This window comes from Eurytemora carolleeae, unplaced genomic scaffold, assembly GCF_000591075.1.
Source record: "Eurytemora carolleeae unplaced genomic scaffold, Eaff_2.0 scaffold894, whole genome shotgun sequence".
NCBI lineage: Eukaryota > Metazoa > Arthropoda > Copepoda > Calanoida > Temoridae > Eurytemora > Eurytemora carolleeae.
In genome coordinates, this window is record NW_019396781.1 from 70,389 (window position 1) to 141,224 (window position 70,836).

Consider the following 70,836-nt stretch of genomic DNA (forward strand, 5'->3'; position numbering starts at 1 on the left):
CATCTTTATACATTCAAGGATATTTATTTTCTGCGGAATACAGAAAGTTTTACGAAAATCAAATTTTTTAATAAAAAATGTTGAAAAAACCCCATTTCCAACAGTAATCGTTGAAAGCTATGATGCCGCATATTTTTAATAAAATGCAACTATTTTTTCGTAAATGACAAATATTTTGAAGAAATTGAACGTTTCTTGCTTGAAAAATTACAACTGGAGTGACGTCTTGTGTTTCTTGGGACTAACTGTCAATATATAATGCAAAATACTCCAGACGTACTCTTAACAACAAGCGGCAGACATTTATAATTAAAAGGTTTCTAATGTTTCCTCAAATCTAGAAATATTTTGCCTTTTCCGCTTAAACATGTAAATCTAAATTCTTATAATTGTTCCTTACTTTAATTCTGGAAACTACTAATGAAGGTTTAATCCATGCAAATAGAAGGGAAAGGTAGAACAGAAGAACAGGATTGAAAACTAAAGAATAGGATAAGAGAAGACCAAAACAAAAGAACATAAATAAGAAAAGACTAAATCAGAAGAACAGGAAAATAAAAGACTAAAACAGGAGAACAGCGTAAGAAAAGACTAAAACAGGAGAACAGGATAAGAGAAGACTAAAACAGAAAAAAAGGATAATAAAAGACTAATACAGGAAAACAGGATAAGAAAAGACTACAACAGGAGAACAGGATAAGAGAAGACTAAAACAGAAAAAAAGAATAATAAAAGACTAATACAGGAAAACAGGATAAGAAAAGACTTAGCAGAAGAACAGGATAATAAAAGACTAAAACAGGAGAACAGGATAATAAAAGACTAAAACAGGAGAACAGGATAATAAAAGACTAAAACAGGAGAACAGGATAAGAAAAGACTAAAACAGGAGAACAGCGTAAGAAAAGACTAAAACAGGAGAACAGGATAATAAAAGACTAAAACAGGAGAACAGCGTAAGAAAAGACTAAAACAGGAGAACAGGATAAGAAAAGACTAAAACAGAAGAACAGGATAAGAAAAGACTAAAACAGGAGAACAGGATAAGAAAAGACTTAACAGGAGAACAGGATAAGAAAAGGCTAAAACAGGAGAACAGGATAAGAAAAGACTAATACATGAGAACAGGATAATAAAAGACTAAAACAGGAGAACAGGATAAGAAAAGACTAAAACAGGAGAACAGAATAAGAGAAGACTAAAACAGAAAAAAAGATAATAAAAGACTAAAACAGGAGAACAGGATAAGAAAAGACTAATACAGGAGAACAGGATAAGAAAAGACTAAAACAGGAGAACAGGATAATAAAAGACTGAAACATAAGAAAATGTTAAGAAAAGACTAAAACAGATTAAAAGGATAACAGGATAATAAAAGATTAAAACAGAAGAACAGGATCAAAAAATCTACTAAAACGAAGAACATGATAAATAAAGACAAAAAAGAAGAAAAGTATAATAAAAGACTAAAACAGAAGGAAAGGATAAGAAAAGAATAAAAGCCCGTAGATATGTATTAAATATGAAAACGTCTAGAAATAAAAAGCTTAGAGTTTTGCACAAAAATATAAAATTTCTGTTCTTTGTTCTTATTTAAAGAAGTATTATAAGAAATTTTTGTTCTGGATTATATTCTAGTAGTTACTGCTTTTAGTTTAGTTTATAAACAGCTATTTCAGATTTGAACAAACTGGGACATATAAGATTAATTTTCATCAATAATAAATAATAATATAATCATAATCATTTTCGATTTTGACGAGAAGACATCTGAGTCTTCAAATAGTAAGCTAGACATTTTTTTCTAAAGATAATATTATTAATAAATATCAGACATAAAGAACAATATGAATTAGACTTGTGGAGAAATACAAACGTGAAAAATAAAGAAAATCGACCAAATTGATAACCAAACAATTTAAGAACAAAACACCTTGACAGCTATTTTAATATACAGGTATATACAACTAGACAACCATACAGCTAGACAATCTTACATCAAGACAACCATAAGCTAGACAATCTTACATCAAGACAACCTTTCGTGACTAGACAATATTACATCAAGACAATCTTACATCAAGACAACCATACAGCTAGACGACCTTACATCAAGACAATCATACAGCTAGACAATCTTATATCAAGACAACTATACACCTAAACAATATTACATTTACATCTAGACAACCTTACAACTAGACGATCTAACATCAAGACAGCCTTACAACTAGACAAACTGACATCAAGACAACCTTACACCTAGACAACCTGACATCAATACAACCTGACACCTAGACGACCTGAAATCAAGACAACCTTATACCTAGACAACCTGACATCAAGATAACCTTATACCTAGACAACCTGACATCAAGACAACCTTAAAATGATGCCTTGACAACTAGACAGCCTTACAGTTAGAAAAGACAACTAGACAACCTTAAACCTAGACAACCTGACATCAAGACAACCTTACACCTAGACAACCTGACATCAAGACAACCTTACAATGATGCCTTGACAACTAGACAGCCTTACAGTTAGACAAGACAACTAGACAACCTTACGACTTCACGACTAGACAAATATACAATATTTAAAACAACAAGAATCGACTATAAAACGTTTCTATTAGACAATTAAATAGATATCTAGCCTCTAGGTATCCGACCGTAATATAGACATGTATATAAGATATCTGGCTAGCTAAGACAACTGCTAAGTGGAGTCAATTTAACGCCTTATAAGAAACTCAAGCAGGGTAAAGGGTAAAATAACTTTAAACGTCACAGTTGTTCAGTGAGCTCTGACATTTAGGATTGCTTTACTACAACTACAACTACAACTACAACTACAACTACAACTACAACTACAACTACAACTACAACTACAACTACAACTACAACTACAACTACAACTATAACTACAACTACAACTACAACTACAACTACAACTATAACTACAAGTGCAACCACAACTACAACTACTCAAGGGGTTGTGGGGTTAGGTGTAAAGATATCGGTTTGAATCTTCCTACAAGAAAGTGGGGAGCTTGAACATAGGAGTAGGTAAAAACACTGAATGAGGGAATGTTGGATGTAACAGAGATTAAATTTAAACTTTTTATTAATATATTTATCTATCAAATCTTATTCATATCAAACGTCTCTAGATAAGCCGTTTTTGTTCTGTTTAAGATCAGTTAAATATATATAATTATATATTGATTTTTTCTTCCTCTGTATAAACTATTTATACAGAGAGGTCTTTAGAACTTTAAACCCCTCACACGCATACAGGAGCGTATAAAGGTGTTTTTCAAGGAGTTTGACCTTTTTCTGAAGGCAGAATTATTCAAATCACAAATTAAAATAATCAGTTTAAAAAATATATATACATGGATAATTCATACTTTATCAGACAAACCTTTTTTGGGGTAGAGGGTGGGGGGTGGGGGGGGACTCAGCTCCCGTTTGGTGCAGAATTCCTCCCGAGCTTTAATAATTTTCGCTTTTCCAGGGGGGGAGGGCTTAGCCCTCTAAGCCCCTTCCCCTTAGGTACGTATAATCTGAATTCAGACTATTCAAATGATTCTGGACTTTTAGTGTGGGTCAGAAGATCTGAATTAAAGGGGGAAGAAGGGTTTAATTCTAGGAAGGAATGGTAGGTGAGTTAAGGGCGTGTTGGGGGGTTTAATTGGAAGAATTGGAGAAGGCAAGGGCTACAAATATTTTTCTTTTCTGTTTTATTTCTCATTAAATTTGTTTTTCTGCCTCTGCCAGACTCTTGGTTTTAAACAAACAAATCAAATAATGAATTTGAATTTGTACAGTATAAATCCTGCCAACGAGGTTATAAAATAAGACTTAAATTTCCTAACGAGGTTAAATTTTACCGACAGCGGTGTAACATCCGAATCCAGACAATGAAACTAAAGTGTACCGGCTGAATCCAGACAATGAAACTAAAGTGTACCGGCTGAATCCAGACAATGAAACTAAACTGTACCGGCTGAATCCAGACAATGAAACTAAAGTGTATTGGCTGAATCCAGACAATGAAACTAAAGTATACCGGCTGGAACCAGTCTATCGAGATTAAGTAAACAGACGTTGAAGTAAAGCTGGCTAACAAGTTTAAAGTGTATATTCGTGATTCTGTTATAATAAAGCAATCCATTAAAATACAACTATGTTACAAGATGATGTTTTGTTACTGTTGATGAAGACATTTGAAAAAATACTTCATCAATCTTTTTGTGCAATTTCGTTGGCTACACGTTACAGACCTACCGAGTATTGAACCCACTAACCGGGAGATGACTCGCAAATCCCGGTTCAGAGTTGCCATTCCACGCTGTCCTGCGCAGAACCTAGTTTTTGCTAGTTCTGCGCAGGCAGTGATTTCATCATTAAACAAGGCAGACAGTGCATGATTTGAAACATGGCGTCCTGCATTTCTTTCAAGGTCGTTCATGTTAATATAATTGACCGCGTGGCGTGTCTTATTATTATTAATCATTATATGTACAACGATATATATATATTTGGGAAACGAAATTATAATTTGCTCGACATTTTTGCAAAAATAAGTCACATATTAAAGTAGAATTGTTTAAATAATTTACAAAAAATAGAATTTTTTCGCTATTTCAGTAACCAGTGTTATCAAGTTTGTGTGTATACTGTATATACTATTAAGATCTTTCTTTAAAGTTATGGAATGGAACATATATGTTTACTTATAATATTATTTCCCCTAAATTTCTCGGTTTCATTTATACTATTTGCAGATTTCTAAAACGTGTTCTCCCGGAATTATTTGTACTCTAAAAGTCTCCTAACTTGTTTTAAAATAGTGTAAAAGGTTCATACTGCACATATAAAACTAGCAAAAATGAATTCTCTATTTAATCGCTTTTAACAATTAAGAAAGATTTTTGTAGCATTTATTCAATATTTATTCACTGCAGAATCATGGTGTGTGTGCACACTTTCATAGAAAATTCGACCAATATTTTGCAAATTACTCCTTTTAAACTAAGCTAGAAAAAAGCGCATTTCATTCTTAGAATGTATATGTCAAGGGCTACACAAATGTATTAGTAATGTAAGGTAAAACCAAAGGCCAAGGCTTTGTGGCACTTTAAAGTCGAGTGCGGCTAAAAATTTAATGACTTTAGATTTCAGTGCATTATTTCATTTTAAAAGAATGCATTACACCAGCAAAACCGTGCAAAATTAAAAAATAAAGCGAAATAACAACGAACCTGCACTTCTTTGTAAAAGAAGTGGTCTGAAACAGTAGGTTTTTTTCCATCAACTTTTCTAATTTTCTAAATTTTGAACATTAACACAGAGAAACAAGTAAATCTACGGAACTGAGTTTCCCATCAAACTATGATTTTTTTTCTAATTCCTGTATCTTTGCAACAGGATGCTATAGATCTTATATGTCTTAAACTCTAAATTCGATAAGATCAATAGTGTTTTTAACCAACAGGTTGCAAAATATAGGGAATAGACAATTTAAGTTTACGGTTAAAAGAGGCTTGCATTATTTTAGTTATTCCAGGATTGATATTTTTATTTGTTTGTCGTGTTCGTGGGACTTTTATGAGAACTCATACTCATAAAATATGAGAGTTGGAAAGGGGGTCAAAAACCTTGCAAAAATTCTAAAAAGGTTTGTGGGAAAAACATGTGGGGGGTGTATTCTTGTAGAATCATGAAAACTACCCTAGCTGGGGGTATAATATTATTCATTGTAAAGAAAGGTCTGTGGGAAAAACTCAATATGATGCAATACTGAGTAATCTTTTACAGGGGGAAATTCAACATTTCGTTATTTTATTTTGAGTTAATAAAATTAAATTTTTTACTAAATCCTTCCAAATTTTTTTACAATTCGAAAGCCACACGCGACTAAAAATACTTTTTACTTCGTCAAAATTAACTAAATAGTAAATTTTATTATACCACTTCAATACAGATCTAAAGAAAATTAAAAGCACCACTTTGTGTCATCGTAGCTTCTCTAGGTTTGATTAACCAAATAAGAAAGAAGGAAATTTAACTATTTATTCTAAATAGTTTAGGAACTAGAATGAAAATATGTAAGATTTCAATCTAACAAGAATTTTACTTTAATTTGGCTAGACACAACATAAAAAGAAAATTATTTTTTAAACATGTATGTTCTTTTTTTCCTTGAGAGGTTATAATTGTTATGTAATAAAATGTTCTTTAACCTGGTAAGGTTATTTCTAAATACATTCATTAATGCGACAAAATAGTTCCACTCAACTTTTTCCTGAACAATAAACTTTATACAACAAAACAAGATTTCCGGGAAATTATAGTGTCTGCGACATAATGTAATTTTATTGATTTAAAAAACAATTTTCTTTGACTTTGTCGTTTCAGGCAACATTATGACCAAATATTGGATTTTTTGTTGTTTGGTTTCGGAATATCTGATGTTTGGAATCAGAGTATCTGGTGTTTGGTATCGAAGTGTTTGGTTTCTAATATTGGATTGATTGGTGTTTGGTATCGGAGTATCTAGTGTTTGGTATCGGAGTATCTGGTGTTTGGTATCGGAGTATCTGGTGTTTGGTATCGGAGTATCTGGTGTTTGGGATAGGATTATCTGGTGTTTGGGATCGGAGTATCTGGTGTTTGGGATCGGAGTATCTGGTGTTTGGGATCGGAGTATCTGGTGTTTGGGATCGGAGTATCTGGTGTTTGGTACCGGAGTATCTGGTGTTTGGGATCGGAGTATCTGGTGTTTGGGATCGGAGTATCTGGTGTTTGCAATCGGAGTATCTGGCGTTTGGTATTGGATATCTGGTGTTTTGTATCGGAGTATCTGATGTTTGATATCGGAGTGTCTGGTTTCTGATATGGGATTGATTGTTGTTTGGTATCGGAGTATCTGGTGTTTGGTATCGGAGTACCTGGTGTTTGCAAACGGAGTATCTGGCGTTTGGTATTGGATATCTGGTGTTTGGTATAGGATATCTGGTGTTTGGCATAGGATATCTGGTGTTTGATATCGGAGTGTCTGGTTTCTGATATCGGATTGATTGGCGTTTGGTATCTGAGTATCTGGCGTTTGGTATCGGAGTATCTGGTGTTTGGTATAAGAATATCTTGTGTTTGGTATCGGAGTATCTGGTGTTTGGTATAGGAGTATCTGTTGTTGGTACCGGAGTATCTGGTGTTTGGTATTGGAGTATCTGGTGTAATTGGTATCGGAGTATCTGGTGTTTGGTACCGGAGTATCTGGTGTTTGGTATCGGAGTATCTGGTCTTCTTATCGGATTGTTTAGTATTTGGTATCAAAATGTGAGTATAATGATTAAGATGTATGTCTGTACTCTGTACTGTGTACGTCTGTGTGTCCGTATATGTGTTTGCGTGTCTCTGTATGTCAGGGCGCCGGTTTTTGTAAATGCACAACGCTAATTTGTCCGTCTACTGTCTGCTATCTGTCTGAAACGTCTGTTGTCTGTGATTATCCAAGAATTTAACTGTCCGTGGGTCTTCATAACTTCAAATAATTTTATTGTTAAATCTTTTCAATTTCTTCTATACACAATGTAGGCAAAAACTGTGTTCTAAAAATTGATTGTTTCAGCTTTAAATGTTTTCAATTTTAAAATCCATAAATTTGGATAATAGATCCACTGTACTTAGTTTAGTGCATTTTTCTTTTTTAATTGTGTCTTTCTCTATATTTTAAGTGCTTACTTTTTCGAATTTTGGATCTCTCACTGTTGTTTTCTATGATTTTTATTCGTGCATTCCATCAAATCTTTTTTTGCCTTTTCCCCTTTTTCTTCCATAACTTCTTATTCCATCGATCTTCCTTAGCTTTTACTTCTCTCTTCCATAAACTTCTTATTCTATCGATCTTCCTAAGCTTTTCCTTCTCTCTTCCATATCTTTTTATTCCATCGATCTTCCTTAGCCTTTTCTTCTCTCTTCCATATCTTCTTATTCTCATATTCCCTTTTTTATCATAAACTATTTTTAAAAAATTTCTATTCTGTTTTAAATACCTTCGTGATATATTTTCTTTTCTCTCTATTTTAAATCCAGACATCATTGTAAAGTGGCGCCTTGACTTTCCACAATTATGAAATATAAATATACATAAATTATATATAATATATATCTAGATATATCAACATGTGTTTTAAATAAGACTTTGCATCCATTCTTTGCAGAAACATATCGGGGCCCGACCGGGACGGTGGCGGCTGTGGGGCATAAAAACTTGGAGATATCTTATCTAGAAGTATACTTTTATTAGGGTGATAAATAGTGTATAGAGAGGAAGGGAGGGTGCGGTAAAAATAGCTAAGAACGATATTTTAATGAATTCTTTAATTATCTAAACTAATTGATCACCAAAGAGAATAGAATATATATTAGAGTGGAATTTACAAGAAAAAAGTGTAAAACGGCCGTTTTGTTTTACTGTTTCCATCCAGGTGTACTTTTGGGCCCTGGAACATCATTTTATAGAAAATCTAAAATTAATATTAAAGGAAAACCAAATTATGAAATAGGCTAGTTTCATAATTGACCAATGATCCTTTCACATAAACTCTATGCCTTTCAATTTAAGAACGATGATTTTCCGTTATAATTAAAAATCAAATGATGTTTTTTATTCACCTATTTCATTTTATAAAGTTTATTTTACAGCTTTAACAAATTCGAAATTCAAATGGATAGCCTAGGCCCTAGGGAACATACTGTATTAATGTACTCTACTGCATATAATTTGTGAACATTTACATAATTTGTACACTTTGAACTCCTTTTCAGGCTGAAAGGGACTGACAAAATTCATACCGAGGGATTTCTAAATTCCTCTCTAATATATATTCTATTCTCTTTGTTGATCACTAGTTTTATAAACATAGAGAATAGAATAAATATAAGAGGGGAATTTAAAGAATCTCTCGGTATAAATTTTTTCAGTCCCTTTCAGCCTGAAAGGGAGTTCAAAGTGTACAAATCATGTAAATGTTCACAAATTATATGCAGTAGAGTACATTAATACAGTATGTTCCCTAGACTATTCATTTCAATTTCGAATTTTTAAACTGTTAAATAAACTTTATAATGAATTAGATGAATAAAAAAACATCAGTTGATTTATAGTTATAACGGAAAATCATCGTTTGTAAAGTGGAAGGCATAGATTGTATGTAAAATGATCATTGATCAATTATGAAACCAGCCTATTTCATAATTTGGTTTTCATTTACCAATAATTTTAGACTTTATATAAAATGATATTCCAGGGCCCAAAAGGTTATATAGCATAAATATGTGAAGTACACCTGCAGTATGGAAACAGTAAAACAAAATGGCCGTTTTACACTTTTTTCTAGTAAATTCCCCTCTAATATATATTCTATTTTCTATGTTTATAAATCTAAATGCTGCAGAAATCTAAAAATGAAAATGAATTTTTTTGGCGTGCAAATACATCATACAAATCTTAAATATGACTGACATGTTGAAAGCTATATTTTTTTTTAAGAAATATGTCGCCTTGAAAATTACAATGACAAATGTGTCCAAACTTTAATTGTCGGATGAATATAAATTAAATACGGAACAAAATATATTTTTGGCACAATGTCAGTCGAATTTGGGTCATGATAGAAACTTAAATCCAGAGAATTTATCATTAAAAAAAAAATATAAAAATAGTGTTTAAATTAAAAACTAGAATATAATCATTATAGTAATATTTTGATGATAAATATTGATGTAAAGTGTCTTCAATTTCAAGGAATCTGAATATAGAATAAATCTAATCTTTTAGGAAAGAATCTTTATTTGGGCCGACCGAAAAACTTTGTTCAATGCAATCCAATGGAAACAAAAAAATCATTTATTTGATCAGACAAATTTGCAAAATTTGACTTGAGATTTCTAAATGTTGCAATGTTTTAAGTCTAGGACAGTATAAATATGTTTACATATAATCAGGGATGTATACAGTTCCTCAAAAATGCTTGGTAATTTAATTTTTACGCTGAATGTTAGCTTTTCAGAAAAAATCAAATCTCGCGAAGTTTTTGAAATGATTATATGATCGAGGGACATCCCTGTATTCGAATTTTCTAGTTAAGTGTAAAATTCTAGAAACATTCTAGCTGTAACATAGTTATAGCACAGCTTGCACCTTTTCTTATTTTTAGACTTTTTCTAATCAAATAAATATTTGAACTGCCTGTTTGAAATCGATCATTGGTTGACACACTGAACCGTCAAACTTCCATCTGAAATTATTATATATATGAAAAATCTAGATTTTGACTTGATAGGTCTGATTTTATAAGAATAATGAATGAGAAATACATTGTTGCGTGAGGATAAGATGCTAAAAAATACTTTCAATTCACTGAAATGAACATTGGGGCTTGTCGTTTATCTGATCAAGGTCTGATGTAGTCTCGTGAGCTCGGAAATCAGACAACAAACTAGACCAGAAGGAGAAGGTAAACTTCATGCGACATCAACGGCACAATTTTCTGGTATCGTAGCTCTTCTAGTTTTCATGTTACGCACAAGAATGAGAAAAGCAAATTTATTCGGTGAGACCAAGGATGTAATGCAAGGAAAGTTATTTCAGAAGTGTACGCATCTTTTGTACTGCAGTGTGCTGTCTCTGGGCGGTAATGTAAACACAAGACGGATCTTACAGCCTGACATGGGATCCATCTTTCACATAAAAAATGAATTATAGGAAACTATTATGTGAATTATCAAAATTATCAAATTTAATGCGTTTAACCTCCTCGGATACTAAACGAACACTGATGCATCTATTCTTGTTTACAAAGTCCGCCCAAAGAGAACTGGTTTCAATATGTACGCAGAGTATACACGACCGCAATTAACTTTCCTTGCATTACACCCTGGTAAGACAGGTGAGACAGGAAATTCAAAATATATCTGTTCTTCTGAAAGACCTTCCACTAAAGGATTTATGATTAAAAACATATAAATTGATTCATGCGTTCAATTCACTTAAGATTGACGTGTTAAAAAACCATCGAAAGATACATTTTGCACTAAAAACCAGGGAATAGACTTAACTAGTCACACAAACTTAACGTACCCTAATTGTCATGGATTGAAAAGGATAAATTGCCCGAGAAAAAGAAATATGTGCCAAAAGGAATTGAGTTTTTGCCACAAACATAAATTTTCAAATCCATAAATCTCAAAAACCTAATCGTGTAAACCTTTGATATTTCAAACTTACACTTCCTGATCTAACAGTATTTGTCGTTTGAAATATCAAAGGTCTACGAAAAAGGGTTGTAAAGATAAAAGGTTCAGAAAATCAGAGTTTGTGGCAAAAACTCAATTCCTTTGTCCCGCCAATCTTTTGATGCACCCTATCACAACTTTGGACATAGTTTAAAGTCTGATCATTCCCCTATATTGGTTGAATTGAAATCAATAAAAAGTTATGTCCATCGATCTGTCTACATACTTCTTAAAATTGTAGCAAACGTTGCATATTTGCCACAAAAACAGCCTTACATTGCAAATTCAGAAAATTTAAGGGCCGCCTTGGTTTATAGTTTTATTGAACCTAAAGATTGTTCTTTTAACGAGTTTGTTTTGAACGAAGAACAGAAGGACTATATTGGTAGATAAAATACTAAAGTACACTACGAAGAACAGAAGGACTATATTGGTAGATAAAATACTAAAGTACACTACGTCTATCTATCTACTCTATATAGATATATAAATAAATAAAAATAAAGTGGAGAACTGTAGCTAATATTTTACATATGAATTGATAGATAGGAATCATATTCAAGGATATAGGTCAAATAAAAGAGGGGATAAACATTAATTGTGCAAAGGGTTCAAAGAAAGAGGGTTAGGTGTTTTAGAATTTTTAACAACAATGCGAATCAGAAAACATGGAATACTATCTAGAATATTTAATATTTATTCATTTTCATCTTGATTTCAATCCAGGTGCTCAGCTAGCTGTACTGTACACTTACAACTGTTTACTAATAATGATTATAGGTTAGGCCAGAATCTACTTATAATAAACAAATATGCAGTATGCTCTCGGTATAGTTGATGCCCTATACAATTAGTAAAGGATTAGCGTACATCATCACTCTATACACTATAACCTCGTTGCTTCAATCAAACTAAAGTTAATTGTACGCAAGAATCGTATATGGATCCAATCCTAACTCCTTTTTTAATGAAAAGTTATTGAGAAGAACAAAAATGTTTAAAATATTAAATATGTAACTGGATATATTATATATGTAACCAGGTAAAATCTAAACTAGAAGAGCTACGAGGTCACAAAGTCACCCAGTAATGATGCATTAATTTGAGCTTTTCCTTTTGTCTAATCCAGTCTGCATTTGTTAGTTAAAAATCAAAAGGGCTGAAATAAAGAAGTTACGGGGAAAAATAGAAAAATGCAAAAGTCCTGTGCTATGAGTTCTATGGAAAAGTGTATTACAGTCTTAAAAAGGCTATGAGCGGGGATATTTTAAGAGGTTGCGAGATACTTTAGATTCAATATTTACCGAATACAATATTCTAGAATCAACATCAACCAAATACAATATTTTAGAATCAACATCAACCAAATACAATATTTTAGATTAACATCAACCAAATACAATATTTTAGAAACAACATCAATCGAATACAATATTTTAGAATCAACATCAACCAAATATAATAATTAAGAAACAACAAATACAATATTTTACAAACAAAAACAACCGAATTAATACAATATCTTTTAACTACTGCTTGCACAGAAAATGTTGACCAAAGTATTTCATTTTTTTCCTCTGCACGCATGAATACAAATTCTCATGAGTTGTGCAAGGTGATGGGACATAATTTGTTTTTAAAGCAAATTAAACTTTTAAATTGAATAAAGAAATATTGATTACTCCTACCTGGACTCACAAAGACATCTAAAGGTGGTGAGCTCAGTAGTTCTTGAACATCTGTAGGAATTTATTTCAATATTTTAAAATAAAACTTCCAAAAATGGTTTGTCATATATTTACATATTTCACGTCTTAGGCAGCATGATTCTTTCTTGATAAAATGTTGCCATTTTGCAAGATAAAAATTGTTGCCTTTATATTTTTATTTTTAAGTTTCGCGCCTCACTTGTATGCGATTCCATTAGCGCCAGATCCAATCAGGGTTCAGTCATGTTTGTTGTCTATTCTGAACAAATAGAAATTGCATCATCTATCTTTTTATCTATCTCATTATCCAATAAGAGATGAATCCTTATATCGTGGCTAAACAGTAAATGGAAATATTTACTTTTACTAAAACTATAGTGATACTGGTTTCTCAAATTTTTAGGTTTAATTTAAAGGGACAGTCGACAAAATCAATTGAGTTACGAGGTATGTTCATTAAGTTTTGCGAAATATTTTAAAGGTAAGTTTAGACGTCTCAGTCCTGTATAATTTTACAACGGTACTTCCATTTTTTTTTTGTCTCGTTTAAGGTTTCTATTCTACTTCAAACACTAGGATATATAAGTCGGGTAAAATTTAACGAGCGAGTACAAAATACATAAAAATTAGGGGAAAGCAGAATACATTCTTTAATAGATAATATAATCAGAGTTGTTAAATGTCCATGTACTGCTTATGCACTACAGAGTACAGGCAGTAGGTATATAGGTTAAACGGACTGGCATGACCAAGGTACTAATGCAAGGAAAGTTAATTGCGGTCGAGTATTCTCTGCGTACATATTGAAACCAGTTGTCTCTGGGCGGACTTTGTAAACAAGAATAGATGCATCAGTGTTCGTTCAGTATCCGAGGAGGATAAAAGCATTTAATCTTGATAGTATTGAAAATTCACATGATAGTTTCCTATGACCAGAATATTTCATAGATTATTTTTGTGAAATTGGATTCCATGTCAGGCTGTGACATCCGTCTTGTGTTTACTTTTCCGCCCAAAGACATTACACTGCAGTACAAAAAATGCGTACACCTCTGAAATAAAAATTTGGTTTGGCTGTCTCCGACAGGAGATTCAAGTTGAAGACGACATTTTATAGAGGTTTTATAATTAATGGTTAACAACTTTGTAGTTTATAACCTTTCATCTTTTTCAGATCCAAAAGACCTCTATTGTTACACTGCACTGGTGTTATCTATTAAAATAGTGATTTCCTGAACTGAGCAAGTTTTAGAGCAATTAAGAGAAGGACTCCTTAAAAGATGAAATATAAAATATATTTTAAAAAACAGGAGAAAATTGTTCCCTGATTCTAGAAGCATGTGTAGGATGCGAATTCATGAAGCATCTAGCGTTCAGTGCATCATATTCAGACAAATAAAAATTTTTAACGCGCATTAAATAGAAGAAAAAAAGATATTTGAAAACGGGTAAAGCGAGATCGAGGGAGAAGGGGAGAATGTGTAAAAAAGGGAGAATGTGTAAAAAAGGGAGAAAGGGGAAAAAAGGGGATGAGAAGGAAAAGACGTGGAAGCGGGAAAAGGAAAAGAAAGAGGAGATTGAAAGGAAGGAGGAGAAGAGGATATATGAGGGTTATGGAGAAGAACAAGGAAAAGAGGAATGAAGAGGGAAAATTATGAGAAGAGGGAGAAATGGAAGAAGAGGTAGACGGAGAGAAGGTGAAGAAAGAGTGAATTAGGGATAAGGGGGAGAGAAGGAAAAAGGAGGGAAGCGGTAAAATGAGAAGAAAAAAGAGAAATGGAAGAGAAGGGAGACGGAAAGAAGGGGAAGAAAGGGTAGATGAGGGAGAAGAAGGAAAAGAAGGAAAAGAAGGAAAAGAGGAAGGAAGCGTGGGGGAAATAGGAGAAATTGGAAAGATGAATATAAAGGGGAGAAGAGTAAAAAGAGGAGAAGCAGGAGAAGAGGAGAAAAGGGAGAAAGGGTAAAAGAAGGCAAAAGATAAGAATATGGAGAAGATGGAAAATGAGAATGAGGAGATGGAGAGAGGAGGATAAGGGGACCAAGGCGTAGAAGAGGGAGAAGAGGGAGAAGGGGGGAAGGGAAAGAAAAAGAGGGGGGTGTAAGGGGGGAAGGGGAAGAAGGGAAAAAAGGAGAAGTACGGGAATAGCGGGAAGAAGGGAGAAAAGAAGAAAAGAGGAGAAGGTAGAGAATTAAGAAGGAGAAGATGGAGAAAAGGGAGAAGAAGGAGAAGAGGGAGAAGGGAGAGAAGAAGGAGACGATGTGAAGGCAGAAGGGGAAGAAGAGAAAGAAGAATACAAGAAAGCAGAAGGCAGAGAAGTGAGAAGGTGGATTTGGGGAAGAAGAAGGATCGAGAAAAGGAGAAGTATTCAACGACGCTTACTTGTACCAATAAAAGCCCCGACCTAAAAATATCTTGTGTGCATTTAATTGCACCTTATTTGACAACAGTTGATTCTACCCTAAATGAGTTTTATGAGGAAAGAGGCTACACACCCCATAACGCGATCAATCTTAATAACCTGGTTCAGCTATTGCATCCACCTAATTGACAAACCCGGAAAAGATTGGGGGCTGGTCTGGGGAGGGGCTGAATGGTAAAGCTCTTAGCTTAGCTAGGCTTTCAAATCTCGGACAAATAATTTGTAGAGAAAATTAAGTGTACATACGTTGTACAAATTATGTATTCCTCCTCTGTAGGACAAATGATGAGTTCATTTAAAATGTCTGAAAGTGTTTAAAAGTCTCTAAAAAATAGTATTTGTTAATTGATATTGAAATATTTCCTAAGGTTAGTGACTAAAGATTTACAATCTGCATCCCGTGAACATTCTTTATGATGCTGTGAGTAGACTGGATATATGATTATATACATCATTGTTACCGTACAAACTCTCATTCTTTAGCCAAAACTAGCAATCAATGAACCAATCAATTGTAAATCACAGTTTCATAACTTTGCTGCTTAAAACTTTTTTATATGATTATATCACTTCACTGTTTCAAGCGCTAAATACGTTAACTTGTAATTTTTTGTTTGTATTTGAATGAATTGTGTATTCTTGAATGAATATTTCAACTAAAGATTTGTATATAACTGACCCAACACACACACTAACAGTTTCTCCTTTCTATTCTACGTGGAAACAAAACCAATCAAAACCTTTCTTTTTAACCCAGGACCAAACAGTATTTGTTAAACATGAGGGAATTATAATTTCAAGATTCAAAGATCTGGAAGTGGGGGTTTGGCAGGGGGGGGGGTTATATTTGTGGGATGGTATTAGTTTACGATGATGATTCTGTGTTCTTTGCGGGAGGGGGGGGGTAATTGCTGCTTTGGAAGAAAGCTAACGTTGCAACATATTTCTTCACTTTCTTCAGGCTTTTAGATTTACTGGAAAACTAGAGAGTTATGAAAACCAGTCAACAACTTTAGAGGAAATTGACATCGAGTAATTCTATTTTCCTGTTTTTTTTCTAGCTAGCTTATTATCTCTAAAAGCAATCCGAACACTTTGAACTGAAAAAAGGAGACCTGTAATTTTGAATCAACCCGACCAAAATCCAATGTTAGACGAGCAATGGATAACCGACTCCATGAGCCTCCAAAATGAGGCTCATGGCTCTCCCTCGTTTGGCATCTTTTTAAATCTGTCAATTGTCTTTCAGGTGGTTCCACGAAATCTATGAGATTTAACACATTTTAAAATTTCATCCTCTTCAAGTTTGCTTTCATTGTATTATACAACATTTTAGCTTTTACAGATGATATAAGCCTAAACGAAGCATAACCAATTGTTCGTTAAAAAAACTTGTAGAAAATCGTTGCATCCGAAAGTCCCCAAAACAATAATATGCCCAAAACTTGACAACTTAAAATCAAACACAATAAGAGAAACAACCAAATAAAACGAATGGTTAGAACCATAAAATTGAGACAAGTGAACAGGAAAGATAGATAGAAAGACAGAGTTGCGACGGGGAAAAACTAAAAGGTTAAATTACTAACAATAAAACAGATAATCATGATTTTAAATCCGCTTTTATTTGATCTTATTTAGAATGGTTTTAACAGTTTGTATTTACTGAGTAATTCGTTTTAGTTGTAAAATACATTATAGATTTATATGAAATATTCAGCATTTAATAAACTATACATTAATTCGAAATTAATCAAAAAATAACTTTTACATTTTTTCTGAGGGCAACAGGGGGGCTCACTATATCTCTCTCATTTCATATTCGTTTCTATTTTTGTGATATTGTAAACATTTACATAGAAATTGCTACATCATCCATGTTATTTTTGTTGTAGTTGGGAATGTAATCATACATCTCATTAATCACCTAAAACAAATAAACTTCATAATTAAACAGAATCTAGATACAGGACGGATGCGACAGAATCTAGATACAGGACGGATGGGACAGAATCTAGATACAGGACGGATGGGACAGAATCTAGATACAGGACGGATGCGACAGAATCTAGATACAGGACGGATGGGACAGAATCCACCTATAACATGATATCTTAATAAACATTGGAATAAAGAACCATCTTTGATTTGTCAATTTAATGCCGAGAAAGTCAATTCTAGTTTCGAAAATAAATCGGAGAATGAATTTGCACTCATATATATATATATATATATATATATATATATTTTGATGTTTAAATATATATATCTATATAAATATCATTTTGGTTATTTTGATAAAAGACAAATAAAAACATTTTATAAATTTCAAGGCTGTGGGAATATTTTTATTTTATGTTCATGTTTTGATTATATAGTTCATAAAAATATATCCCTAACTTAAAATTTATTTTTATTATTATTTTTCCTGCATTAAATATACAGATTGAGATTTGCGAAGGTATCAACAAAATATCAAAAGATACTTGAACAATTAGATTGGGTAAAATGTCGCCCTACCTCATCACAATTCCAGCTCTGCAAGCAAACCATAAGTTGATCTTTGGTTAGTATTCCTGGGCAAAATCGAAGGTTTTAAATTGCGATAATATATGTAGATATTATTTAGCCATTTTAAAGAAAATCAATAATGTGTTACAGGGCTACCCACACTTTAGAGACGACTGTACGGAATCTAAACTGTCTGTTTTCCTACATTGTAAACTTGTTTCTTTTCTTTGGCAAATCAAGGCTTAAAGTCTAAAATCAAGGCAGAACACTAATGTTAACCTTAAATTGTCATAACTTAAGATCGTCTTTAAAGTTTCATCCTTTGATAGTAACACAGTACATCATGATAAACCTGATAATTTGATGCTCAGAGATCTGACAAACTTTTCCATTCCGTCTTCTCGCTGCCGCAGTCTTTAAATTCGAGCTTATTATTACAGAGGTTTAGTATATTCAGTATAGAAGGAACTGATTACTCGCCTCTAACGTCTATTTTATAATAACAGGGTAAAACTATTGTAACATACATCTAAACAGTTTGTTTTTAATCTTTGTGAAGGAATAATAATTGTCAACATTTTTAAACGTGAATATTTGCAAATTATCTTTTTTTCCATCTCATAATCTGAGTTTGTTTCCCTTATGTCCATTTGACAGCCCAATTTTTTTAAAATAATCTTTTTTGTTTGTTTATTTTCTTGTGGTTTTTAACAATTTTTTAATTTTTTTATCAATTTTGATGGTTATTATATCGTTAGAACTAACGAGGGTCAACGCAGACCGAAATATATTTTCAATAAATGTGGAACTAACATCTACTTTTTTTTACTGTACTGAGGTTTGGTCCATCACCATCACCGAATTTTAAAAATATTGTAAAGATATCGCTTTTAGCTTCAGCGCCTGACTTGATATACAGTGGACAAACTTTTAAAGTGAGGTTTAACTTCTAAAAACAGCCTGAAAATAAGTCAGTGTTGTAATCACAGTCAGACAAGTTTTACCCTTAGTTTTCAAAGATAAAGAAAATTAGAAAATTATTTTTTGATGTGAGTAATCAGTTCCTTTACAACCAGATTTTTTTCATAGAGCAATAACATCAGTAGTTTCACATGTCTATTAGCGTCTTGAAAGAATCAGGGTTCATTATCAAGCGGTAATTTGTGACAGTTGTAACATCTTAAAAATTAGCAGAAGTTAAAAAGTGTACTGTGAATTTCGGGATCCCACAATAATCATCTCCATAATATTTAGAAATTAATTTAATTCCTCTTTAATATCCCATGATGGTCATTGGGCTAAACCCTACACTACAGGGTTAACTTAAATTGAGGGATCAAGCATTGAATATTGATCCTTAAATTTAAAAGTGCCGCCCATTGGATGATATCGAGATCAAGCGTTTAAGATTAACAATATCAACACAAAATTTCCGATCTCAGTGGTCAGTGTACATTTTTATAGATTTACATTGAATAAACATTATTATTTACTTGGACTGAATATACAAATCAATGATTCGTTAGTTATTAATAGCTTTTAATCAGCTGATTCCTTAAATAGCCTCGCAACCACTTCTTAGGTCTTTGGACTTCCTAAAAACAAAATTAGAAAATACATAATAATTCTATTTACATAATTTTAAAAGAAAATTTTTAATTTTGAACAAACTCTGAAATCAAACTTAATCTTAGGCCGTGAGGAAAATATTTTCCAAAAACTACTGTCGAGCTTTTATCCGCTCAACACCGACCCCCCGGCCCCGCTGCAGTTGCCCAAACAAAACTTTGCTTCGTTTCCTTTTACAAAAAAGTTTAATGATGTGTCAAATATAATTACAGTGATGACACCAATAGTTGTATGAAAATGAAAAACTGTAAAACCAAAAAATACACCTCTACCTGAACCTCTGATATATATGGTTGAAGTTCTACTCCTGTAGCTTTCTTCATTCTGATAGAGTTGAGTTGCCCTCGTTCTATCCGGGTATAGATGTCTTCCTAGAATACAGGATATATTTCTAGATATCTTACTAGAATACAGGATATATTAATGTTACCTGACTTCCCATTACTGAATTCAATACAATAAAACAGGTTAGCCTAAAAATATATGTGTTATATTATATGAATCCTCAATCGAGCAGAATCGTCGATTATCCAAAACTTGCCCTCTAAGAAGTTCTTTTTCCTAATTTAAAAAAAATACTTTGCTTGTCTGTTTGTTTATTTGTTTGCATCCAGTAAACGTTAAAACGATTGTACCGATCGGGCCCAAATTTTGTACGGGACCTCACATGTCCCCAGGGAAGGTTTAAAATTGATCAAAATTTCAAAAATTTGCCTCCAACAAAATTCGATTCTCACTAAATTTTGAAAATCCATAATTTTTTTATAAATTACACGAACATTTTCTGTTTTTGTTTTACAATGTATACAATAAGAAAGAAAATTTTGATAATTTCAATAAATTTTCTCATCAAGTTAAAAAGAAAAGGGGCTTGAAGAAAGTTTAGATGTAAGTTTTAAACCTGATTAGCCAAGATTCTAGCGGCTTCATGGCGAGGACTGCAGAGCTATAGAGACTACCTGGAGATTAAATACTAAACCTAGAGAAACAAAAACCATGTATACTCCCATGAGATCTAGTGTTCAGGGAAATCTATTTATTATCACACATTTATTTGATTTAAAACATGAAAAATTGCATGAATGTTTGTCGAATGCATGCTTGGAGCAAATTTAGATTTGACAACTTTGTAAAAATGCAAAAACAAAGAGAAAAAGTTTCTTGAGATAATAATCAAAGAAAGATAAAGATGAAAGAAAAGAAGTAACACCTTGAAGTTTTCCTATGAAAAAAAAATTCAAACATGAATGATGTTGGGTTTAAAGAACTGTGCTGCGGAGTAAGTATATTACTAATTAAACTCAAGTGTTTTGGATAATTGTGTTAATATAATGGATTTAGATGTCCGAAGGGAACTTTACTATCTATATATCGTAATTATAATTGTACTTCTGTTGGTTCTAGATAAAAAAACCACTCATAGAAATAATGACGTTGATACTTAAATCCTTCTCACGGTCTCTAATCCCCGTATATCATAATCCTTCTTCCCGTATATAATCCTTCTCCCGGTATCTAATTCTACTTCCAGTATGTAATCCTTCTCCTAGTATCTAAACCTTCTCCCAGTACCTTGTCCTTATCCTAGTATCTAATTCTTCTCCCAGTATCTAATCCTTCTCCCAGTATCTAATCCTTCTCCTAGTACCTTGCTCTTCTCCCAGTATCTAATCCTTCTCTCAGTATCTGATCCTTATCCTAGTATCTAATCATTCTCCCAGTATCTAATCCTTCTCCCAGTACCTTGTCCTTATCCTAGTATATAATCCTTCTCTCAGTATCTAATCCTTCTCCCAGTATCTAACCCTAGTCTCCCAGTATCTAATCCTTATCCTAGTATCTAATCCTTCTCCTAGTAAATAATCCTTCTCCCAGTATCTAATCCTTCTCCCAGTACATAATCCTTCTTCTAGCATCTAATCCTTCTCCCACTATCCATCTCTTACCCTAGTATATAATCCTTCTCCCAGTATCTAATCCTTCTCCCAGTATCTAACCCTTCTCTCAGTATCTAATCCTTATCCTAGTATCTAACTCTTACACTAGTATCTAACTCTTCTCCGAGTATCTAATCCTTCTCCCAGTATCTTGTCCTTCTCCCATTATCCTTCTCCCAGTATCTAATCCTTCTCCTAGCATCTAATCCTTCTCCTAGCATCTAATCATTCTCCCAGTATCTAATCCTTCTCCCAGCATCTAACTCTTCTCCGAGCATCTAATCCTTCTCCCAGTATCTAATCCTTCTCCCATAATCTTATCCTTCTCCCAGTATTTAATCCTTCTCCCAGTAACTAACTCTTCTCCGAGCATCTAATCCTTCTCCTAGTATCTAATCTTTCTCCCAGTATCTAATCATTCTCCCAGTATCTAATCATTCTCTCAGTATCTTATCCTTCTCCCAGTATCTAATCATTCTCCCAGTATCTAATCATTCTCCCAGTATCTAATCTTTCTCCTAGCATCTAATCCTTCTCCCAGTATCTAACTCTTACCCTATAGTATGTAATCCTTCTCAAAGTATCTAAACTTCTCCCAGTATCTAGTCCTTCTCCCAGCATCTAACCCTTCTCCCAGTATCAAATCCTTCTCTCAGTATCTAATCCTTCTCCCAGTATCTAATCCTTCTCCCAGTATCTAATCCTTCTTCTAGTATATAATCCTTCTCCTAATCCTTCTCCCAGTATCTGTATGATCTTTTCCCAGTATTTACCGTGTACTTTAGTGGATATAGGAGCATAAAATAAATCCATCCACATAATTGAATACAAAATATATTTGTAAGTCAACATATTTGCTCCCCTTTACTTATTTTTGTCTTTTACAGGAAGTTAGCTTTCCTTATATACGTATTCATAAAATATGAGAATATAGGGTTTTGAATGCTGATAGTTGAAAAATATCAAGTTTGTAGGATCATGATTCAAGCTGATCTGGTCTAAAACATGCTGAGACTAATTTAATTTTATTGATTTAACGTCCAGTATCGGAACCAACATCATAAACCATACAGTATTATTAAATATAGAAGCTGTAGTACAATTTTATGTAAACAAAGATATGGTTTTTGGTGCATCCATACTCTTTAAATAGTTCGTTATGTACCATATTCAAGAACAGTGCATTTATAGCAAAGTTTAGTCTTAATCTCTATATCTTTGTAACCTGATAGTTAACACCTTTGATATTTCAAACTTAGATTATTTGGTCAAACTGAATTCTTAATTCAGAGGGAAATTAGTTCCAAAACTAACACTTGACCCATTTCTAACAATGAGTGTCAGAAATGGGCACAAATTGAAAGGCGTGGTTTTTGGGATCCCGGCCCATATCCAGAGTAAAATAAAACTATAACCAACATTTTATTAAACATGACGAGAACAACAATTCCCAATTTCAAACTTTTTTTATAATCAAAATTATAATAGAAGTTCTTTTTTATGTTAAATCTCTTGACCGGTTTTAAGACAATGTCAGGTTTTCCATTTTCGAACATATCCTGATGTCGCGTTTTCGGGACAAACCCCATTTTACCGTTTTTGAGTATAATCCAGAATTCAAAACAAAACTCACTTTCATAACTTACAAAATAAATTGTTATAAAAAATAATATTAATATTTTTTGTAATGATTTTTAAATTATAAAAAATAACAGTTTGCTTTTATTTTCTATTTTGTTTCTATTTTACCTTATCAAAAAATCTTGTTTTGTTACGTAAGTGTGTACACTGTTCATGCTTAAATATTGGCATTGATATGAATTCCGGTAATTGTATCAAAACCAGGATATGTTCCGAAAACGCGACATGAGCTAAAATCCGGTAATTGTCTCAAAACCAGGATATGTTCCGAAAACGCGACATGAGCTAAAATCCAGTAATTCTTTTCAATATTTGGGGTATGTTCGAAAATGAAATCAAGAATCATCAAAAACTAATTCTCACGCCTTATTATTAGTTTAAAAATTTCCATTTATTGTTTCAATAAATAGTTTTGGCCATTTTTAATAAAATTATGGTGTAATTTTTTTCTGCTCGTCTTGGATTAAATCTTCTTAAAAAAGATAACTTTGCAGATTTAGTGTTAGTTTTGGAACTAATATCCCCTGAAATTTGAAATATCTAAGGTGTACGACATTCGGTACCAAACATATAGAGCTTAGAAAAACAGAGTTTGTGGCTCAATTACTCAAATTCATTTATTTCACATATTTTTGAATGCGCTGCAAATATGTTGCTACAACACAGTCCAAATTGTGTAAATGTTTTCAGATAGTTATGATTTAAAAATTCTCTCCGTAATTACAGGCTTACAGATGTGAATATATTAAAAAAACTTCTTAAAACAATTTTTTCATATTTTTAAACATACAGAATTCAATAGTGGTATAAGAGTAATTAGATTCTATTATCCTGTAATAAGAAATAATATTCTAATTATCTAATTAAGATAATTAGAATAAATCATATGCACCGTCTGTACTTATTGGCATATTTTTCTTTTGTTAAAGCCAATAAAACAAGGAATGTCTGTATATATCTATACTTATGTAGATTGTAGACATTCATAATCTGTCAATTTATCTATAGTGGAACCCATACAATTGTGGAATAGGAAGACGACTGTTAGATTAAAGTTATTTAACTTCCAATGAAGATTGTTTACATTTTGTTTTTCTATTTCATAGTTTTATGGGTCCCCCAGTATCTATCTATCTATTGTCAGCAAAATGCCTGGATTGGATGTAAGGTTATCTGAGGCTGAAGATCCTGTGGTTCTTTCTCCGGGTCTTATCATAGGAACCCTACAGGAGGAGGATTCATCAAATACAGATACACAGGTATAATGTGTACCTGGATACACAGGGTATAGTATCTGTATGTACCTAGATACTCAGCTATAATATATATGTAAACATGGATACAAAGGAAGTATCCATGCGTTGATGATGCGTAGTATTCATGCCTATATTCACAGGATGCATATAGACTCATGGATAAAGGATATGTAGATAGCCTTTCGTCAAATGTATAAATAACATAATTATTTAGGACGTGGCATTCTTACTTCAGAACTCTAAAACCCTCAGGAATTGACAATTCAAACCCTTTCAATACTCTCAATGGCTAGTTGTTCATTAATTTTATAACAAAAATTACATATATTACATCTATAAATATATGAAATTTTTTCTGCATATCCAATCATAATTGTTTGACTGATTTGCCACAAAATTTGATTTGGGTGCTAGGTAAACCCACGAGAATGTTCTTAAATTGGTTTTACATTTATAAGTTGATTTTTAATAGGGAAAACTTAGTTAGGGTTCCCAAGCTAGTATATTTTATCTGGATATTGTAAAAATTCAGAAGATTTTAATGATTTGAATTTTATCAAGGCTTGAGTTCAAGAAGATTATAAAAATTGAAAACCTACATCTCCTGAGGAAAACCTGACATGCTTTAAACAAATTTATCTTTTCAAAATTAACAAAAAATAAAGATGATACCGAACGATAGAATTATAATGCAAACTTACATGTTCTTGTTTGTTCAGTGGATTAACAAGACTTTTCCTCGACAACAACTTCATTGAGGAAATTTCAGGTTTGAGTTCAGAATTAGAACAAAAACCACGAGACTATTAATAACAATTGTAATAGTAATATTATATATACTATAGGCTATCAGGGTGCCTCACGCCCATCTTTTTTAATTCAACTTTTAATTTTTGCTCAATCCTTCAGCATTTTCTCTTCGATAAAACAATAATAAAAATTTTGCAGATTTACAATTTGTTCCCTAAATTTTCAAAATGTTACGAAAAAAAAAAATTTTTGGAGGCAAGTTTTTTTCAATCTGAGAACCCATAAACATTCCTTGGGTGAGATAACCACACAAATTTTGGGCCCGCTTGTTTATACGTTTATTGGACACCAACAAACACACAGATAGACAAACAATTAACGCTAAAATTGAGACATAAAAAAAATAAGCAATGGTAATTACAAATTAATTGTTCCTTTATTTTCAGGATTGGAGGTTTTACCGCATCTAGAATGGTTGGATCTTAGGAAACAAAATGATCTTTAAATATTCACTTTATGTAAACATTAAAAAAAACTTTTTGACACCAATTTGTTTTATATTTAGTTTTTTTTACTTAAAAAACAGCCAAAAGTAATTCTCTGATAAGAGTTGAATTAAAATTTTTGAAAATTTAAAAATAAAATGTAAATTGTAAAATGTAAATTAACCTTAACACTTATTTTGTTAAATGGACTGTAGATGTAATATCAAGTGACCTTCCACTGACAGTGGGCAATTGAAAAATGTCTACGATACAAAGTTTTACATATATTGTGTAACTTCCATGTTGCATTTATAAATCAATTGAAAGAAATTATTTATTTTCGTATAGTTTACATTTATAAATTAATTGAAAGAAATTATTTATTTTCGTATAGAACTATATTTTTAGATAGAAAAACAAAAATGTATATGCCATCCGTAATGAGAGAAAAGTTTAAAGTGTACCACGCACCTCTGACCCTTTAGTAAAAGTAAATTTAACCTAAAGTCTAACCGCGTCAACCTTGTTGTACCGGCTAGTACTATTGAGTGTCTGCTTTATTTACCCAATGTCCAGGCGATACAGTACAAACTGGGACTGGAAAGGTTGACCCGGCTCGGAAATTCAAATGTACTAAGGCTGCACCTGGTACCGCTGTGTATCGGACATGCCATCAATGGAGGGTTACTTGAAATTAAGTGTTAAGTACCTTAAAGAAAAAATTCCAATCGACATAGCAATTTCTTTTTAAGGGAAATTAATCTTTTGTTTTCTTAATTAGCTTTAACCGGATTAAGAAAATCGAAAACCTGGAGATGCAGAAGAATATAAAGGGACAGATAAAAAGTGCATTTAACTATTTTGTATTATGCTTTTACAAAACTTGAAAATGCATATGTCATTTTATTTAGCAAAATGTAGCGAATTCTTCGTGATTCGTAATTGATTTTTTAAATTTTCATTTTATGACTTTCATTCCATTTTTAAGTATCAAAATGTAATAACGATATCAGAATTGATTTCGTTAATGGTGTAGTTATGAACGACTTGAACGAACTATTATAATTTTAATCCACTCGTATAGGTTCTAGCAATCTTCAACAACTCTATTGAACAAATTGAAAATCTTCATCACATGACTAAACTAGGTGAGATATAAAAAGCAAAAAAATAATATCAATAATAATGAATAATGATAAAAAATTATATTAATAGCTAATGTTTAAACTATGGAGTTTTAAACTTTTGTTTGACAAGGAAAGGTTTGGATGCATGCATTATTAAATTGTAATACGGAGAGACCCATATAACTATGGAATAAGAAGACGACTGTAAGACGTAGATTAATGATTTTAAATATTCCGATGAACATAAAAGAGCAGAAATAATGGAGTTTAACTCTTTACACAGACTCCCTTAATTAAGCTACTGGTTAAACTATTTGATTTATATTTTGTTCATAGTTTTATGGACTCCACTGTAATTTAGAGGTTCTGAGATTAGGAAATAACAAGATATCAGACAGGGAATCTATTCTCTACATGAGAAAACTTCAAAACCTGAAAACCTTGAGCCTCAAAGGAACAAATTGAAACATTTTTTTGCTTCTAATTGCCTCTCATTTTTATTGACAGGAAATACATGTAAATGCACAAGTGAATCAAGGTCAAATAGGAAGAATATATCTTGATTTAAGATTTTAAGATTTTATAAATAATTCTTAATTCTTGATGGCTGTCAATGCATCTTATTGATATGTTATAGGGTAACTCCGGTTTGAAAGAATGACCAAATACTGTAAAGGAATTGAAAATATGAGTTTGTGGCAAAGACTCAATTCTTTTAAAAGAATGCTGTGTTTCAAAATGCATATGTTAAAGGAAACCCTATCACCAATATGAAGGATTTTGAAGGATTTGTTGCAGCTTTTCTCCCTGGTCTTGTTTATTTTGAATTCAAAATGGTGAATTCAAGAACAAGAAGAATATTCACAGAACTGTTCCAGGGAGAACTCTTCAAGGTTTTAGATTTTAAAACTTTACAATTAAAGATATTATTTTTAGGTATCTATATGTATACAGACATATAATTGAGCAAATGCGCGGTACATATGAAGAAAGTTTAGCTTGTTATACAATATGCATATTAAACCGATTTTTAAGAAAATTTATCTTAAAGTGACTGTCAGCGCAATATTCAGAAACTCTTTCTTTATAAAGGTTTCTATCTACAGATAAAAGATGTACAATTATGGTGGAAATATTACAATCCTATATATATAAAGGTTTCTATCTACAGATAAAAGATGTACAATTATTTAATTTAATATTTCAATCCTATATATATAAAACGACTAGTTTTACGCTCAGAAAGTATCGGTAAATAGTCAATTATCTAAAATGTCTACAAATGTGAAAAAAAAACGTACTGAATAAATAAACGAAAAATACCCAGGTCCAGGGGAAGGAGGAGAATGAGGAGAGTAAAGCGAAACTACAGAAGGAAGAAAAAGAATTGAAGGAGAGAGAGAAAAAAGCATTTGTTGATAAACTCAGGTAAACAGTTACTTATTCAGATAAAAACGGATGTCAAGAAAAAAGATTGGTATAATTTTCTTAAAGTTTAATTTCTAGTGACTCTTGTGCTAAGATGGCAATGCCCGATGAACAACTGTACCCTTGAAACCTAAATCAGGTCAAAAATGTGTAAATTGCCGTTTTTTTTTCTGAGTCGAAAAGTGTTTATTGCTGAGAGTTTCTCCATTGTTTCTTAAAAACAAGAAATGCGCAAGTCACTTCCGCAGAGAGACCGAAAAAGAAAATAAACAGTTTAAAGAAACAAAACATTGATATCTAATTCATATTTGATCAAACAAAGCTTCAAAGGTACCATTGTAAATCAGACATTGACATCTTGAAATTACGCATACAGTCCCTTTAAATATGTGCGAAAATGTTGAATTGAAGAATATAACATGGTATCTCAATGTTAATCCTACTTTAGAGGAATAGATCTGCTAAACAGTATGTTTACTGAACACTTAACGGAAGAAGAAAAGGTTGGAGAGGTTCAGAAAGCTCTAGGTAAAATTATATGCAAGGGGTGAGAAATAAAGTGTGAATACTGACAGCTTGTCTAAAAATACATTTATGTGTAATTCCCATTTTTGGTCACAATAATCTCACGAGTCGAGAAGGAGATAATTCATTAGGTGTACCGTCCCGTCTTGTCGCCTCTAGGAGATAATTCAGTAGGTGTACTGTCCCGTCTTGTCGCCTCTAGGAGATAATTCATTAGGTGTACTGTCCCGTCTTGTCGCCTCTAGGAGATAATTCAGTAGGTGTACTGTCCCGTCTTGTCGCCTCTATGTATATTGTACAGGGTACAGCTTGTCCTAACTACATGTCCGTCCGTTAAATGAACCGGAGTTTTCAGTGTGGTAAGTTTAAAAAAAAGTAAAAACTGATAACTTTCTATTTAGAATGTCAGGAGAAGTTCAAGAATGATTTTCTGGTTATTCTGAGTAAACTTTACAATCTTGGGCTACAAGAACTAGAAGAAAGGTTACAAATTAAATGGATTAAATTAATACTTTTAGATATGTTGCTTTCTTAAAGAAACTGTAGAGATGGCATGTTAAATTTACAATAGTAGCCTCTTAAGTTTGTCTGCTCGATGATGTTATTTTTCTTGCTGATAATTTAGGGCTTTCGGAAACTGTAATGTCACTTGCAAGATTACTCCTTTATTAGTTAGAAAAATAAGGATATCTGTGTCGTTGATAATCTTATAAAGATTTAAAGGGTATCGTCGTGAATCGGATATGCCACTCTATAGACTAAAGGTCACTTTAAATTACGTTTACAGTCCCTTTTGAACCAGATAAAACTGAGATTTATTATTGTGTAAATCAGAGAGATTGAATGGAAGAGAATAGATGAGGGGATTGATCTAGCTAAACTAGAACTAGAGAAGGATAGTTTACAAACTATTCAAATATTTTCAGAGGTAAATTTTTCTACACATTTATTCATTCGATAGGGGATACTGAAGTTTTTGTGACGTCATCAGGAATTGCACAAAAAAGTGTAAAGGTTTTAAAAACACAGCTCCGAGAAAATTGTAATATTTTTATATATATTGCGAATGACAAATCAATTATATTTATCAGTAAGATAGTGAAACCCATTAAAGGGAGTCTCTGGCCATACACATGTAGTCGAGCTGAGAATGCAGTTTTGTAGAGTTAATTTTTATTTTCTCAGTCTGTTCCGAAACAACTGTTCAGTTCACCGTAGAGTTTTGTTACATTTTTCGTGGTCGTCGTTGAATATTATTTTAAAAACCGATTCATAAAATCATCCCTCCAAAATGAACAATTTAGGAGAATTTTCAAGTTACAATATGTACTCTTGCTGAACTAAATGCACCGTAAAAACGTCTTATATAGGTCTAAAATGAAAATTTCTCTACAATACTGCATTCTTACATTAACTACCATGTCCAGCACGCCGATCTCCCCCTTTAACCATGTCAGAATATAGAAGATTATTGTGTACACTTAATCTTTATGTAAATAATTATGTACCAGGTTAAGCAGGATATGCTGGATAGGATGATAGAACTAGGAGACCAGTTACTGGATCTGGATCCAGATTCTATATCAGAACTTCAGGTTCAAGAGGTAGAAACCTACAGGTACTATAGTGATAAACAGAAAACTCTAGTATAGGAAGACGACTCCCAGACTCAAGTTATGACTTTAAATATTACAATAATTAGCAGCAATTGTGCAGTGTAAACAGACCTATTTAACTTAAAAAGTTACTAGTACAACTATTTATTCTAAAAGGTTTATGCCGTCTTCAACAGATTTCTGGTTCTCAATGTACATAAAATATTAAGATCGTAGAATGGTGATATATAATATATCTTCATTATAGTGATTTTTACACAAAGATTAAAAAATATAAATTTAAGTCACTGCCAACGTAACTTCAAGTGTGTCTAATGCTTCTCTATGCGGAATGCCTCTCTTGTCAAGACAGAAAAAAAACGAAAAAAACTTCCGCATTGTTTCTAAGAAAAGGATTTAAAGGGTCGCTTGCATAACGTCGACAATCCTTTTAAGCTAAAATCAATCTCAAGTAGAACCTAATTTTATGGAAATGCTCCATTTTGTTTATTTTGATTCACCGACATAGGGTCAAAGGATCTCTAGGGTCAAACGACATAAGGTAAATAACCTATGTTCAAACGACAAGCGGTCGAAAACGCGACAAAGGGTAAAACGACAAATTATAAGGTCAAAAAGTGCGACAAACGAGCAAACTTGAACTATTTTTATGTTCATTAGAACTAGTAGCCGCAGCGCTCGGCCCCCTAGCATGTCATAACTGCAGCGCTCGGCCAAGAAATTGTCTTTACCTCACCTAACACTGAAATAGTACATAAACTTTTTTCCATTTTGACCTTTTGGCGATTTACCCTTTGTCGCGTTTTTGACCGTTTGTCGTTTGACCCTGGGTCGCTTGACCTATGTCGTTTGACCCTGTGTCTTTTACTCTATGTTGTTTGACCCTGTGTCGTTTACTTTATGTTGTTTGACCTTATGTCGTTTACTCTATGTCGTTTGACCCTGTGTCGTTTACCCTATGTCGTTTGACCCTGTGTCGTTTTACCCAATGTCGTTTGACCCTGGGTCGTTTGACCCTATGTCGTTTACCCAATGTCGTTTAACCCTATGTCTGCGAACCTTTATTTTGCTATTGGGTTAACATTCTAATAAACGAATATTTTCTGTTAATTGAAACTTATTTTCAGAGAAGAGTATAGAATGAAGTGTAAAGAACTAAACAAGAATCTTCTAAAGCATGAAGTTATTCTGATAAATAGTATAGAGGTACAGTTAAAGTACATGTATGTAAAAGTACGATCTATATTTAAAAAATACAAACCATATTTTTTAATGTGCTACTTTTAACAGACTAAACATCATATTTTAGAGTATGATAGAGGCTTATGAACAGAAGTTAGGATCAATGACTGCTAGATTTCTAAACAGTTGTGGAGGATTTTTACAAGAAGCAAGAGACCTAGAGACATTATATTTTCAGGTAGACAATATTTTTTACTTTTTACTTATGATGTTGTATGTTGTGAACCTAATAATTGTCCTAAAAAGGCTCGACACTTTTCGATTTAAGTAGCCTTTGTGTACAAGGAATTGTTAACACAAAATACATTTTTGAATGTCAGAATGGAAAAAATTCTTTCAAAAATAACCATCGTGTTTTTTCTTCTATCGTTGTTTTTATAAAATTAAAGAAATTCAAAGAATAGTGCGATGGTTATTTTCGCTTGAGATTATATATCATTCTGGTAATCAGGAATACCTATTCAAGCTGTGAGATGAGCTCATTTTCGCTCCTATTCCCGAAAATTTAGGATATTATGTTATTAAGCGAATAATCCATTAAATAACAGGAATAAAACATTAAAATACAAATGGGGTTTGCACATAATCAAAGTATGAATAAATGTGTCAATATGATAATATCTGTACAATCCAGTATCTCCTGGAGCTGGTGGACACCTTTGGAGGAATTAGGACGGATACTTTACTCAGTCTAGTCGCTTTATGTCATGACGCTCATCAGGTTTTTACAATATAATAATAACAAAAAAAATACTAATAATAATGGTGATACGATTAATGTCCTTAGCCAGTATTTGTTTAGAAGGTACTGGATAGACGGCAGGAGGGATTACGGTTGGCAGTCAATACTTGGAGAGAAGATCATTTTAGACACATTAGAGAAACAGAATTTAACAGGTTAGCAATTTAAAATTCAGTGTTTATATACTCCAAACCTCATAGAGTAAATAAAGTAGGTGTTATATTTCCACATTTTTGAAAATATATTTCAGTCGGGGTTGACCCTCGACACTTCTTAGCATTTGTTTCTGCAGAAAATTGAAAGATTAAATATTATTGTACGTAATAACATTAAAGTATCAAAGGTCTCTTATCCTAAATATAAAGAATGTAATGGAGACTTATGAATCCTTCATTTATTTTATACAAGGTTCTTGTTTTTCTAATCTATATTAAATCGAAGTTGTCAATCTATAAAAAAAACATATCTAAGATATTATAGTTGTCGTGACACCCATAAAGCTGTTGAATTTAAGTAATAGTTTGTCTTTGATGTTGTTATATAGCAAATAGCTTGAAAATCTACTCTTTATGTGAAATGAATCGGTGTACACTGTAAAACTATTGTGTTTCATGGTCATTGGACAATGTAAAATCATGACTTGAGTCTAAAAGTCGTCTTCCTATTCCAGTTTTCTGGGTATTACTGCGCAGTTAACCTTACTTAGGCTCTTGAACAATTTATACCAGTTATTGTGCAGGGCATTACTTAAAAAAACTTGTTTTTCTGTCGGAATGATTTCATTGACTCCCTGTATTGTTAACAAGGTTTTATAATAAGGTTGCTTACCGTCGACTCTCCAATGTACGGAAAATGTTGTCTCCGTAGCATGCATAGATAAAATCCTCATATGACGTCACTCTCGCCTCTATAATCAGTGAAATCATATTAGGAATTATCTATCTATGCTCAGGAGACGACATTTCCCGTACATTGGAGCGCATCTAGAGTAAACAACCTTATACAACCTTGATTTTGAAGGTCTAGGAGCCGAGTACTAGAGATATCCCAGTATGTAGATTGTGTAAGACAGGAACTAGAAGATATAGAAGTTTTACCTCAAGCAGAATGCGTAGAAACAGAGGAGTAAACGAATAAGGGACTGTCGACGTGTCTCCAAGTGACTGTTTAATTCAAGAGTTTCATGCCCGATTCACAACTCTGCTCTTTAAACCTCTCTAGGATCCAGGAAGCAATGCTGAGATATCGTCTTTTTTATTTCATGAAAACAAATAATTTTGTTAATTCAATTTCTAGCTTCTATTGCACTAAAATCTTAAAATCCATAAAGAAAATCATAATTTGAAACCATCCATTTTTAGATAAAAGAGCAACATAACCTTGATAAACTTTGCTTAGAAAAAGATTTGAAAGGTACCGTCGTAAATCGGGTATGCCCCCTTTAAAGGGACTTTAAGCGTAATTTCAATGAAAATAGCAATGCCCTATTTACAACGGTACCCTTAACAGCTTGTTGTAAAAGAGATGTCAAAGGAAATAAATTTAAAACAATTTATAATTTTCTACTTTCCTTATCTTTGCAACCATGTGTAGACCTTTAATATCTCCAACTATGAATTCAAGTAAATCAAATGATCAATGTTAGAAAATCAAAAATCGAAATTAGAGTGTGTGGCAAGAGTCCGCAGTTCCTTTTTATTAAGTTTAAAACCATTCAATGTATTGTTTCTCTGACGTTAAAGGTCATTTTTATATATCTCTACATGTAAAAAATACCAAAATGTAATTTATATTTCTTACTTTTACAGCTTTAACATTATAAATAAACGCTAACATGAAAACCTTTTTATTACATTTAAATAATTATCACAGATAAAACACAAAACACAAAAAGAACTCCTATGATTGGCCACATTTTACCAATATGTGCAAGTTATATATCATTGTAGGGTTTTAATTTGTTTAGAAAATAATCTAATATATAAGGCTAAACTTTTGCATATATTTTTAACAATTCTGACATTAGTATCACATTTAAGTACTTGTTTTTTGATATGGTTATTGCGATAACTTAACTCGAACTAGTTGAAAAAATATTTTTTGTTTAATTTCTAGAAATAATAGTAGACCTATGAAAACCTGTCAATAAGTAACAGAAATTGTTTATCATTCTTAAATATTTCTAGGTTTAAACTGACACTTATCAGGGATTTTGAAATAGATTATATGTTTTTTCTAAGTTCAATAAATTGACAGAAAAATAATTGATTTATTACAAATTCTCATAAAATATCTTGATGTACTCATGCTCAGTTTCTTTTATTGCAGATTACGAAGGAAGTAGAAACTTTAAACTTTACTGGAAACTGTTACTTACATTGCCCCTGCATAATTCATTTTTCCTAATCGTTAGATTTTTTATCTAAATTGACGGTTTTAATCCTTCCTTCCCCTCTGCGTAGAATTCAAAAGTCCAGATCTGTGAAGATGTTGTGCTGCATACATTCATGGATAGTTCTTCTCCGGGTATCTGAGAACCACTGTCCAGGCATAGATTTGACTCCAGGTGTCTGTTAACATTGAAAAACAAAAATATTCATAAAATGTAATTTTACCTTTAAGAGTTGAAGAGAAGCTATTTTTTATCCCACAGTTTTGTGAGAAATATAAAAATAATAATACGAATAAAAACAGTTTTAAATAGAAAATTTTGTTTTCCTTATTTGTCCGATACTGTTTAGCTCCCACTCTTGGTTTCCTCCACCCTCAATCCGACATGCGGTCATCCGAACCTGACTCTGAATAAAAAAGGTTTTCAGGCGGTAACTCCCAAAATGTTGACGGCACTGACCGTCAAAAAATAAGCGTTAAAGTTCCTGTCCAGAAAATATGAAAATTTTAAAGGAAAAAATTGGACAAAATTATGGTTTCATTTTTTTTTAATTTCAAGGGTGATTTTCACAATACTGACCAAAGCAATTCATAAATTAAACCAGAAATATTTGGATCACAAAGATACATGCTGATTCAGAAAAAAAATATTATCTGGAAGAAGAAAAAATAAATTCAACTGACCTTCAAAACATCATTGACCTTGTTCTTGGTGACCTCGCCACACATATATTCATTCCTTAGCGCTCCTTTCTTACTGAGAGAAAAATACTGGGAATCTCCAAGGAAGGGATGACAGGGATATTCTCCAAGAATGTAGCTGCTTAGTTTGTGCGCCTAAAAAAATAATAAAAATTAAAAAAAAATAATATCTAAAGTTTTATTTTTATAAAATATAGCTCAGAGGTTGTAATTTCCGATTATTATCAATGTACTCCCTTTTTTTGTTGAAACCAAAATCTTTGTATTTTAGCTATTGCAACAGATGTTTAGAAACATACTTTTTTTTAGTAGTTTCTGAAAAGTCGAATATTTTGAACTTATTTCAAGACACAATTTTGAAATTGCAAACATTTTTTATTAGACATTGGTGATTCATCAAATCATTATTTTTTTATTTTTTTCGCCTGATGTAATTATATCTGGTAAATGATTAGAAAACCTCACCATATCTCTTTGAAGATGATCGATGCATATTTCTTTGCCCGCATTTTTATTTCTCACCCTGAAAGATAAGCTATTTAAAAAGTGTTATGAACTGAACAATTTCATGAACAATTATCTACAATCCACATATATTTAGATAATATATTTATTGCAACATTTAACAGACTTCAGCTCAGCTGAAGAATCCTTACTTTATATTTTTCAATCGCTGATTTGTAATGATTATTGTTGTTATCAAGATAATTAAAGTTCCTGTTTTGTTTTTAAACTACTGAAGTAAATATTATTACCTGCCATATGCTAAAGATTGTTCATCCATTATGAATTTATGAGGATAAACTGTTTCAAGGAACCAACGGAAAGATTTACACTGTAATCTGAACAGAAATCATAATATATCGAGCATTATATTAACCGGCCATGAAATGGTAGATATCAATCATAGTGGTAAATATCAATCACAGTGGAAAACATTAAGAAATGCTTCCATCTATAAATCGTCAAATATTCTAGTTTTCTAACCTGATGTTGTAACCGGTTGGTTTTTAAAAATACCAACAGGTTGGAAAAATATAGGAATAACTAAATGGATATTCTTAAAAATAAAGAAAAACATATTTTAATAAACTATTATTATGAAATGTTTCGTTAAAAATTCAAGTAGTAGATGTAATGTTATAAAATAAAAGTAAGATTCATTTAAAGAAATAAAGCAGATGTTTCGAAAATGTACAAATTCACTAACAGTATAGTTATATCACAATTGATGTATCCTTATCTTTAATTATTGTATCCAGAATAAAGTAACGTTACCTATCTATAATTCACTAACAGTATAGTTATATAACAATTGATGTATCCTTATCTTTAATTATTGTATCCAGAATAAAGTAACGTTACCTATCTATAATTCACTAACAGTATAGTTATATAACAATTGATGTATCCTTATCTTTAATTATTGTATCCAGAATAAAGTAACGTTACCTATCTATAATTGCAAATCTCTCTGATAAATCTCCAATATCTTTTCCTTTCAGATCATTTCGATGCATGTAGAAAAATCTCTTTTTTATTAAAAACACATTTTATAATTATTTCTCAAAGGAATTGAGTTTTAGCCATACACTCTGAACTATAAATTCTGGTAGATCAAGTAGTTACCACAATCAGATTGTAAAGATTTAGGGATTAGAACACTTAAGTTGGTTGCAAAACCCAAATTCCTTTGTTGTAAAAAAAAGACAATAAAAATTGAAACAGAAAACTTTCTAAGTTATACAACCATTATGGAAAATAAATTGTAGATGAACAAAAATGTTTTTGTTTTTAATTCCTTGAATTCGTCCATCCAGACTTCAGCCATCCTTGCTGTGTTTATCCCATGGCTGTCGTGGGGGATAAAATATGGATGAAAAGGTCTGCAGAGGAGAATAAATAGTTTATTAACAATAGCTTTAATTATTAGAAAAGGAGGGATGAATCGAATTCATCGGATTGATCCAAGGGAACTGAGTTATTTTCCTTGAATTTTCTAATTCCTATTATCTTTTTGACCTGATGCAATGGTGTAAATCTTTGATATTTCAAAGTTTAAAATATCAAAGGTTTACAACATCAGGTTTTAAAGAAATAAAGATTAGAAAATTTGAGTTTGTGCCAAAGTCTGTTTAAAAATTATGTTTAAAGCCTCTTTCAATTAGTATCCTTGTCTGCATAATGCGTAATGTGTATTGTATAACAAGTATTTACATTTTCGGGATTTGAGACCGATTTCTATCTTTTAAAAGAAAACTATTTGTCCCTGAAAATATGTCCAACTTGACTACAAGGATGAATCTCCATGCTACCACCACATCTAAACACGACGTTTCAATATTTTATATTCTCCAGGTCTTTGGTTAAACAGATAAACTAGAACAAACCTCCAAACTCTGAAGGACAACTCAAGGTTCTCTCCTCCCCAACCTGACATTCCCTCATCATATCCTTTAGTGTCAAAAAGATTAATAGATAAAAGTTGGAGTTTAGTTATTCATTTATAAACAAATATTTATTTTGAAACCCTGTTTATTACAATGCATATGGCAGAAAAATAATGAGAAAAAGTGTCGAAATTTGGCTGAAAATGTTGTTCTTTTCTTGCAACCCTGTCTGATTGAAAATGATGGAGATACTAGAGAAAAATTATAATATGTTACTCTTTGTATAGATAGAGGATCAATTTAAACTTTTAATTGAGAATGACTTGTCTCAAAATACACGCGTTCTATATACCTCCGATCTTCCAGAAGAATTCCCTTTGTATTGCGAATAAACCTCCAGCCATAGTAGCAGTTTTAGCAGGATCTGTTGGTTTACGGGTCTTACGAACCTAAATAATTAACATTAGAAAATACAGGCATTTTCATTATAATAACATTTCGATCATTTTTGGGAGTTGCCAATTTTTTTGTAGTGTAATAAAATTGTTGTGTATTTGCGACTTAACTGCAAGTCATCTAAAAAAATAAGAAATATTTGTTTACAATTTTATGTACTTTTAATTGATAATTATAAGATAGATGATCCCGAGATATTAATTCATAAAATTACTATAGAGTGGTAACTAGACACTACGCTGTTAGTTTAGGGATATAAACTTTGTTTAATTGCTTTCCTCGCCATACTTTACACCTCAAGAACTTCTACATGTATCGGAGAATTTAATAATCTAACTTCTAAGATAGTCATGTAAAATGTTAATTAAGTAGCTAACTTGAATTTTTATGAAAATTGGTTTTGCTAAATTGTTTATTACCGAGTCTACGCGCTAAACTGTTTAACTTATAATATTTATTAGTCTTCATAATCTCTTGAAAAAGTTCGTTTAAATCTAAGATTATAAAAGATGAAATGAAATTCACTTCAGCATTTATTTTCTTCTTTTCAGCATTTAAGACATGTTTTAAGTTTACAGTTTACAAAGCATAGCGGAGTTCAGAAATGTTTTTTAAACTTTTTAAAGCTCATGTCACTAGTCCTCATCTTGCAGTACAATAAAGTGTCCTGACTCCTGAGCCCGCGATTTAAAAACTTCGGCGCCAATTCCTACCTTGAAAATCCGCCAAATAGAACATTAAACCGGTTTTTTAAATTCAAATCTGTGGAAAATAAGATGCAACTTGAATCCGAAAGCTCAAGCCGTAAATAAGGTCCAACGACAGCTTAGACCTGAGCCGTATTTTCCCGAGTTTTTTAAATCGTGGGCTCTGGTGTACCTCAGCGGGTTGAGATTCCCAGGTAAAATGACCGCTCCAGGTAAACCCTCCGACAGACACGTCCCCTCCTCCTCCTCCGTAGTAGGAGATCGTCGAGGCGTCGATCATATCAATCCTGGGAATCTGGACAACCGTGGGATCTTCCAGGATCCGTTGAGCCATCGGTTCTAACCATCCTGATAAAAAAAAACTATCAAATACTATACACGTAGGTTTTCAGATTTGTTAAGAATTCAACAAATAATTCATAAATTATATGCTTCAAGATGAAAACATTTAAAATTATTCTTATGTATTGGTACTTTTTTTTAATAATATATAACTATATATATATATATATATATTATCTATGTTAGCTATAGCTGGCCTTGCGATATATTCTTTACTGGCAGAATCTAAGCCTAATCCATACTTGAGGACGGTTTATATCAAATACTTGGAGGAAAGTAAATTTTAGGTGAGATTCCCATTTTACTCCTTTTCTTTTTCGCAACCCCACCCCTCCAAACATGGTTCTGTTATTCCTCAAATAATAACCTGTTGTTGCCTCGCAATGTGAATCTAGGAAAACCAGAATATCTCCGGTAGCGACCTCAGCTCCAGTCAATCTGGCCCTATACAGTACAAAATACAACATACATCTTTATTCTTGGATTTTTGGTATCTTGATATGGTGGATTAGCCTTTTATTACAATTGAAAAGCATTTAACCAGCAAGAATAGTATTAGTCGAGGATGATTGATACTATCTCAAGTGAATTTCAAATGTAAATGTTGCCAGGTAAAAGTTATAAAAATTCCAGTATCCATGGATGGATAAGTGTTAGTAAGTGTTAAAGTTACTTGGATTTTTGATATAGTTTTTCGACACACTTTTGCAGTTAAAAAAATCATTGATTGCATTTTCACAAATGAACATGTCTTTAACCCCTGTCTCAACTTTCATCTCAAGGGCAAAATGACAGAGAGGGGGGGGGGTAAAAGGGGGCTTTGCCTGCCGCAACTATTTTCAGACAAAGATAGCGAACCTGGATAGGGCTAATATCTACCTGATTAATCCCAGCTGTGAGGGAGTTCTCACCAAGCCAACCTAGAATTAACATTATCAGTATGTTTAAATCTTAATAGCAATTTGAAAATGAATAAATTCTAAACTATATTTCTTTAAAAATCTAATCATTTTTTGTATATTTGAATCCAATTAAATTTTCTTGTGCACTACAATCAATAATTATTCTTTTAGAAAAATCATTTTTTGTATAAAACAATTTTCAATGAATCCCTTTAGTCTAAAAACTTATTTATACAAGTCCATGTTAAAACCAGCTCTTTATGTCATTAACTCTCAGAAAAATTAATCATTGCAATTTTAAACCCCCGTCGGAATAAAAAAAACCCGAGGGCGGAGTCCAAAAATAAATAATTGAATTTAATTCTTCTGTAAGTAAAAGAGAGTACATTTGAGTGAACAATACTCACCTTAGGTGGGAGTCTATGCTTGATGTAAAGAGGGAGTACCTCACTAATATCAGTATGATTGCTGGAGTCATCAACAAGGATAATCTAACCAATACATCTATCAATTAATTGAAAAGTCCAGGAATTTAAAAACAAATACAAAGTTACGAAAACAAAGAGCTCTGGTTTGAATCTATTTTCATAATGGATGGTTATAGTATCTTTAATTTAACAAACAGGGGTCAGTCCATTTGAAATCAGCCACCTTTTCCACCTTCGATTTTTTTCAAACTTTAAATATTATGTGAGACATTACATAATCAGTAACTTTTAGACTCTGTTGACCTCCGAGGTCATGAAGTTTTGACCTCGGCAAAGAGGCTGCTCTTTCAAATTACCATAACTTTTTTGCTATTTGAGATATTGACCTAATTTTAACATAATTTAATAGGCAATGAATAAGGCTTTATTTGTTGGTTCATAAAATCATCAATAAAATTAAATTTAGTGGTTTTTCGATTTTTTTTAAATTCACACAAAACACTTTGACCCACAGACGTTTTTCAGTTCTCCAAACCATATTTTTTTAATCCTACTATTCACATGTGTTACATTAATAAAATTAATCCATTTGTGAAAACTGAAACTTGTTGAATAATTTTTAATTAATTCAAGTTTATTTTGATTTTAAATACTATATAATGATTAGATAACTTACTTCAAATAGTTAAAGTTAAAAAATATCATGGTTTAATCTAATTAGTTAAAAAAAATAAAAGAAAAAGACTTTCATAAAACAATAAGGTTTAAATTTACCCCAAAAAGATTGTGTGCGGATTGTTTAAAAGTGAACGTATGAAGTTTTATAATTTCACCATTTAATATGTAAATATTTAAAAACAAATCACGAAATTGTTTTAAAACTTCAAACGTCAGAACAAAACGCAAAATATGAAAGAATCCTAAGGAATTTTTAAATTCTTGCAATCTACAACCTCTCTTAGAATATCTGCTGGGCTTCGGTCCAGAACACTCCAAACTGTTCTCAGAAGAGCAGAGAGAGCTTCATTGTTGAAGATTATTATTACTGGAAAAATATAAAATTATTTTGGGCCAAACAATTTTGATTCAAAATTGATTCTTTGACCTCCCCTCTCCACCATACCACCTAGTTGCACTTTTTTCTTGTAATAGAGGTTTATTTCAGTGTACCTGAACTCGAAGGTAAATCTTCTGTATATTTGAGTTTGCGACATTGTGTAGTACGCTTGTCTGGGAGTGACCTCCATAAGGATATTTTATCGCTCGCCACCTAAACAAGATTTTTATAGTCCTTAATCGGTTTGCAATAATATCAATTCAACAATTATTTTTTCTTAGGGGATCAGAGGCGTATGAAGAATACCACGGTTTAAGAGGTAGAAAAAAGGTAGGGTTTTAGGAGAAACAAACTCTTTTTTTCTTCAGTTTTAAGTATACACGAAGGAAATGATAATAAAAAAGAATAATAAATAAGGAAGAACGAACGAACTGTTCAAACTGTAGAGGGACATTTAAAAACTGTAAAAATTCCGTTTGTGAATATTACATTGTCGGGAAAGTAAGACTAAATGTCTGACCTTGTTGAAAGCCCAAATTTTCTCTAACTTGTCCCCTCTCTCCTTCTCTTCTCCTGTTAGATGAACTCCGTTCCCCTTCTCTCCAACCCCATCTTCAAACCCTTTCTCAAATTCACGAACAGAGTCAGGGATTGAGTCATCCTTAAAATAAAAATCAAGTTGTAGATATATATTTTTTGGGAAAAAATATTCATTTTTAAAAACTTGTGATTGTAAAATTATAAACCAAAAAGAAAATAAAAGGTAATTTTTACACTTTTTAGGATAAATTCTTTTAATTTTCTAATTGAAAAATATTAGATTTCTAATAATGGTTTCATCCAGATTAGCGAACAGCTTTTTTATTATACTTGAACAGTTTAGTAACAGATGTTAAGAATATTTTCAGCATCTGTATATTTTTAATGCATGATATAAATTAAGATAGATTCAAAGATAGCTCTTCGTTATTCATAACAAGTATTTCAATATTCTAGTATTCTAGTATTCAAGTATTCAGTATGAGTTTCAGGCGCTGTAGTTTTAGTTTTTGTTATATCCACAATCTTGATTAATTATTTATCAAATGTTAAAATATTTGAATGATATTGAGAAAGTGTATAACCTGAAATCCACCTCTTCGAAAATCCTTCATACTTTCTCCAACAACAATAAACCTAAAAGAAACATTTTAATAATAAATGGTTATATAAGTTCTACAGAATATCTAAAACCAAAATTATGAAAAAAAATCTGATTAAGGTTGTCTTTAAAATAGAGTCTTTGCCAAAAACTCAAATTTTTGAATTTCTACTTCTTTGCAATCTAATTATGTAAACCTATAGATATTTCAAACTTAGATTATTTGATCTAACATAATTGATAGTTTGAATTATCTATGACATTCAGTTGCAAAAGAAATTGGAATTAAAAAATCAGAGTTTGTGGCAAAGAATCAATTTCTTTTAAATTTTTTGCTTTTCCTATGCAAACATTGTTCATCTTTAATCTAAAATATTAAAGTTTTTTGCTCATATGACATATATTTTTGTACGTTATATCTGGCAAAACTGCTGGACCACATTGGCTAATATTTTTTAGGGAATATATGGAAACCTGGGGAAGGGGGGGGGGGTGATAGCCTATACAATTAGATTTTTTCAAAATGTAGTTTAAACTTTGCCAATTGCGGGTGCTCTAGCTAATAATTTATCAAAAAGATGCTTAAACCAATCTTTACTGTACTGCACTATAATATACTGATCTAGTATGAACTATACTGCATTAAATTTAAATTTAAAGAATTTGAGCCACGGCTAGCCGCGGCTCAAATGCATTTGGTTCCACTTAAAATTGTATTTTAAAGATTTAAGCCGGCGCTCATTTGAAACCGGTTTTTGGGTGATTTAAGACGCGGCTTAAATTCATTAAATTCGGACACACTATATACTATACTTTGATGGATCTAGGTTTTTGGGATGAATCTGTCCAAGCATTAATTCCTCCCGAGGTCTGGAGCTTGCTCTAAAAATAACACAATGTTTGGATGAAAAAGAATAAAAATATAAACTTTAATCAAAACAGAATAGTTATGGGAGTATAGAAATCAGAAACTTTCTGCTAAATAAGTATAGTTACAACGCATACTAGATGGTCGTTAACTTATTCTAAAGATAAAGACTAGATACAGACTTTACATTAAACAACGGATTCTGAACACAGATACAAATCAGTGATAAAGACCAGAGATACGGAATAGAGAGCGGGGATACAGATTAGTATAGTACGCGCTGCAATCCAGAAAACAGAATCCAGATCAAGAATGTAATGCAAGGAAAGGTAATTGCAGTTGCGTATACTCTGCGTACATGTTGAAACTAGTTTTCTCTGGGCGGAATTTGTAAACAAGAATAAATGCCTCAGTGTTCGTTTAGTATCCGAGGAGGTTAAAAGCATTGAATTTTGATAATTTTGTTAATTCACATAATAGTTTTCTATGACCAGAATATTTCATTGATTATTTATGTGAAAGATGGATCCCATGTCAGGCTTCGACATCCGTCTTGTGTTTACATTGCCGCCCAGTGACAGTACACTGCAGTGCAAAAGATGCGCACACCTCTGAAATAACTTTCCTTGCATTAAATCCTTGATCCAGATAAAGGGAAGAGAAAGATGTAGACTAGAGTTATATATTAGAAATACCACTACGGATATAGACTAAGAATACAGATTAGAGATCCAGATTATCAATACAGACTTGAGATACAGATTAGAGATACAGATTAAAAATACAACCTAAGAATACTGATTTTATACACGAGGCAAGAGATACTGACCAGGAATAATTAGGAATACAGACCAGGAATGAAGATTGGGAATACAGATTAGAACAGATTAAAGATTCAGACTTAAGATACAGATAAGAGATACAGAATAGTATTATACCGTCTAGGGATACAGATTATAAATACATGTACGATATTTAGAATATATGGATACAGACTCGAGATACAGATTTGTGAATAAAAGATGTAAATCACCAATGGATCGGTTAAATCATAAAACTTACTCGAACTGATGAACTATGACAAGAACGGTTCCTATGATATAGATGAAGATCATGAAAAGTCGGATGAGCCTGAAGTTGATCTTCATTCTCCAGTTCATCATCATTAATCTCATCCTTGTCATCATCTTGATCACGTTTTTTATCTCTTTTTATACTTCACCTCCAGTCATAAACTCATTCATTCATTCATCTTCTCTGCATTAAAAAAACTGTTAAAATTAGATTTAGTTTTATCACTGACTCAAGCGTATATCTCAACATAAGTATTAAATTGTATTTGCTAAAAAGATAGCTTGGACTAATATCACTGATAAGGTTTAGGTAGAAAATATTAGTACACATGTTAGAAATAGGTTTATATAAGGGGGGGGTACCGGAATTTGTTTGGCTTGATCCAAGTCATATTTGCTTGCATGATGTGTGACAGAACACTTTTCAGATAAAACTAAATTTTTATAATAAAATCGATTTGAAAGTAACACTTGTGGTAGCCGACGAATTACTTATAAAATACATAATTTAAACTTCATATTTAAATTCAATAAATCCGACATATAATTTTACTCAAATAGATACTTGATTATCTATTTGATTTTACTATTTATTACTCAATGACTGCAAGTATGAATAAATGTATATTAAAATATACTTTGTGCCGCCTCGCCGTTTATACGATGTGTAAAACAAAAATCGGAGCAATTTTTTAAAGTCCTAGCATCAATGAAACTAAAACAGGGAATAGGGGTGCAAAGTCAAAACTGTTGGGTGAAATGACGCTTATCTACAGCGCTTAAGCTCGATATACACTATGACAACTTTTAAATTTGAAAAATGGCTAGATCCCTTTATTTTAGTCACCCTTGTTTGGTACAATCATCATGGGATACCCGAGAGGAATTAAATTAATCAGTCATCAATGCTTGAATTTGATCCCAAGATTCACAACACAATAGTTCTGACTTCTGGATGATTTTAAGCTAGAACAGTTCTTTTTATAAGAAGTTGTCAATTTATTCATCATTTTATCTTAAAGAAATAAAGGATGAGAGAAACCCAAGAAAAAGAGAAAAACGAAAGAAGGAAAAATTACAGAGAAAAGAGAAGTCGAACAATTTAGCTATAAATAAAAAGCTACACTGGTCCTTTGAAGCAAAAAATAGACAAGATATTTTTTTAACAGGATTCCAGTTGAGACAATAAAATCGTACTGCAAGTTGTGGGAGGAATGTAAATGTAGTACATAGATACCTTTGGAAGTCTTGTCAGGGTTTAAAATGTAAAAAATATTGTTTCAGATGACGTCAATCAATTATTAGGTACTGTACACCGTAACTCTGCACAATGAGTGTACACTGTACAGTGTACACAATATCTATGCCTTATGATTCAGTGTATACAAATTATCTCTGCTTATCTTCGTACAGTGTACACTTGACAATTTTATCAATTTACAGTGTACATTACATACATATGTATGTCACTGTAAAGCTTTCATGGTATACTTTATCTCTATATAGTATATCTCTGTATAGTGTATCGTGTAGTACTGCAATGGATCAACTGGTATCAGGTAAATAGTGTAGATACACAGTGAAGAGTTAGAGGGGAAAGCCTGGAGTCTGTTGTCTGAGTGTTGGTGTGTGTGTTAGCCACCACCAGCCGGTGTATGCTTGAGATAGGAAGATATGATCTATCTATCTATCTTTATCATGCCTAGCTGTTTTGATAACTGCCTACTGCATGATCAGCTGTTTATTTGATAGGAACTACATTATTTATTGTCTAGCATTTAAATTCTTTACTTCAAATTTTAACGTAATCCAGTCAAGTCTTCACTCCATTTCATATTATTACTTGTTATGAAGAGGTTGTTCAGGGACCAATTCTAAGGTTATTCCCGGGACCATAAAGACTTGAGTATACGTATAACTAGTGAAGTAGTAAACAGGTGGTTCTATCCTATAACTGTTTACTAAGTACCAATATAGTGTACCTATATATTTAGTGTATTGTGCCTTCTGTACTTTTGTACTCGTTATATATATCCGGGCTCAGACTTATTGAAAAGCTGAGAACGAAGTTTAACTAGCTACGGATAGTTATACTTCTTCTATAGAGAGATCAAGTATACCTGGTTCGCTCGTATGCAAATTGAGTACACGTACTTTCTGAGAGCAATGTAAACAAACTTAGTGAGTGCTCCCAAATCCTGTAGAAGGGAAGGTCCAAGCTCGTTTTCTTAAAACTTGTGGTGTTGTTACGTAAACTATCCAAGAAAACAAAGTTAATGTTGTCTTTCATTTACCTTTTCTGTCTTGAAAGAGTATATTTTCACGATTTTAAGCCACAGATCTTCATACATTCAAAATCTCCAAATGTTGTAATTCTTTATATATTATTCATGCGGTTAATTTGTTATTCTTTTACGTTTTTTGGTCATTATCTAGAATTGATCAATTTTAACTGGCCGTTTATTAGAAAATATGTTACTATCTGTTTCAGTTTTAAATTCCCCAAAATACCTCAAAAATTGTATGAAAAGAATTGTTAAAACACAGCACAGCGTACTGCATTTTTTGTATATAAATGTAAATAAACAAAGGTTTTACCGTTATAACCATGTAGTTATGGTTAATCATTTGATCTATTTATCCATGTAGTTATTGGTTAATCATTTGATCTATTTATCCATGTAGTTATGATTAATCATTTGATCTATTTATCCATGTAGTTATGGTTGATCATTTTATCTATTTATCCATGTAGTTATGGTTGATCATTTTATATATCTATCCATGTAGTTATGGTTGATCATTTTATCTATTTATCGATGTAGTTATGGTTGATCATTTTATATATTTATCCATGTAGTTATGGTTGATCATTTGATCTATTTATCCATGTAGCTATGGTTGATCATTTTATACATTTATTCATTAATATTTGTACGTAGAAATTAGTAATATACCAGGTGCCCCAATTTCAAGGAATATATACAAGAAAAGAATATAAAAAGAACTTCCAGGTATCTTTATTTAGATAAAAAGGTGTACTGCAGTGTCGAGGATGAATGTAAACAAATCTCTGCGTGAGCTTGTATACATTCCTCCCAGAAACTGGAGTACAATACATTTATTATGTAAACAAAGTTATGGGGTCAATAATTCAACTTAACATTGATTTAAAACCGAAATTTCTCTTTAAAATTTTAGGCAACTTGCTTGTTTGGAGTTTTGGTGGAAATAAGAAAAGAAATACTTTTAAGTTCTTCAGTTTTACAGAAGCTGCTAATTCAAACCATTAGTTTAAGTAGCATTAGATTCTGATAAATATTCTTTTATTAAGCCTCCCATTTATTCTTCAGTGTAGCTCTTTCGTGAGCAAAATTTTACAATTGTTTATTGCACACGTGTAGTCTTAGTATTAATCCACGTAATACCTAGCTCTATCTATTTTATACCTATCTATATATATATATATACCAGCCTTTAAAAACTTGAAATAAATATTTTAGTAACTGTCTGGTTTCTGGTGGAGCGGGAAGGAACGGCGCGGGGGAGGCGATGATAATTCATTTCTTTTAAAAATACACTGTCCTTTGGAAAAATGGATTTGTAAACGACCAAAGATTAATTCAAGTATTTAAATGAAGCAATTACTAAAAAAAATTTTAATATAGTTGGCAATATTTATATAGTCCTAATTATATTAGGAGAGCAATGTGTATTTTGAAATCTAGTCATTTTATATTTTTTTAATAATTTTTTTTAGATTAATAATGAAGTTAAGATCTCAATATGTGATTGTAGTTTCTCTGTTTGGTTTAGCAGTTGTACTTTGTGAACCTGATTACTATAAAGTTTTAGGTAATCTAGGTTAATTCTATACATTATATAAACGTTTTCGACACTTTCTTGATTACTTTTTAATATTCGTCATGCACCTTGCAAACCATATCACAAGCAATATATATATTTCATCCAACAAATAGATATTTATAATTGGGGTCACTAAACAATATATATATTTCATCCAACAAATAGATATTTATAATTGGGGTCTCTAAACAAAATATTTATATTTCATCTAACAAATAATGATTGGGGTCACTAAACAATATATATATTTCATCTAACAAATAAATATTTAGTATTGGGGTCTCTAAACAATATATTTATATTTCATCTAACAAATAAATATTTATAATTGGGGTCACTAAACAATATATATTTCATCTAACAAATAAATGTTTAGTATTGCTGGGGTCTCTAAACAATATATATATTTCATCTAACAAATGAATATTTAGTATTGGGGTCTCTAAACAATATATGTATATTTCATCCAACAAATAAATATTCATAATTGGGGTCTCTAAACAATATATATATATTTCATCCAACAAATAAATATTTATAATTGAGGTCACTAAAATCCGTCAGTTTAGTTTTTTTTTGTGCTTTGTGCTTTGGGCGCTGGAATCAAGTTTTTTTCATTGGAATGCAGATTTCTGTTTTTTTACAATTATTAATCCAATCCCAATGTTGATTTATAAGAATAAGATCTCTACAAAAGTCTTGCTTTTAAGTCCCAGCTTATTTCTACTTTTCCACGTCTCAATCCTCAGACTGGTGAAAAAAGAGTTACTTTCGTCTATTCCTTGGTTTTGATATTATAATTTTATATTTCTCTCTGTGTAGGTTTAAGCAAGGGTGCTACTGAGAAGGAGATAAAGAAAGCATTTCGAACCCTTGCACTCAAATACCACCCGGATAAAAGCAAAGATCCCCAAGCTATAGATAAGTTCAGGTAAAATACGCATATACAGGGACTCTGTAAGCGTAATTCCAAGTAACCTTCCATTTAAAAGAGGGACATTCCCAATTCACAAAGGTACCCTTTAAACAGTCAAAGGTTTAAGGAGTACCGTTGTAAATCGGGCACTAACCTAGCTCTTTGCATGGAGGGTCACATGAAATTACACTTACATGATTCTTTTTTCAACATATTTTTAACAATATTATGATTTGCAACTTGGATGATGTAGTTTTTAATTTCTCCTATTTTAGAGCAGTGGCTGAAGCCTACGAGGTTTTACGTGATCCTAAACGTAGAAAACAGTACGAGGATATGGGACATAACTCATTCTACACAAACACTGGATACAAACCATCTACAGATTTCAAGGATATTTTCAAGGATTTCGAGGATTTGTTTAAAGAGTTCGGGCCCATGGAGGATTTTTTCAAACAACATTTTGCCAACCACAAAATTCAAACCGAGGCCCATGGCGGTATGTTTGATTTTGGAAAGGATATTGATTTCGGAAATCTATTCGAGGATAGTGAAAAAGTTGCAAACTTCCATGATCATATTCACAAAAATGGAGCAGACATTTTAAAGGATATTCCCGCCTCAAGCAAGGACGGTAAAAATTGTAAAACTATTACAAAACGTAACGGTAACTCTGTAACAACTTACACACAGTGTAGTTCAGAAACCACCAGTTCTCAAGACACTACTGGGAAAATTAACCTCAATGCACAAGGACATATTGAATTCTGAATAGAACAAAACGTCCTGTTTTTTGTGATATTATAATTAAGTGTGTTTGTATTTATACTCATACCGAGATTGCAATAAATATGTGTTTTGTTATCTTTCATTTTAAAAGCATATTTCGAACTTTTTGTAAATGGTTATTTTGTTATTTTTGTAAAAATCACCTAATATTTAAAGTTAAGATTTTCAAAGCGAAGAAGCTTATTATTATCCCTGAAACCCGGAATTTTTAAAGGGAAGAAGCTTATTATTATCCCTGAAACCCGGAATTATTAAAGTGAAGAAGTTTATTATTATCCCTGAAACCCGGAATTTTCAAAGTGAAGAAGCTTATTATTATCCCTGAAACCCGGAATTTTTAAAGATTTACAAATTATAAAAAAGAGTTTGAAGCGAAGTATACTGTATGATATGTTTGTGTATGTTTATTTTTCTAATTTTCACAGTGGGTTACAGCTTTCAGAACAAATATAGGACCATGGATACAAAGATATTTATATTTAAACAATTTATCTTTTTTTTGATTAATTTTATCATCCTTAAAACTACAAGCAATACAATTGTAAACAAATTGAAAAAAGACGTGAGTAAATTTTTTTTACCAAACTTAAAATTTTTTTGGATAAACTCAAATTTATACATTTAAACAGTTATTCATAAACTTTATAAAATTGATTGAACTTTTGGATTTTTCCAATATTTTCTATACATTAGTGACACGGCTATTAACTTTAAGATGTTCGCTTCGAGACAATATTTTGTACATAAAAACTTCGCTTTATTTACGTACACTGTACTGCTGAGGATTTACTCAATATTTTGCATGCTTGGAATTCTCCAGAAACCTAAACAACAGAAATGTAAGAAAAAGTAGAATTAAGTAGAAAAAAGTTGCAAAAACTTATTTTCCTGGACAAGACAAAGTTTCTCAAGAATTAAAAAAGATTTTTATAAACCTTACAGTCATGAACATTGAACAAGACCAAAATTTGTTGGAAACTAGTCAAAGTATTTTTAACCCACTCAAAGTAAAGAAGAAAACAAATATGAAATGGACATAGTTGGCGAAAGGTATTGAGTCTTTGCCACAAACTTAAATTTTCTAATACCTATTTAAGTGTAACCTAATGGTGTAAATCTTTGATATTTTAAATTTCTAAGGTCTACGACAGCAATGAACCAGATAAAGCTTGTCACGAACTGACAAAGTTTCTAATGAAAGAACTAAGTATATGTAACTGAAGGACTAAGTAAATAATGAAATGACAACGTTTGTTATAAAATTACAACGTTTTAATGAAAAGCTAAGAAATGTATTCAATACCTGGTGCTTGCCCTAAGAACCCCGGTCAGTTTCTGGTTTTTATCAAACTGAGATTTGATTTCCTTATCATGATTTCCTAATCGTTTCCGTGTATCCATACATCTATACAAAAAGAAGACTATAAGATGTACTTTAGTAATCTCTATGACAATCCAAATTCTGAAATTTAGATTTGGTAAACAATAAAACTTACGTCTAAAATATAATCCCTTGACCCCCCACCCCCGTTCCGTTCATTTTGGCATTCTTGAATAGGTTTGTATAGTACGAAAGACTTTACCAAATATATTGTAAGATCAATTGCTAGGTTAGGTCAAAACACTTTTTGGGAGGAGCACTGCGACCACTAGTCATGCCCAAGTGCCGGGAATTACCAATAACAAAACAAGTTTCATTCCAGGATTACTAGCTCTAGAATCTAAAGTGGATTATACCTTAGATCTAGGCTGAGAGCCAGCTGTTTGTTTTTATGATCTTCTTCCAGTTGATGAAGATGAGCCTCCAGCTCTGTAAGGGTTTCCCTGACAAAAAGCAAAGATTTTAATTGTAAAACTTGTTTTTGTATTTTGGAGGTAAACATGTTTTTTGGTAATTTAATTAATAAAATAAAAATAAAGTTAAGATTAGAATTGAATTCAAATAAAATTAGAAATAAAAAGTCATTAAAGGAATTCTTGTATTCTTTACATCAAAATTTTTACTTTTTAATATATTAAAAAAACCATTGAACGTATTTTTATTCACATTTTCATTAATGATTCAAAAGAATTGAGTCTTTTCCGCAAATTTTCCAATCCCCATTTCTTTGCAATTCAAACTAATGGTGGACACCTTTGATATTTCAATTTAGATTGATGCTTTGCTTAAAATATCTAAAGTCTTCGGCTGTGGGTTAAGACAAAGGGATTAGAGTTTGCAGCAAAGACTTAATTATTTTAAAATATAAACTTGTCTTCTTACTTTTTTCAATGACACTTAATGACGCTATTATTACAATGATTCTACACAAAATGAAAACTAAAGAAAACAGACTGATTCTCGTCTACGTTTAATTTTATTTAAATTATGACATTTCGCAAATGATTTTATAATCTGTAACTTTAAAACTGACAAGCTATATCTTCAAAAATGTATTGGTTATATAATATAATAAATTTCACCATTAAAAGAATAAACGAATACGACAATAATTTTTTTAAAACTATCACCTTATAATACGATTAATCTGATATTTGACGAGGTACCTGGAGTGATCTAGTTTAAGATTAAGTTTATGAATGGTTTCACGCAAGGTTTCCACCTCTTGGATCAAACCCTGCATTGGCTCATCCCGACACAGCTCTACATGTGGTCTAAACAAATTAAAAATGAATATTTTTCGAAAAGAATTTTTTTTATATGAAAGAATCGAGTCTTTGGAACAAAATCAAATATTTAAACCTCAATATCTTTAGAACCCGAAGTTATAAACCTTTGATATTTCAAACTCAGATTATTTGATTAATTAATTATTAATTAATAAGTAATTAGAAAATCAGAGTTTGTGGCAAAGACTAAATTCCTTTATCTTAGTTTTACACAGTTGTGTTGAGGTTGTTTGGACTATACATTGCACAAACTGATACAAGTGTATATTTTTGAATTGTTAATTGTGTTAATTATTTTTTAATTGGATAAAACAATATATCTATATCATTATGCAATAATTGAAAAATATTTTAACACAGATAATTGTTTATCAGCTTTAATCATGAATTACCACCGATTAGTAGATTTTTAGTAAGGCAATGGAATTCACTTAATTTGCTATAATAATACATAAAGATTGAAAAAAAATATAATATGTTGTCGATAAAATGTATATGTTCATTGCACATACTTTTTCATAAATGGATATGGACAGCATACTTAATAAATGGATATGCACAACATATTTCAAAAATGAATATGGACACCATATTTTAAAAATGAATATGAACAACTTTTTTCATAAATGGATATGCACAACATATTTTAATAATGAATATGCACAACGTTTTTTCATAAACGGATATGAACAACATATTTCATAAATGGATATGACAAAATACTTCGAAAATGGATATTAACAACATCTTATTTCATAAATGAATATAGACAGCATATTTCAGAAATGGATATGCACAATATGTTGCCTAGATGAATATAGACAACATATTTTCTAAATAGATATGGACAACATATTTCCTAAATGGATATGGACAACATATTTCCTAAATGGATATGGACAACATATTAATGTATAAATTTAACCTGCTTGTTCTGTTTTCAAGTCTTGTCTCCGCGAGTTTTAACGGATTCTCTTTTGCTCTATAACCAATAATTATTAAACACTGTTATCAAAAAGCTCAAACGCGGTTCTATAAATATGTCTTCGTGTGTTTATGTGTCCAGAAAAACACTTGTGCCTCAATTTTGCTATTTGGGGGAGAAATGGGATAAATCAAAAATAAATACGGTTAAGTTCCTAATAGCCATTTCCATCTGCCGGATATTCTCAACCTGTTCATCTATCTCCTGGTTCGTCTAAATATCAACAAATTTATTAAAGAATGGGTTACAAAAGTTAAAAACAACAACAATAGATTTAGTTTTATTTTCCACCAGTGCTGTACTTAGTTTGTAATTTTATTAATCACATTTTGCATTCTATAAATGTTATATTTTCCTACCGTTTTCATCTGGTATTCAAGTTCCTCCTTTGCCCGCTTCATCTCATAGTGGCGTTTTCGGAAATCAAAATTTGTTGCATCTTGCTGCACCCTAGAGAACGAAAAAAGAACATCTAAAATGTCGAAACTATCATAGATCTCATTTGGTTTAACCAAAAATCATCCAGCAAATGTTTTAAATATTGATTTTTTACAAAAAAATAATTTAAACTGTTTTTTTTTTACCTGAGATCATTACTGGTCTGCTCTATTGTATGGAAGATGGCTTCCCTGAAAACCAAATGTTAAAAGTATAGTTCTAATATTTCATTGCCATGGACTGTAGAAGTAATTTCAAGTGAAGAGCAGCGTGTCTGATTCACAATAGTACCCTATTTGCATGAAGACAAAGGGTCACTTATTATTACGCTTACAGTCCCTTAAAGAAATAAAATAGTAATAAATATTTCAAGTGTTTCAATTTTAATCGCGCAGATAAATGCCGACCATTTCCAACATATATTTTTCTCATTTTTGGTGTTGCTTATTTAGAATACTAATAAATGACAAAACAGGTCAAATTACGACACACGTCTCATGTATACATCTCTTCATAGTCCTGGCAGATCTGATAGATTTCAGTCTTCTGATCATTTATCTTTTTTTATTTTTATTTATTAAAGAATTAACCTCAGCCTTTGACTTTCCGCCATTACTTGTTCTGCTCTCATCTTGTTGTGCTCAGAGAACGTGTACCAGGTCTCCGGTACAACACTCCTGTACAGTACAGTACATGTTTATATATACTTTATATGAACCAGGTCTCCGGTACAATACTCCTGTACAGTAAAGTACATGTTTATATGTACTTTATATGAACCTAGGTCTGCGGTACAACACTCCTGTACAGTAAACATGTTTATACATACTTTATATGAACCAGGTCTCCGGTACAACACTCCTTTACAGTACAGTACATGTTTATAAATACTTCACATGAACGAGGTCTCGGTACAACACTCCTGTACAGTAGATTACATGCGTACATAAATTTACTTAAAATTTTTATCAGGTTTGCCGTACAGTACGTTCCATGTGTCTTTTACATTACCAAGGTCTCTGGTACAACACTTAACTTTACAGTACATTAGATGCGTAGATGCATATTCTTTACATGTGCAGGGTCTTTAGTGTAACACTCCCATAAACAAGACAATACATGTAGATATAAACTTATTTTACTTTCAATGTTGCAGGTGCAGTTTAAAGTTTACCCTTTAGGAACCCTCGTAGCATCAGGTTTATAGCTGATCCCAGCAGATGATTCAGTTAAATCCAGCTGCTTCATATCTATATCCAGAGCATCAGTCTTATCCTAATATTAGATTCAGTTAAATTCAGCTGCTTCATATCTATATCCAGAGCATCAGTCTTATCCTAATATTAGATTCAGTTAAATTCAGCTGCTTCATATCTATATCCAGAGCATCAGTCTTATCCTATTATTAGATTCAGTTAAATTCAACTGCTTCATATCTATATCCAGAGCATCGGTCTTATCCTAATATTAGATTCAGTTAAATTCAGCTGCTTCATATCTATATCCAGAGCATCAGTCTTATCCTAATATTAGATTTAGTTAAATCAACCTGCTTCATATCTATATCTAGAGCATCCGTCTTATCCTAATATTAGATTTAGTTAAATCAAGCTGCTTCATATCTATATCCAAAGCATCTGTCTTATACTAATAATAGATTCAGTTAAATCAAGCTGCTTCATGTCTATATCTAGAGCTGCATGTAGGGTGTATCTCATTTATAGAAATAATAATAACAATAATATCAAGAATGACAGCAACAATAATGATAATACTAACCCTGAGGTCTAGTTCTACTGCCTCCCTTGATTCCTCTAGTTTAGCCAGGCAGTCCCAGGCCTCCTCACACCGAGTCTATAATAATAGTAATAAAAAAATTTGTATTCAAAATATGACGTACAACAAAATTGTAAGTACTTATTTCTGATTACATATGTTGAAGTTTTAAACTGTACCTTGAGCTTATCTTTAATATTTTCTATCAGCTGAACCTCGTTGTTGAGCTGGGCCTCGACCTCGTCCTTGACCACGTCGAACTCAAGCCTCTCCTCCCTGGTGTTCAAGTTCTCCAGCGCTATCTCCAAGGGTAAGTTCTACAGGAAAACATTCAATAATGATAAATAAAAAATACCAATGACGTATTAGCTGTACAGTGTACACTGCCTTAAAACTAAATCTAAGCTTTACTGTATCAGTATAAGTAGCATTACATGCACTGTATTCATTATCTGATTTTACTTTCTACAGTACTGACCCCAAGCTGATAATGCAAGGAAAGTTATTTGCTGTTGCATATTCTTTGCGACATATTGAAATCAGTTCTCTCTATGCGGCGTTTGTAGACAAGAATAGATCTAAATTAGTGTTCTTCTAGTATCCGAGGAGGATAAAAGCATTTAATTTTGATAATTTTGATAATTCACATAATTGTTTCCTATGGCCAGAATATTTCATTGATTTTTTATGTGAAACTGGATCCCATGTCAGGCTGTGGCATCCGTCTTGTGTTTACTTTTCCGCCCAAAGACAGTACACTGCAGTACTAAAAATGCGTACATCTCTGAAATAACTTATCTTTACATTATAATTCTTTGACTTACCCCAACTGTCCAACTGTAATGTACCCTTCACTGTACAGCAGAGTACTGTATACCTTTCTGAACTATACTATTTATAGTTTACAGGACTAACTCGTTTAGTGTACTATACCGTCTTCTGAACTAAACTATTTATAGTTTACAGGACTAACCCGTTTAGTGTACTATACCGTCTTCTGAACTATACTATTTATAGTTTAGAGGACAGTTTACAATTTACAATACTAACCGTCTAGTGTACTATACCGTCTTCTGAACTATACTATTTATAGTTTAGAGGACAGTTTACAATTTACAATACTAACCGTCTAGTGTATAGCGTCTCATGTACTGTACTGTCTTCTGAATCACACTATTTACAGTACTAATCATCTAGTATATAAACTATACCGTCTTCTGAACTATACTTTTTAAAGTTTACATAACACTAATTACCTTAGCTTCTAAAGCTCTCTCACAAGCCTCCTTTGCATCTTTTTGAACAGAGATCTCAAGATTTAGATCCCGTAAACACTGATCCAACTTATCCCGCCATTCTGTTATATGTCTCACCCTGTATTCATTTTATATTCATTAGATATGCTCACTATGTATTCATTCAATATTCATTAGATATGCTCACTATGTATTCATTCAATATTCATTAATTATAGTTGAATGGTCACCCTGTGCTCATTTAATATTCATTAGTTAGGTATATGGTCAACCTGTGTTCAGATCAATATTAGATAGTTAGTTATATAGTCAACCTGTGTTCAGATCAATATTAAATAGTTAGCTATATGGTCAACCTGTGTTCAGATCAATATTAAATAGTTAGCTATATGGTCAACATGTGTTTAGACCAATATTAGATAGTTAGTTATATGGTCAACCTGTGTTCAGATCAATATTAGATAGTTAGTTATATGGTCAACCTGTGTTCAGATCAATATTAAATAGTTAGTTATATGTTCAACCTGTGTTTAGATCAATATTCAATAGTTAGTTATATGGTCAACCTGTGTTCAGATCAATATTAAATAGTTAGTTATATGTCTCACGCTCTGTATTTATTTACTTTTCATTAGTTATTTTTCCCCCTGTTTTCATTCAATGATCATTTGTTGGTTATATTTCTTCACCCTGTATCCATTCAATATTCTTTAGTTTGTTTGTAACTCAAGCTTGCAGTCTTATTTATAGGCTATACTAGCTGAAGTGCCCGGCGTTGCCCGTGCAGTTTTCAAAACACTTCGGGCAAAAAAAATTTGTGGTCCCCACAGAACCCAGGGTACCCTTGTGTTCCCTAAATAAATTCAGCCAATTTGGTACAGCCGTTTAGCCAGCTATTGCTAACTATATATATATATATTTATATGTATATGATCGAAGATTCATGAATTAAAGCTATCTTGCCCTACATTAATTACATATGCCTATGAATTTTATTCTAAAGGTCAAATGTATTTATTTGATTACACTTTACAATTACATCTTCATATTCTACTGCATTCAAATCTTTAGTTGTTCCGTCTAATTTGAAATAAATGCTTGTGTAAGAATTTAGCTGATTTAAAATTAAACATTATCTTCATTAACCATCTATTCAGAGCATTTCATACAGTGTAAGTTCCACAGAATATATAAGACATGTAGCTAGCTTTGGTATTTTGATTGTAAAGAATAACAGTCCTATTTGGTATAGTTACAACATTATAAGTAGTAGATTTTGACCTACTATTTCTACAAAAACTAGAGGTTGAAATTGGCGGAGGTCATAATTGATAAATGTACATCCTCCTATATTAACTTATAACATAGATATGTAATATATTATATTGTACTGGTAATTCTTATTATGTACATAATACATTGTATTGCAGTGTAAACAAAATTCGTAGAATTTCTTCTGAACTGTTTTCTCTCTCTATTCCGAGACACCCGCCCTATCATTTCCAATTTATTCCTACCTTTCATTGAGTTTAACATTGTTCTCATAATTAAACCATTTAGTTTTAGCATCAGCATCAATCCTCAGCTGCTTTGCTTCCTGTCTCAATGCGTGGCTGTAGTCCCTCGTGTTCCGGGATATCTACCAAATATTCTAATATCATTAATTCATAGATCAACGTAGAACATAGAAGTTATCAAAAATCATGCTGCTTATGAAGGACTTAAAGAAATTGTTTAAACACAATATTTTTGAAGTAGAAACTAGCTAATCCAAAGTTTTCAAGGCACTCAGGTGTTTTGATAAATGAAGCAACGTGTTAATTAAAATTACTTTCTAATATTTTTTTTTCAAAATTCATTTACAATGTATTAGATCTACTGTCAATAGCCAATCAGAAAGCGAAATTCTGTTTACACTCTCTTCCTATTGGTTACCTCAGAAAGCTTTCCATTTCTGGCATGCCAATCAGGAGGCGCATAGCGGCCAATAGGACGCTCTACAGTTCTAGCTATTGTACTGGACATGATGGGTCTGAAAAATCCTAGAATATCAAAAGTGGAAAATAGTGAGGATTTTCTTATATACACATACTTTCTTGGGACTTTAAAGAAAAATTGTTCTGAAAAATGTTCTGCAGAATTTTGTGAGGAAATGGTTTCAGACCAAAATTAACTGTATCTATATATAAATTTGGCTTGTCTGTTTGTTTGTCTGTTTGTTTGTATCCAATAAACGTCAAAACGGCTGAACCGATCGGGCCCAAATTTTTTGTGGGACCTCACGTGACCCCAGGGAAGGTTTATGAATGATCAAAATTCTAAAAATTTGTGTTTAAAAGTTTTTTATTTTTGAAAAATTTTGAAAATGCGCAAAAAAATATTATGAAATCCGCAAACTTTTTTTGTTTTTGTTTTATACTATACAAAGAGAAAATGTTCAGAGATAAAGCCACAATTAAAAGTTGAAATTGAAGATGGGCGCGAAGCGCCCTAAAAGCCTAGTTTGTATAAAAGACTGTAAAACTGTTTGTAGGCCTAGAAAGAACTTTCTAGAATGTAAGACAAAAATAAAAATCATATTTTAGTTCAGTTTATACATAATTCATAAACACTAGATTTGTTTCCACATAAGTTGTTAAATATTATGGTAGAACTTAAAACAATGAAAACAAAATATCAATACATAAACTACAAAAACAAATGAAATAAAATGAATTTCTTTTCTCTATGATAAGTGAATTTTCCATATTCTATTGAGAACCAAGATGTCGGAACTGGTTGCATAAAACCTCTGTAGAAATACTTGGTAAAGTTTGATCAATCAAAAGATTCCCCACTTTCTCTTTAATCCCTCCCTTTCTTCCACTCTCTTCATTTAATTAATCTCCCATATTACTTTCCCTCCCTTCATTTGTCCATAATTTTTTCATACGCTCTACTTCTCTTCCTCCCCTCTTTAACCTTTCATTTTCATTTAATTCACCCTTTCCTTTTCCCCTTCTTCCCTTCCTACGTTCNTGCCTCTAATAATACTTTTTCCCTCACTCGTACTTTCCCTCTACTCTTGACTTTAGCTTTGACCACATTTTTCCCTTGATCTTTCCTTTCTTTAGCCATAAACGTTTTCCTCCTGCATTCCCTCCTTCCTTCTTGCGCTGTTGATGTGGAAGTATTACATTCGATACAGACATCTACTTTTTTAATGATGACGTTGTGTTTTCATCAGAGTTTTCTGAAATAAGTTAGATTAGAATTCCCGCCTTAAACCACAGAGATATCATGATTAAAATATAAATAAAGCACACCTCTTAGAATATACCACAGTGATTTCAACTAGAGTAAAAGCTGGGATAGGAATGCAAAATGTACGATTTTATTGCCTTGATTGTTATTTTCAAAAACAGATTATGAAAATAAAACCTGATATAATATATATCTATGAAAAACATTGATTACCTCTTGAAAAGGGAAATAAAATGTTATAAAAACAATCCGATATCTGAACAGTCAGTATGTTTTGACGTTCTGTGATCACAATCCTCATATAAGCAGTGCCTGGACTCATTGAGTATATTTTTAAAACTAAAACATACCAATTATTCATTTGTAAGTAAAAGCAATGAAGAATCAAATGATTCTTTAATGTATAGGTACACTTTAGATGTATATTTTTTAATTATATTATAATATGCAAACATAACAACAACGAAAAATTTTTAGGAGCGTTCCCAACGTCGAAATTAATATCCTTACAATCTATAAAGATTTATATTAGTTTAGACAAGACTTTCAAAAATAAAACCTTTAAGTTTGTTTTGGTCGAATTTGTAAATAAAATAATGTCGTCGTTAAATTCTCAATCTTCTCACATAACCCTGTATATGTTCTATAAAATTATACACTGGTATCATATTGTACTAGCTACTGATATTATCATCACAAGATTCAACAAAAATTTAGGACCCTGGACTACTGGAGAATGCAAATACAATGCATCAAACAAACTAGGAAGCAAGCGAGACATTGTATATCATAGATACATTGAACATTGTAGACATTAAAGAAAATCTTTATATTTGTGGCTTAGTACAAGAACAAAGTACATGAATGGAGTAGAGTAACGGAGTACAGGGATGAAGTACGGGAATGGAGTACAGGGATGGTGTACAAGGATGGAGTACAGTGATGAAGTACAGGGATGGAGTAAAGGGATGGAGTACAGCGATAGAGTACAGGGATGGAGTACAAAGATGGAGTACAGGGATAGAGTACAGGGATAGAGTACAGGGATGGAGTACAGGGATGGAGTACAGGGATGGAGTACAGGGATGAAATACAGGGATGGAGTACAGTGACTGTACACTGTACAGTACACTGTATTTGAGTATTGTGATGGATTTCAGGGATAAAGTAAAGAAATGGAGTAAAAGTAAAAGTTTTTTGTCTAGTTAAAGTACTTTGAAGGAGATTAGGCATTTATAGTTACAGAACTGAAGTATAATTAAGGTGTAGTAATAGTGTACAAGAATGAAGTTCAGAAATTGAGCACAAAAAAGCTAGAAATTGGTTTATATGATGAAATAAAAATTAGCACAGGGATTGAGTAACCGTTTAGTGGCAGAGTTAAAAAATACAAGAATAGAGTTCAACCATTAAGTAAAGGAATGTAGTTAAGGAAGAGAATACAGAGGATCAAAAATTGAGTACAAGGATGAGGTTCAAGAATGAAGAACATGAAGGGGTCAGACGAATGGAGTACAAGGTTGGAGTAAAGGATGGAATAAATGGATGGATTAAAAGGATGCACTATAAGGGTGGATTACAAGAATGGAGTACATTGATGGAATACAAGGATGGAGTTCTAGAATGGAGTACACGGTTTGAGTACACGAATGGTGCACACAAATGTCGAGTATGGATGGAGTTCAATAATAGTGTAGAAGGGTGGATTACATTGGTGTAGTAGAAGGATGGAGTACAAGAATGGAGACCAATGAAGGAGTAAAAGGATGAAGTACAGGGAAAGGATGGAGTTCATGAATGGAGTAGAAGGGTGGGGTAGAATGGTTGAGTAGAAGGATGGAGTACACGAATGGAGTAACAAGGATGAAGTACAGTGGCCAGGGATGGAGTACAAGGATAGAGTTCTAGAATGGAGTAGAAGGGTGGAGTACATGGCTGGATTAGAAGGATGAAGTACAGAGCTATCTATAAATTGATGAAGGATATTCAAACAAATAAGTGTGTTTGCAAAATCATTTATGTAACGGAAGTTTATAATTAAAATGCTATAACGAGAATCGTAGAATTTAAATTTTATAATCTATAAGAGAAGTATGGAGGAAACATATGAAAATATTAAACTAGAGTTGGTTCATTTCTACGGTTGACATTTTTCTGGAGTAAAGAGAGCATAAGTAGATGCCGGCACCTAGAGCTAGGCACAGTTCAATCTTGATCCTTAGAGATGCAGGTACTATAGAAACAGGGGACATAATACACATATAAAAATACAGGGTCAGACTGTTTAATATATGTTTATTTCTCTGCCAGATAATTCATTATATATCCGTTTATTTAAACTGCTGACCAAATCAAATCATTATCATCAGATTAATATTTTAGGTCGTCATCAAAAATGTATACTTGGCAGGGTTAACATTTTGGTTCGTTTTTTGAAAACTTCCCACACCACTTCAAAACTGTATATATTCGGTTAAATTTTGATAAATTAATAATAATAAATTTTTAACCTCACAAAAATGGAAAACGAACCAAAAACCGAGTGTTTTAATCCCAACGTTTTTCGTTCGTTTTTTTGCATACATTTTCTCTCAGGGCCAAAATTTGGCATATAGTGCTTGAAAAGCACATGTTTAAAATAAACAAATTTTATGCTTTAACACCAAATACACGTAATAGCTCAATATAAATAATGTGCAAATGCATATTATGGGAGGGAAGGTAAGAGGAGTTTAGTTCAGGTGGGTTTAGGGAGGAAAAAGATGATGGGGGATAGGGGCAGGCAAATCTAGATTTAATGACAAACTGTTCTATAATTTCAGGTCATGTTAGTACTACTTGCATTTTTGATACCATATTCCATTGCGGATCATTCATCGCATGTTCAAGTCACCATAGGTCAGATTTTATAAAATAAAGAAAGTTTGTTACTTAATCTGTCTTTTAACTTGTTTACATCTATTACTTATTAATTAAGTCGCTTTTAAGGGACTGTAAGCGTAATTTCAAGTTGCCCTTCATGTACTGATGGCAATTCCCGATTCACAATTGTATTTTTGAATGTTTTTTTTGATCAAGTTTGAATTTATAGAACCCGATGTTTTTGATTTTGAAACTTTTTATTTTGATTCGTGGTGTCTCTGCAAAAGTGACTTGCGCATTTCTTGCTTATAAGACAGACGGGAGAAATTATCCTGATTGAACACTTATCGGGTCAGGGTCGCTTAAAATTACGCTTACTGTCCCTTTGATATAAAAATAAAAAGGTATAAAAAATATGCATAGCTAAGAGAACTGAGTTTTTGCCCCAAACTAAATTTTTTTAATCCATATTCCAACCTGACGATGTAAACCTTTGAGTTTACATCGTCAGGTTGGAATAGGGTTCATAGTTTGAAATATTAAAGGTTACAAAGATAAAACTCCGTTCCTTTGTGAAAAATGTGATTGATGATAGTTATTATATTCATTTATAAATCACCAAATGGTTCAGGAGATTCTACTTACTCACATGGTAACAAGAAAGAACTCTTTCCACCTTCTCTTGGGACAGGATATCCCTACCTTTCTCCTTCATCTCCCCCATCTTCTTCATCTCCCCCATCTTCTTCATCTCCTCCATCTCCTAATCATCCTTTATTCTCCTCTTCTCGTCCTTATCCCTACATCATGTCTAAATATGATTCAATGCCATATCTAGGTAGTTTATCCCAAATGACCCCGAAATCTCGTAACTCCCATTTTATGCAGTTATCCCTTCCTTCGGCCAATTCTTTCGATATGTCGATGCCCCGTAAAAATCCCAGCGCTCAATATATGCCAATGACTACACCCATGCCTATGTCCGAAAAAATGTCTATTTCCTCTCACAAGCCCATGTCTGGTCCTATGCCTATGTCCGATCACATGTCTATGCCCAACTCAATTTCCAATGCTATGCCTTTGCCGATATTAGATCCTATGTCCATGTCCGATCATATTCCTATGCCTGGCCCAATGAAAATTCCTACCCTCATGACAAATTCAAACCCCATGGTCCATTCCAACCCTATGACCATTCCCGACCCTATGACCATTCTCAACCCTATGGTCAATTCCGACCAAATGTCCTACCCCACTCCTAAGCCCACCTCCTTGCACCATCCTATCCAAATGCCTACCAGTGTGCTTACCGAACCATATTTACCTCAAATCCATGGTATTAATCCATCCAGACCGGATCCTTTGTACAACAATGCCGCCAGGTTCTTCTTTAATTCATATAATACTATTATTCTACTCTTTTACTTTTACAAATAAAATCAAACATTTCTTTAAAAAAAAATCAAAATATGGATTCAATTTGATTGCTCAGAAATCTGAAATATCTGAAAACAGTTTTGTTAATGGTGTGTTTATGAAATTTACTTTTAACATAAAAAATGGCATTTTCTCTTTGCAATCTAATCATCTCTTGCATATACCTAAATACCGAATCTAAGGTCCAACTGTACAGTAACAGAGCAGATATTCAACACAGAAATCTGTCTTCCGACATTCAGTACATTCTGTACACAGGTAGATCCAGAGTGTTCAAAATTCTTTTTTAATTACACCTTTCTTGTGGATATATACTCGGCGTCAATTAGTTTAATACCATTAAACCAAAACAAAGTTACACAAATATTTTTCGTAAATTTTTTAATGAACTCTTTTTATTGCTAAAAATAAAACTTTTTAAAAACTGTAACAATCTATCTTGCATTGAATCCAGGTCACCATGCAAAAACATTTTTTTCAGGAAGAATTGATGATTCCGAATATTATAGAGACAGAAATATGCAAGGTAAAAAACTTTAATCTTTGTTATAAAATCCAGAAAAAAGAAGTATTTTTAAAATCTGCAAATTAAAGACATGTTAGAAGAAAGTAAAGAGGGACTCATACAAATATGGAAAAGGAAGACAGCAATTAAGCAATCATAGTTTGTATTTGATTTCGTTTAACAGCAAATAGTTTACCAGTAGTTTAAAAATGAACTTGTCAAGTGATATTGGTTTGTAAACACTGAAAAATTATTGTGTTTAATTTCATGCAATTATTCAGAATCACTTATCTAATAATAATAAGTCGTAACCGTCGTCTTACTATTCCACAGTTTTATGAGTTCCACTGTACTAATTCCACCAAATTCTATTAAAAACAAATAATGTGTAAAGGATATGATTAGAACTGTGTGTTCTGAAACACAAGAAGATTTTCCAACTTCATTTTGTAAATACACCTACACCACTCACCAGATGGAAGTTAAGCTTGTCAACATCAAAATAAGGTAAACAAACCTTCTTATATACAAACATATCTTGTGAATATCTTTAAGAACTTCATATTTTTATTTTATTTTCATTTATGGTGAGATTAGAAACAAGGTCGGCTTGAAAAATTTGCCAAAGAAATTTCTGCCACTGAAAATAATTGAACCATTTATCAATATTCAATTGTACAAAACCTTTAATGTTTTATCACGTAAAATTCTTGTGCGGTAAAATCTAAGAAAAAGTAAAAAATTAAAAACGATCCAGCGAAATTATTCAAAATAAATTTTAAAAATCTACTTAAATTTATAAGTGATGCTTTATAACAAATTGTCATGTTAAAGTGTAAAATGTCCTTAACCCCTCGAAAATGAAAATAGTTGCACACAATTTATCCGCCATTGCCATTAGTATCATTCCTCGATAAAAAATGAAAAGTAGCGTAGGTATACAAATATCTAGAATTAAAGTCGTCAAAGAAAATCTTTACAACGACGATATTACAATGAAGCTTGATTTAGTTTTGTAGAGACTCTCAGATTATTAACAGTAACTAAAATTGGCAGATAGTTTTCACCGCGGATTTCTGCAGAAACTAAATTGGCGTAAATTGCCGTTTTTCGTCATAATTCATGGATAAAAAACAACTATACCTATAAACATTTATCTGATAATTAAGGTTTTAAAGGATATAATTGTGATACTGGATTCAGTCCTGCACTTTGTGTAGAAAAAAATTATTATTTTTCATTTTTTATCTATTGCAGTTTGGAGAAAATGTGCGAAACTGGACCTTTGGAGGTTTGCAATCCAACCAACAACAGGAATAAAATACATACAAATATATACAAACATAACAGTTTTATCATCATATGCAGCATTTTCTTTTAAAATAGTTGACTTACAGCGGTGTAGTCAGTGGGGGGGGGGGGGGCTCCTGGAATAGTGAAATCTATGGATTTCGGGGGGTTTTCAGGTCCCCAACGGATGCACGCCCCTGTCGACTTACCAAAGCTCTAACAGTTTGAAATTGTTTAGATTACATGTATGTTTAGATTACATGTATGTTTAGATTACATGTATGTTTAGATTACATCATTACATGTATGTTTTCTTCGTTTTACGTAGTTATCAGGCCGGAAGATATGCCAAAGAAAATTGTGAGGTAAAAAAAAGTTTTAATTTTAAAATCCCTATATCTTTGCAGGATGCAAAAATAGAAGGATTGGGTTGTGATGAGATTAATTAGTTTATTATTATCGCTTTCGTCTAGGTTTATATAGTAATTTATACATGAATAATTTTAGATAAAAAACAACGAAGTTTGCTTTAACTCACCGGTGCTTCAACCTTCAGAGGTCAGAGATAGATAGATAATACAGTGAGGCCAGAAATTTGTGTAATAGGAAGACGACATCATATCAATACTTAAGTGTATTTTATGTTGTTACAAAGCAAATAGACTTACTAGTAACTTATTAAATCAATTAATAAGATTATGGGGTCTGTTTACATTGCACAATTGCTGTGTCTCATATTCATTTGACTATTTAAAGTTATAACTTGGGTCTAAAAGTCGTCTTACTATTTCAGAGATTTCTTGTTCTCAATATAGTGGACAGAAATGGAATAAAAAAAGAAAATTAAATCTATTTATCATAAAAATACCTTGAAAACAGAAATTAGTTAAATTTTTAACTTTAGTTTTGATCAGATAGTCCATGAAATATTTCTTTAGTGTTTATTTTGTCGAAATGAAATGTATGCTCAATAATATAAATGTATATAGGAGATGGTTACTGTATCCTATCCCTACCTTGAGATGGTTTGTGAGAATATAAATATCTCCGTCCCGACAATCTCCTGTACAGATATTGTAAAGAATACTTGCTTCTCCGTACCTAAGGTATGTTATGAGTACATTTCAAAGTTTAGGACGAAAAATAATTTTATCAAAATCATTATGGATTTGTTAAAATTTGACGTTATGTGCTTCTACAATATATTATTTACATATTGTTCACTTGAAGAACACTAATGACAGGAATGTTTAAGGTTGGGGATGGGTTGATGAAGGTGGAGAAATGTGAGATCAAATTTTCGGAACCAGATTGCAAAAAGGCAAGACGCTCACAGTTTTTACAAAATTGTTCATAACATATTTTTCTTTGTCTTAAATCATTTTCATAAAACTGAGTCTAAAACTTTAAAAATGCACGAAATTTAAGTTATAGCCTAAAAGTTCTGTAAAATAATGAGTTGCTACTTATAATTGGGGAAATGCGGGATTAAAGATATCTTACCCTGGATTTGAATTTTAACTCGATGATTTCAGCGAGTTAAATATTTAAACCCAGGGTTAAAATTAAGGTTTAAATTAAGTCAGAAGTGGCAGTTAAGCTGACACCTTAACATTTAAGTCGGAACTATTCGTTCTTTAACTTTAGACTCTGGCAAACAAACAGAGTCGTTTACCTACTGCATTTAATATGATCCAATTATTAGTAGATAAATTAAATAAACTACCTTTAAATATTAAAGACTTATCTTACCGTCGTGTTTGGCAGGTTGAGCTGACCCTTCCTACACCCAGCTGTCAGCAGGCTGAGTACCGTATCTCACAGGATATGTACAATCCCTAACTTCTGAACAGTTCACTTATCAAACATGATTTTACTTAGTGTATCTACTCAATTGCTTTATTTTGCCAATTTATTTATTTTTGTATATCTTATATATATAAATATTTATATTTTTGTTATGTTTATAATGAATTTGCTTTATTTTATACTAGTATAAGCCAGTTAAATAAATCTGAAAAATAATAAAAAAAAATTTTTTTTCATGAGTTAATCTGTCTGAGAAAGCTTGGATTAAAGTTCACTTCTTTGTTTCATCAATACTTGTTGCACACAAAAATTGTTTTTTCAAAAAGCATTCTTCGATTTAAATTTAGAGCTTTCAAATCTATAATCATACATTTGAAATATTATTTTTAAAAAAGTTTTTTATGTTGAAAAGTAATATTTTAGACACCCTGTGATCAAATTTGTCTCCTAGGAGACTACATATGTTTTTTCTTTGTGTTTTAAACTCAGTATTCTACTATTCTCTACTCATCATTTTACTGGAAAAGTGGGGTAAAGGTAGTTTTTGCCAACGTGAAACATGTTGGTGTTTTATAAATTTCTTTACAAGATATTTGGTTCCGAGGCTTTATTTTTAGAGGTTTCATTGAGTTCAATATTTTACAAAGTATGATAAATATTTGTATAATCACTTTGGGTTCGATATATATATATATATATATATAGAAGCGTTAACGTTAAAAGCTTATTTTTTGAATAGGATCGGATTCTAAAAAAGCTAATTTCAAGTTTTGCAGATTTTTTTCAACCAATTAAAAGTAAATAATGTTGATATCTGTATGAATATTTGGTATCTCTCACAACACCAAATTATATATGAATATTCCTCTGATTTTTTGCATAAAAAATTAAGTAACATTAAGCGCAGATTTGTGAAAGAAAAGAGACAATATATGAAGAGAAGTACATTTTAGTAGTTTGGGCTTTTTATCTTTGTAAACTCGATCTGTCAATAGAAAGAAAAGTAAAATTTTGCTATTCTTTAGATGCTGTACTTGATACTGCTGGGTCTTGCAGGTAAATTGCAATATTTTTTATATTAAAAGCTTGAAAACAAATGTTGAGTTTGTTTTAAGCTTAAATAACTACCCTTATATTTTCCTTACCAGTTAACAAAATTAATATCTATAACATGGAACACCATAAAAATCTGATGAGAAAAAAATACAAAATATTTTTGCGTGGTTTTACAGGTTTCTACCTAAGATTAAAACAAAATTTTTAATTGAATTATTGAACTAAAGGCTGTGTGCGAGGGGATACCCCGGCCAACTGCTCCTACGAGGATATATCCGGTTCCTGGACATTCTATGAGAGTGAGAGAAGTGGAACTAAAGATATAGATTGCTCTTCTAGATGTAATAATAATAATAATAATAATAATAATAATGATAATAATACAAAAATTATATGGTTAGAATTAATAATGATGATATGATAAAGATAATAATATTGATATAAAGGAACTGAGCCTTTGCCACTAACTCAAATTTTCTAAGCCCTTTATTGTTGCAACCTGATGGCGGAAACCTTTGATATTTCAAACTTAAGTTATTTCATGGAATAGAATTAATAGTTTGAAATATCTAAGGTCTACAACATTGGGTTCCGAAGATATAGGGATTAGTAAATAAGAGTTTGTGGCAAAGACTCAATTCCTTTCTTGATTTTAGTCAGTATAGTTGAGAAGACAAGAGTAGATCTGATGTATCCCAACTCTGCAGTTGATCAGGTAGATAATAGTAGATCAGGTAGATAATAGTAGATCAGGTAGATAATAGTAGATCAGGTAGATAATAGTATATCAGGTAGATAACAGTAGATCAGGTATTTAATAGTTGATCAGGTAGATAATAGTAGATCAGGTAGATAACAGTAGATCAAGTATTTAATGGTTGATCAGGTAGATAATAGTATATCAGGTAGATAACAGTAGATCAGGTATTTAATAGTAAATAATATTAGATCGGGTAGATACTAGGCTGTACCTAGAAAAACGCTACACTTCTAAAACGCTGCATAAATAAAACGCTACACTCTTAAAACGTAAGCAAAGAAAAAAAGCTACTTTCATCATTTTTATATTTGCATGTTTATAAGTTCATCAGTAGATCAGGTAGATAATAGTAGAAACCCAGATATTTACTTTAAGATACAAGTTAATTCG

The 70,836-nt window shown here is 31.9% G+C and overlaps 8 protein-coding genes and 1 long non-coding RNA gene across 12 annotated transcripts in view; 4 read left to right on the plus strand and 5 right to left on the minus strand.

Moving 5' to 3' along the window:
• Positions 1-6,529: 6,529 nt before the first annotated feature.
• Positions 6,530-8,013, minus strand: LOC111708636 (mediator of DNA damage checkpoint protein 1-like). The gene is made up of 2 exons (XM_023482076.1): positions 7,832-8,013; positions 6,530-7,319 (listed from the first exon to the last, which is right to left on the minus strand). The coding sequence occupies exons 1-2, from the start codon at positions 8,011-8,013 to the stop codon at positions 6,530-6,532; spliced, it is 972 nt and encodes a 323-aa protein (XP_023337844.1).
• A 9,031-nt stretch (positions 8,014-17,044) lies between these two features.
• LOC111708640 (uncharacterized) lies at positions 17,045-20,575 on the minus strand. Its single transcript, XM_023482081.1, has 7 exons — positions 20,483-20,575; positions 20,012-20,054; positions 19,854-19,952; positions 19,507-19,547; positions 18,305-18,366; positions 17,962-18,017; positions 17,045-17,368 (listed from the first exon to the last, which is right to left on the minus strand). The coding sequence occupies exons 1-7, from the start codon at positions 20,509-20,511 to the stop codon at positions 17,294-17,296; spliced, it is 405 nt and encodes a 134-aa protein (XP_023337849.1). The 5' UTR covers positions 20,512-20,575; the 3' UTR covers positions 17,045-17,293.
• A 4,562-nt stretch (positions 20,576-25,137) lies between these two features.
• Positions 25,138-34,171, plus strand: LOC111708634 (dynein regulatory complex subunit 3). Its single transcript, XM_023482072.1, has 16 exons — positions 25,138-25,184; positions 25,612-25,651; positions 26,432-26,483; positions 26,735-26,798; positions 27,139-27,231; positions 27,531-27,670; positions 28,105-28,205; positions 28,654-28,733; positions 29,132-29,213; positions 29,565-29,658; positions 30,242-30,348; positions 31,474-31,552; positions 31,656-31,766; positions 32,223-32,309; positions 32,391-32,485; positions 33,351-34,171. The coding sequence occupies exons 3-16, from the start codon at positions 26,466-26,468 to the stop codon at positions 33,457-33,459; spliced, it is 1,260 nt and encodes a 419-aa protein (XP_023337840.1). The 5' UTR covers positions 25,138-25,184; positions 25,612-25,651; positions 26,432-26,465; the 3' UTR covers positions 33,460-34,171.
• A 204-nt stretch (positions 34,172-34,375) lies between these two features.
• On the minus strand, positions 34,376-46,222 carry LOC111708632 (probable N-acetylgalactosaminyltransferase 9). 2 transcript variants are annotated; one of them, XM_023482069.1, is made up of 21 exons: positions 46,155-46,222; positions 44,777-44,971; positions 43,660-43,728; positions 42,830-42,881; positions 42,226-42,366; positions 41,819-41,918; positions 41,602-41,693; positions 40,628-40,711; positions 40,198-40,238; positions 39,686-39,762; positions 39,149-39,324; positions 38,166-38,262; positions 37,814-37,877; positions 37,693-37,746; positions 37,225-37,309; positions 36,876-36,955; positions 36,179-36,265; positions 35,889-35,946; positions 35,406-35,558; positions 35,049-35,128; positions 34,376-34,900 (listed from the first exon to the last, which is right to left on the minus strand). In XM_023482069.1, exons 2-21 carry the CDS (start codon positions 44,899-44,901, stop codon positions 34,753-34,755), a joined length of 1,863 nt encoding a protein of 620 aa, XP_023337837.1. In that variant the 5' UTR covers positions 44,902-44,971; positions 46,155-46,222; the 3' UTR covers positions 34,376-34,752. The 2 variants fall into 2 exon arrangements, with proteins under 2 accessions (XP_023337837.1, XP_023337838.1); XM_023482070.1 differs by lacking the exon at positions 46,155-46,222 and adding an exon at positions 46,025-46,047.
• A 2,309-nt stretch (positions 46,223-48,531) lies between these two features.
• LOC111708635 (dnaJ homolog subfamily B member 9) lies at positions 48,532-50,434 on the plus strand. The gene is made up of 3 exons (XM_023482075.1): positions 48,532-48,642; positions 49,477-49,585; positions 49,846-50,434. Exons 1-3 carry the CDS (start codon positions 48,555-48,557, stop codon positions 50,339-50,341), a joined length of 693 nt encoding a protein of 230 aa, XP_023337843.1. The 5' UTR covers positions 48,532-48,554; the 3' UTR covers positions 50,342-50,434.
• A 535-nt stretch (positions 50,435-50,969) lies between these two features.
• Positions 50,970-59,709, minus strand: LOC111708633 (tektin-B1). The gene is made up of 15 exons (XM_023482071.1): positions 59,420-59,709; positions 59,002-59,123; positions 57,485-57,602; positions 56,408-56,545; positions 56,232-56,306; positions 55,627-55,727; positions 55,043-55,129; positions 54,599-54,643; positions 54,374-54,464; positions 54,169-54,227; positions 53,955-54,011; positions 52,907-53,014; positions 52,097-52,183; positions 51,663-51,764; positions 50,970-51,183 (listed from the first exon to the last, which is right to left on the minus strand). Exons 1-15 carry the CDS (start codon positions 59,507-59,509, stop codon positions 51,150-51,152), a joined length of 1,314 nt encoding a protein of 437 aa, XP_023337839.1. The 5' UTR covers positions 59,510-59,709; the 3' UTR covers positions 50,970-51,149.
• An 835-nt stretch (positions 59,710-60,544) lies between these two features.
• LOC111708637 (uncharacterized) lies at positions 60,545-68,862 on the plus strand. Its single transcript, XM_023482077.1, has 12 exons — positions 60,545-62,957; positions 63,550-63,625; positions 64,221-64,971; positions 65,209-65,284; positions 65,508-65,552; positions 65,926-66,038; positions 66,789-66,845; positions 67,150-67,186; positions 67,329-67,379; positions 67,811-67,927; positions 68,077-68,142; positions 68,589-68,862. The coding sequence occupies exons 1-12, from the start codon at positions 62,952-62,954 to the stop codon at positions 68,661-68,663; spliced, it is 1,470 nt and encodes a 489-aa protein (XP_023337845.1). The 5' UTR covers positions 60,545-62,951; the 3' UTR covers positions 68,664-68,862.
• Positions 67,194-68,661, minus strand: LOC111708639 (uncharacterized). Its single transcript, XR_002766701.1, has 3 exons — positions 68,574-68,661; positions 67,838-67,884; positions 67,194-67,371 (listed from the first exon to the last, which is right to left on the minus strand). It is a non-coding gene; the product is annotated as an uncharacterized LOC111708639 (long non-coding RNA).
• A 218-nt stretch (positions 68,863-69,080) lies between the features above and the next one.
• Positions 69,081-70,836, plus strand: part of LOC111708638 (dipeptidyl peptidase 1) — a 6,419-nt gene continuing 4,663 nt past the window's right edge. For 2 of the 3 annotated variants that reach the window (XM_023482079.1, XM_023482078.1), the window contains exons 1-4: positions 69,081-69,167; positions 69,656-69,686; positions 69,914-70,027; positions 70,343-70,401. In XM_023482079.1, coding sequence (XP_023337847.1) covers positions 69,656-69,686; positions 69,914-70,027; positions 70,343-70,401 — 204 coding nt within the window. In that variant the 5' untranslated portion in view covers positions 69,081-69,167. The remainder of the gene's footprint in view (positions 69,168-69,655; positions 69,687-69,913; positions 70,028-70,342; positions 70,402-70,836) is intronic. The other variant, XM_023482080.1, reaches the window with a different exon arrangement.

Bases quoted from the DNA above. Each gene is read 5' to 3' on its own strand.
- LOC111708636 (XM_023482076.1), bottom strand. From the start codon at position 8,013: ATGAGAATAAGAAGATATGGAAGAGAGAAGAAAAGGCTAAGGAAGATC. The intron at 7,320-7,831 runs GCAAAAAAAGAT...CAATCCGATAAG, and splicing joins TGGAAGAAAAAGGGGAAAAG to AAGACCAGATACTCCGATAC.
- LOC111708640 (XM_023482081.1), bottom strand. From the start codon at position 20,511: ATGAAGCCGCTAGAATCTTGGCTAATCAG. The intron at 20,055-20,482 runs GTTTAAAACTTA...ATATATTTTTAG, and splicing joins CTAGAATCTTGGCTAATCAG to GCTAACCTGTTTTATTGTAT. The intron at 18,018-18,304 runs GTTTATCATGAT...GATTTTGCCCAG, and splicing joins TCTGAGCATCAAATTATCAG to GAATACTAACCAAAGATCAA.
- LOC111708634 (XM_023482072.1), top strand. The intron at 26,799-27,138 runs GTGAGATATAAA...ACTGTAATTTAG, and splicing joins TCATCACATGACTAAACTAG to AGGTTCTGAGATTAGGAAAT. The intron at 27,232-27,530 runs GAACAAATTGAA...CATATGTTAAAG, and splicing joins GAAAACCTTGAGCCTCAAAG to GAAACCCTATCACCAATATG.
- LOC111708632 (XM_023482069.1), bottom strand. From the start codon at position 44,901: ATGATGACAAGGATGAGATTAATGATGATGAACTGGAGAATGAAGATC. The intron at 40,712-41,601 runs GTTGTAGATTGC...TGTATTGGTTAG, and splicing joins CAGCAGATATTCTAAGAGAG to ATTATCCTTGTTGATGACTC. The intron at 38,263-39,148 runs GTACACCAGAGC...TTAATTATTTAG, and splicing joins GGGAATCTCAACCCGCTGAG to GTTCGTAAGACCCGTAAACC.
- LOC111708635 (XM_023482075.1), top strand. From the start codon at position 48,555: ATGAAGTTAAGATCTCAATATGTGATTGTAGTTTCTCTGTTTGGTTTA. The intron at 48,643-49,476 runs GTAATCTAGGTT...CTCTCTGTGTAG, and splicing joins TGATTACTATAAAGTTTTAG to GTTTAAGCAAGGGTGCTACT. The intron at 49,586-49,845 runs GTAAAATACGCA...CTCCTATTTTAG, and splicing joins CAAGCTATAGATAAGTTCAG to AGCAGTGGCTGAAGCCTACG.
- LOC111708633 (XM_023482071.1), bottom strand. From the start codon at position 59,509: ATGTCCAGTACAATAGCTAGAACTGTAGAGCGTCCTATTGGCCGCTAT. The intron at 59,124-59,419 runs GTAACCAATAGG...AATATTTGGTAG, and splicing joins GAAATGGAAAGCTTTCTGAG to ATATCCCGGAACACGAGGGA. The intron at 56,546-57,484 runs GTAATTAGTGTT...GTTTTCCTGTAG, and splicing joins AGAGAGCTTTAGAAGCTAAG to AACTTACCCTTGGAGATAGC.
- LOC111708637 (XM_023482077.1), top strand. The intron at 63,626-64,220 runs GTCAGATTTTAT...CAAATGGTTCAG, and splicing joins GCATGTTCAAGTCACCATAG to GAGATTCTACTTACTCACAT. The intron at 66,039-66,788 runs GTAAACAAACCT...TATCTATTGCAG, and splicing joins CTTGTCAACATCAAAATAAG to TTTGGAGAAAATGTGCGAAA.